The sequence below is a fragment of the Lepus europaeus genome, chromosome 4 (assembly GCF_033115175.1).
Source record: "Lepus europaeus isolate LE1 chromosome 4, mLepTim1.pri, whole genome shotgun sequence".
NCBI classification, from domain to species: domain Eukaryota; kingdom Metazoa; phylum Chordata; class Mammalia; order Lagomorpha; family Leporidae; genus Lepus; species Lepus europaeus.
In genome coordinates this window covers 65674077-65746165 of record NC_084830.1, presented here as the reverse complement: position 1 = coordinate 65746165, position 72089 = coordinate 65674077, and positions in this window count along the sequence as shown.

Sequence of the window (72089 nt, the reverse complement as noted above, 5' to 3'; positions counted from 1 at the left end):
GTTAGCAAGGAGCTGGATCGGAAGTGAAGCATCGGGGGTATGAATCAGGGCCCATATGGGATGCCACTGTCTCAGGTGGAGGCTTTATCCACTACACCACAATGCCAGCCCCTGTCAGTTTTAAAATTTCAGTTTTGAATACCAGTATTTGAGATCAACATTGCAGAATCCATCTACCCTAATGATCAACCCACACTTTCATTATTGAGATACATTTGAATTCAGGAAATAATGAAATTATGACAGTATTAGTTTAGTATAGTTGCCATAACTAAGTATCACAAACTGTGTGAGTTAGAACAATAGAAATGGATTTCCTCACAATTCTGGGAGCCCGAGATCTGGGATCATAATGTCAGCAGGGCCACACCCCTCCAGAGGAAGGAAGGAATGATTTGTTGCAGGCCTCTACCAGCTTCTGGTACGTCACTGGCTTCTGGCTGCATAATTCCAAATATTCATATGGTATTCGTTCAGTGTGCTGTCTCTCGCTGTGTCCAACATTCCCCCTTTATGAGGAACTGCCTCAGATTATGTTGTGGCTCATTCTAATGATCTCATTGGAACTTAGTTACCTCAATAAAGACATTATCTCGAAATAAGATGAAATTTTGCAATTCTAGGATTTAGGGTTTTAACATATCTTTTTTTTTTTTTCACAGAACACGACTGAATTCATAAAACTTGCCTTTCATTTTGACATCCAGTTTTGTCACAGCTGTGCTTCTCAATTATTTTCTCAACAATGTTCCTCTCTACATTTTACATGTTATATATTGATGTTTGGTAATATTTAAACAGTTTAATCAGTGTTATTGATAACATAATATTCAAATTACATTACTCCTTAAATAAAATTAAAACAGTACAAATCCACATTTATTTAACTTTGGAGCTCTTGCTGGAAGCTTCTTTCTCCCACATCCTGTGCATGTGGATGGAATGTTTCTTAGAACTCACCATGAACCTCTGCTTGTGTCAAACCCTCATCCTTAGTGGTGAGGATAACTCCAATTATTCACATCAGCATCACATCAAAAGTTCTGTTAGCTCCACACGGGCAGTTTTGGATGGATTCTGTGTTAGTATGTGCTTAACCTAATTTCTATTTTCTTCATGACTTTTCAGAAGACCAAAGAAGAAAGGAACTCAAATATTCAATACAGCTTCCTGATACCACATGTTACTTTCCTACTCTTTTCTCTATAATTAAAAGTTGATTTTCATATACATTACTAATTCATGCATGGTAGCTCTCCATAAAAGGAAAACCTAATTAATAAATCATTTTCATTTAACAATGTTATTATGTTTACTTGTTATCAATTTATTTGAAATCTTTCTAACTATTCATGCAGAGCTTCTTGTTAAATAGTAATGTTCTTTTTTGTGTTCTATGTTAAGAATAAATCTTAAAAAACAAAAATTGTTTCAAGCTTTATTAAGGTTTATTTGACAAAATAACAGGCAATTAGGTTAAACTGCTGCTCCTGGTTGTTCTACTTTGGGTCCAGCTCTCTGCTAACATGCCTGGGAAGTCAGCAGAAGATGGCACAATTCTGGGATCCCTGCTACCCACTTGGGAGACCCTGATGGAGCTTCTGGCTCCTGTCTTCCTCCTGGGCCAGGCCCAACTATTACAGCGACTTGGGATGTAGACCAGTGGATGGAAGATCTCTCTTTCTCTCTCTACCTTTTACTCTGTAACTCTACCTTTCAAATATAATTAAATGAAACTTTAAAACATGGCAATTATCGGGCCGGCGCCGCGGCTCACTAGGCTAATCCTCCACCTTGCGGTGCCAGCACACCGGGTTCTAGTCCCGGTCGGGGCGCCGGATTCTGTCCCGGTTGCCCCTCTTCCAGCCCAGCTCTCTGCTGTGGCCAGGGAGTGCAGTGGAGGATGGCCCAAGTGCTTGGGCCCTGCACCCCATGGGAGACCAGGAGAAGCACCTGGCTCCTGCCTTCGGATCAGCGCGGTGCGCTGGCCGCAGCGCGCCAACCGTGGCAGCCATTGGAGGGTGAACCAACGGCAAAGGAAGACCTTTCTCTCTGTCTCTCTCTCACTGTCCACTCTGCCTGTCAAAAAAAAAAAAAAAAAAAAAAAAAAAAAAAAAAAAAAAAAAACATGGCAATTATTTTCAGTATACAAGAGTATTTGGATAAACTTGTACATTATGAAATGATGATTACCACAGAGATAATTAGTATACTCATCACCTCACATAGTTACAATTTTTAAAGGTGAAAACACAGAAGATCTACTCAGCACATTTCAAACATACTATAGGTTGTTATTAACCAGTGCCACAATACTATATATCAGCCTCACAAACTTATTCATCCTATATACCGAAAACCTTGGGCAATTTGAAACATTTCTCTATTTTCTCACCCTCTGACTTATGGCAATAAATGTTTTACTCTGCTTTTTTTTTTTTTTTTTTTTTTTAAGATTTATGTACTTGGTGGTGACAGAGAAAGAGAGGGAAATATAGGAGAGAAGAAATCTTCCACTGCTAGTTCACTTCCCAAATGGCTGCAGCAGCAGTTTGTGATAAGAACTGGAAACTTAGTTCTGGTTTCTAATACGATTTGCATGGGCGCTCAGACCTAGGCCATACTTTACTGATTTCCCAGGTACATTAGCAGGCTATTGGATTGGAAGTGAAGCAGCAGGGACTCAACAGACAATCTGATATCATATATCAGTGTTGTAAGTAGGGGTTTAGCTTACGGTGCTACAACGCAAACCCCTTTAATCTCTACTTCTATGATTTTTACTATTTAAGATTTCACATGTAAGTAAGATCATATAGAATTTATTGTTCTGTGGCTTGCTTACTTCAGTTAGTGCAGTATCTTCCATGTGTTGAAAATGACAGAATTTTCTTCTTTTTGAACCTGTAGAGTATTCCATTGTTCATATATACCACATTTTGTACCCATCCTTTCATTAATGGACATTTAGCTTGATTCCACTTCTTGGCATTTGTGAATTATGCTGCAATGAGCCTGGGCATACAAGAGAAAATGGTTTTATTTTCTTTGATACCCAGAAGGGGGAACTGCAATTCAGTGTCCTATCTTAATAAAAATTCCCAATAAATTAGATATAGAAAGAATGTACCTCAAAAAGTGAAGGCCATGTATGAAAAGTTCACAGTTAACATCATATTCAATTATAAAATAAAAAAAGATGAAAGCTATACCTTGAGTATCAGGAATGAGACAAAGATGTCCACTATCACCACATTTATTTCATATAGTACTAAAGTCCTGGCCAGAGCAATTACAAAGGAAAAGAAATAAAATGCATCCAAATCAGAAAAGAATTAAAATTGTTCCTATTGCAGATGACATGATCTTATATTGAGAGAAAAGCATAAAAAGGGTAAAATTGTGGATAGAAAATCAATCTTTAAAAAAGTTGTTGTTTCTATCCACTAACACTAAATTATCTAAAAAAGAATGATTACACGAATAACATAAACTTTATTTATTTATTTATTTATTTATTTTTGTCAGGCAGAGTTGGAAAGTGAGAGAGAGAGACAGAGAGAAAGGTTTTCTTTCCGTTGGTTCACCCCCCAGACGGCTGCTGTGGCAAGCGCGCGGCACCAATCTAAAGCCAGGAGCCAGGTGCTTCCTCCTAGTCTCCCATGCGGGTGCAGGGCCAAAGCACTTGGGCCATCCTCCACTGCCCTCCCGGGCCACAGCAGAGAGCTGGACTGGAAGAGGAGCAACCGGGACAGAACCAGTGCCCTAACCGGGACTAGAACCCAGAGTGCTGGCGCCGCAGGCATAGTGAGCCGTGGTGCCGGCCAACATAAACTCTTTAGGAATAAATTTAACCAATGAGATGAACCTGTAAAACAATGGTGTAAAAAAATTGAGACAGACCAAGATAAAATGGAAAGAGATACTATGTTGATAGATTCAAATAATAGTAGTAAAATGTCCATATTATCCGAAATGACCTAAATATTTAATGTAATTTCTATAGAAATTCCATACATTTTACATAGAAATAGAAAAACAATCTTAAAATTCATATGGAGCTACAAAATAACCTGAAGAGTCAAAGCAATCTTCACAAAAAAGAAAGCTTAACAGACCAAAAAAAAAAAAAACCCACAAAATATAATAGAGCCAGTGTGGTCATCTGTCAGAGAGTTCCATGTGTAAGACAATACTTTTTTTTTTATCTCCCAGTGCATTCTAATATTTTCTTATATTTTTCTATTTCTATTTATTTATTCTAGTTCATTTTTTCATAAATTATGATTATAATTTATTAGTGATATTTCAAAGATCACTAACAGATAATAACCACCCTCAGTTTAAAACTCACAGGATTAACTGACATTCCTCTCTTAGTATTTGGGATTTTCTCTCACACACACACACACACACATGCATACACACGTGCATACACATACATGTATACATGGTACACACACACAGACAAGCGATTTTTACTGCTGTGGTAGATACTTAGGCCCATTTGGTAATGTACTGGTGACTTACTCATGATGCATGTTTATTATTGTATATCATTTTCTTGCATTGTGGTTCAATATAGTGCTGGAATGATGACATTAGAATTCTTCCCCTGATATGAAACCTCCATTTTGTGACTATTAGAGACTCTAAAATCTTTGCTAAGAGCATAACAGGCATATACTGGGTGAACAGAAATTCAGCTTCTCTAATCTCTTTCCTATCTGTAGTACTCAAGGAATAGTCTTTTATACATGCAGGATGCTGTGCTAGACACTGGTCTTTCCTCAGTGAATTAGGCACAGATGTGCTGTGCTCTCACTGAAATTCTGATTCAATGAAGGAAAGTGACAATTCATAATCACATGATCACTTTTCATGACACACTTGAGAGAAATTATCTTTCTCCTTCTTTCCCTGGCTTTCTTCTCTTCTCTTCCTTTCTGCAGTAAATATTGTGAGTGAAAAAATCTTCAGCAGGTAAATTTAAGAAAGCCACCACAAGTTGTATTTCCAGAAAAAACACTGTGTCCTGCCACACAAACACACAGATAGGTATTATATTGTGTTGGGGGAGAGAAGAGAGAAGAAAGAAAGCAGGAAGAGAGAAGGAACGAAGGAAAATCTGTCTCAGTTCTTGCCAGCAAACACAGATTTGGAACATAGCTCATTTGAGTAAGTGCATTTATTGCAATCTAGTTTCATAAAACACAAAAGCAGTGAGCAAAATTTTCAAGAAATTTTACTTATCTGATGCATGAATTTTCTCACACAGGACAATCTGCACTTTCGCTTTTCCTGAGACAAACACAACCATGTAGATTTATAGCACAAAACAGATTGGCTACCCTTGTTCTTCTATTTGAACTGATTATTCCTTATTAAAATAGATTGTCCTTAAATTTCAATCAGGCTTCCAGTCAGTGATGGTTTTCCTGAATGATATTGGCAAGGGGCTCTGACTTTCATTTGGATTTTGAGTTTTAGTGTCAGGTTGAGTAAGACATTGATTACATTATTTCATTTCATTTCTAAGATACCATTTTTAAATGTCAAATCATTGTTAAATGCTAGACCTTTCATTGTATTTTGAAAGAGTATTTCAGCCTACTTTTAAAGAAAAAATACTCCCTAAAATATTGAATCAATAGGGTCTAAATGAAGGGCATTTATGCACGTTCATCCAGTTGCCTGCAAAAAGAGCCCCAAGTTGCAGAAGTTCCTTGGATATTTCCAACCTTCCTATATGGTCAGTAGTTCATTATGTCAGTGAGTGCCATGTATAGCACTGCAACAGTTCTAACAACCTCAGAAAGTATTCTTATGAAGAAAAGTACATTTAGTCCTAGAGACATATATATTTGTAAAAACTAAATGTTGGACAAAAAATTTAATATATTGCTTTCTATTGATAACCCTACCTAAATCAAAAGACAGTAAATTTTATGTGATATTCATGTATTTCAAGTCAGTCAAAAGTTTGGTTACATGGTTTTGTCCCCTTCTTAATAAAATGTCTTTGAAGCAATGTAAAGTAGAAGATTGGGTGCTAAAGTAAGATAATTAAACATTTATATATGAATCATCAGAAACACCAACTGAAAACAAATGAGGCCCTACATTCAGTTGTATATAAAAATAATGCAATATTAAACCATGCTACAACAATTCTTCTGTTACTTGTAGGCTTGCATGAATATAGCTAAGATAGAGTAAGATATTAAGACTAAAACCTTGGAATTTTGGACTCATGATTTTATTTTGTAAAACTAATTGTATGTCCTTAAGCAAATTATTGAACTTGTTTAGGAGTAAGCTTCTTTGCTTATAAAATGAAGATAAATTTGCAAGAATTCATTGCAAGAATTAAAATGGCATCATGCTAAAATATTTACAAATCATTCCTTTCACAGTACCTGATAATCAACAAATAGTTCTTTCCATAGTTTCCTTAGATAGCCTATAATTTATTTCTTAATGTAACCCAAATGTGTAGGGCTATAATAAGAATCATGTGTAGTACTAATTATGACTTTGCATCCTCAACTTCTGTTGTTTGTAAAAATAGACTTTTTTTCTATTTTTTCTCTTGTGCTTATATTCAAGGGCGCTGAAGATCTAGTATGTCTTTTATTCCTATAGTCACCTCCATCTCCCCAGTGCCGGTGCTACCCAGTGCCCTCCCAGAATGATGTATTGCTTGAAGTCGTATTTTAGCAAGTTCTTATAACATTTCTCCTTGCTGGCCTGCTTTCTGTGACTTCAACTTGCTCTCCAAAATCTTATTAGATATTCTTCTATCATCAATTTTCTTCATAAATATAGCTTAGTGGATCTATTTTAGATCAAGTATTGTTTAAACACTACTAGATTTATTGCATTACAGGATTCATTAATCTTACCATTTGATATTAATAAATGTCTCTAGAATATTATTCTTCTGTTTGGTAGGGTTTGTTTTCCCCTGAAAGAATTATCATCATTATGGATTTGGATATCTATAGAAACCAGCCTGAATATCCATTGATGGTGAAATATATTTTCAGATGCGAAATATTTTGGCTCATTGGAGCCTATATTGAAAACTTTTTAAAAATCTGAGTGATATTTCTGGTAAGTCCAACACCTAACTGGTATTGAGAATTGGTTGATGCTATCTTTAGAAACTGTTAGGTTAATACAGAGGATAAGAAATCATTAATACTATGCTATGACTTCATTGCATCCACCTCCAAACTCCTATGTCAAAACACTAACCCCTAATGTACCCATATTTGGAGATAGTACTTTTGTGAGGCATTGAGGTTAAAAGAGACCACACAGGTGAGATCTTAATCTAATAAGATTTTAAGATTGTCACTCTCCATTAAGGCAAGACACAGTGAGAAAGCTGCCATCTACAAGTCAGGAATAAAGTCCTCACCAGAAAATGAATCCTACTAGAACCTTGATCTTGTAGGTTTTAGGCTTTGGGAACTCTATGAGAATAAATTGTTTATTATTTAAGTCGCTCAAGTAGGCCATTTTGTTATGGCAGCTAGAGATGACTAACACACCCTTCATCGTATTTTCTAATCTCCAAAGAACTGATTTATCTTCTTTATTTCTTCATCTAACAAATATTTCATTGAAGGATTTGTTGCTCTAATTGCAGAGTCTTTTTGACAATACCTGCTCTTCCACATTAAATAAACTTAAAATTCTGTTTGCTTCTATTGTATGATGTTTTTAATCATCATGCTGGAAATTATGATGGTCTGCATATTTACAATTATACATTAATTAGAGCAAGGAAAACGTGTTTAAAATTATAGAAAGAAGGGAAATAATATTTTTAAATTATAAAAATGAATGATGCAGTAAAAGCTTGAAATTGTAGCAACTCTCAGAATCCATAATTTAGTAATCTAATTTTCAGAAGGTTTATCTCTAAGAAATAATAAAATATGCATATATTATCTTATATTATTGATATATAATTTAATATTATATTATTGATATAATTACTAATTATAGTATGTAGTAATTCATATATTTTATATGTATATTCCATTTGAAAGTTTATTACTGTCCCAGGCATTGTGGTACAGTAGATTAAGCCACTGTTAAATGCCTGCACCTGTACAACTGTGTCTGCCACTTTGAGTCCTGGTAACTCTGCTTCCCATGGAGCTTCCTGCTAATGAATCTTAGGAGGCAGCAGATGATGGCTCAAGTGCTTGTCCTGTGCAATGCAAATGGGAGACCTGGAAGGAGTTCTGGATTCCTGGCTTCTGCCTGGCCCAGCCCTGGCTGTTGTGGTGGTAGTCCTGTGAATAGAAGATATTTCTGCTATTCTTGCTCTTGCTCTTGCTTGACAGCTCTGCCTTTCAAGTAGATGAAAAGATAAACCTTTAAAAATTATTTTTTTACATAATAATTTTTACTGGTTAAAAATTGAAACCAAATCAGTTGATGCATGTAAATAAAGGCTGCAGAAAATCATTGAACTAGAAAGACATGTTGATTTTTCTATGTTGTTTGATTATATGCATGCTTTTCATTCTTTGCTGTATTTGATAACTAGATGCATTTTCAATAAAGTTTATATATGTGTAATGTGCATTTCTTACATAATTTTTAAGTAAATAAATACTCATTGTACAAATAAACTCGAGTGCTATCATTTATACATATGGTAACTAAAATTTGCTTCTAAAAATAAGCCTTGATATTTAAGTGTTTATCTTTGCATGATTCTATTTTAAAACACCAGGCATCTCTGAATATAGCAAAGGTTAAAAATGCCTACAATTATTTTGAAACTTTAAGATTACTCCATGATAGAATTCAGACAATTTATCATCAAAGTCATGGGATATACTCAACTCTGCATGACAGATTACATCTTCACCCTGTGGCTATAAGACATAAATAGTAGGAAGATCATAATGAAATATAATGTTTAAGAAAGACACAACAAAAACAAGTCATATTATGTTACATTTTAATAAAATTAAATTGCCATAGCAATAGGAATGCCTATGAAATTTGAATACAACTTAAAATTTATTAATAAAAATCAGTGATCTCTTTAACCATAGGATCATTACTGCATATGATCTTAGTAAACTAAGAGTTGCAAAGTTTATAATAAGTGAGCTTTATTTTCACTGACTTCCATATTGAAATAAATCTCACTGGACTGGCATTGTGGCATAACAATTTCATCTGTTACTTAAGACTCCTGTATCCCATATGGGTGCACTTGACTCAAGTACTAACTACTCTGTGCTTATGATCTAGCTTCCTGTTAATGGCTTCAGAGTCAGTGGAAGACAGTGTCTATCTATAGTGAGAACGTTCTCTTTAGATTCAGAGCAAGTAAATTGAAATGAAATGATACTTTGATTATCGCTGGTAATAAGGGTAAGTCATAAATTCACAGTAATCATGTTTCTATTAGGTAACTTTAAAGCATGGTTTGGAGCAAAATTAAAAAGGAAAGTTCCACTCATCTAAACCAACCTTAAAGTCTTTCATAAATTCAGAACGACACGTTTTTGAAAAATCTTATAGCATGCCCTATTTTTATTATCAAATTAAAGGATAAACTAGTATGCAACTGAAGTTATGAAGAACTTGCTATTTGCTGATTGTTTTATGTATGTAGTCTCATTTAATCCTCCCTACAGTTATATAGAAAGTGACCATAATCCCTAATGAAATATAAGGAAATGAAGATTTAAGGAAATATATAAAAGCCTCAATATTAATCTGCTACTAAATCATGGTGCCAAGATTGGATACCAGTAATATCTGACTCCAACACCCATGTGTTTTGCAATTATTTTGTCATATAGAGGAAGAATATATATGTAGAAGTCCAGACATATAAAACATTCCAATAACAGAATAATGCATTTGTGTGTGTAGTTTGACAACTTTAGTTTTCTGATGAAGAATATTGAAAAGTTTTGATATCAGAAAATTGCAAATATTCAAAGTGGGGCCAGTGTTGTTGTGTAGCTTGGCAAAGCCACTGCCTGCAGCATGATCATCTCATATGGGTGCCAGTTTGAGTCCCAGCTGCTTCACTTCCAATCCAGCTCCCTACTAATGAACCTGGGAAAATAGTGGAAGATGGCCCAAGTACTTGGGCCCCTGCACCCAATTGGGAGACTCAGAAGAAGCTCCTGGATCTTGGCTTTGGATCAGCTCAGCTCCAGACATTGTGGCCATTTGGGGAGTGTACTAGAGGATGTAAGATCTCTGTCTCTCTCTTTCTCTCACTCTTCCACTCTCTCCCTGTCTGCAGCTCTACCTTTCAAATAAAATAAATAAATCCTTAAAGAAATTCAAAGTATTTCATCAACCATATAAAAGATGTACTTAATATATATAAACCCCATTCCCTAAATATATGATTTATAATATACAAAGGTGATGTAATCTATTTTAGTTATATTAATTTAATATTTTAAATTATTATAAACAGTTAACAATAATAGTTCACTTAAAAAGTAGTGCTATTAGGAGCAACTATTTGCAAGCATTTTGTTCTTTTATTTTTCCATTTTTTTGAAGAAGAGATGTGTTTTGATAAAGTATAAACATATTATACATTATTAAACCTTAAAATTATATGCTTGACAGATAGTACATGTGTTTCTCTGGGGCTTTATTGCTCTCTATGGAACTTACTAGATGTGATTTCACTGCCACTGGCAAAATATGGAATGTTCTATAAATTAAAACATTTGGATATGGCTATGGGAAAGTCCCCATGATGAACATGGTCTGAGGATGGGGTGGGATACAAGCTTAACTGTTTTCAGGAAAAAAAAAAAAAAAAACAACCACCTCAATGTGTGTTGAATTTGTGCTTCGGGTCTGTTTATTTCAGGGATTGCACATTCTAAACAATGTGGGAATTGCAGTAATTTTAGAACAAGTGGAGATAAATTTACAAGTTAAATCACAATGTTTACAAAAGAATATATAGAGCAGTACACCTTACTTAGGCCAGATGCTGGTAATCTGGACACCAAGCTATCAATTAAAGTGGACAATTATGCTCCTTCTTCATGTTGACTTCGTTTGCCAAATCCACCTTTTTGAGATTTTTTTTTCCCTTTCTTCTTCTTCTTTGATAGCATTGGTCTACTATTTCCTCTCATCATCAGCTTTTAGTAATTTATATCCCAACCCATGCCAGACTAAATTACATTATTGGAAACAACATGTATTGCATTGGCTCATGCAAAACAAGCCAACGTAATTTTCTGTAGCAAATACCATTTTGCCTTTAAAGGACTAGGTAGTTGGTTTCATCTTCATTTTATGATATTAACATATAATTCTACTTGGGTGCACATGTATATGTGCTACTAATGTAGCTTACAGTTTACATCAGATAAAATAGATCAGCATTGGGTAATTGCAAGTGAATTAGTATCAGTGCGTGAATAACAAGAGTACTTCCAAAGGAACGACTGATACCTAATTAATTAAACTTGTCAAATGATTGCACCATGATCACAGCTCTCACCCGCAACTGTTATAAACTGATGAAATTTGATGCAATAGAACATGTATAAATTTGCACTTGGTTGAAACATCTGCAAACTGTGGTAAACACTTTTTTTTATTGCATAGGGCTAGAGGCATTTTTGCAGTCACTTGGACGCAGTGTTGAAGCCAGTATTCCCTTTCCCCTTCTCGACCTGCAACTCTATGCCTTTTGTTTCTCCTCACTCTTTTTATCTGTTTCTCTACTCCCTTAGTTTCCTAAGTTGTAAACTGTTTTCTTAAAACTTTAAACCTAGCACATACTATCTATGTTACTCTACCATTAAACTCTAGACCTAAAGCTTGTGTATTTTTTAATATGGTGTTTGCAATCCTAGAAATTATATTAATTTAGCAATATATTTTCTATTATCACTCAATAATAATATATTTTATTTAAATGCAATATTAAATATGCTTAGTAGGTATTTTTGATAAAATAGTGGACAATAGATTAGTTTCAACTGGATTATTCAGATTGTGTAAAATTTTAAGTACTTGTTTACTTCTTTATTTTATACAGAGTTGGTCCTCATGCAATTTATGTCCTCTATGATCTCCTTTGTAGCTAAAATCATAAATCCTTCCCCAAGTCTGAAGTCACCTGCCAGAAAACTTTTTAAATCTTAGTCACTTTTGTGTGGGAAAATGTACCCACCAGCTTATCCACTTGCATTTATTCTTAGCCTTTTTCTAAATATGAAAGTAGTTCAAAATTTTGCAGAAAAAAACACCCTTATTTAATGCTATAACTAGTACTCCAACAGTATTTTTTTTTTCTTTTCTTTTCACTTTGTGTTGCTATATGGGGGCAAACTGTTGAAATCGTTACCTAATATATATACTAAACTGATCTTTTGTATACAAAGAGAATTGAAAATGAATCATGATGTGATAGGAAGGGGAGAGGGAGCGGGAGGGGGGAGGGTTGTGGGTGGGAGGAAAGTTTTGGGAGGGGGAAGCCATTGTAACCCATGAGCTGTACTTTGGAAATTTATATTCATTAAATAAAAGTTTAATAAAAAAAATAAATAAATTTATTTTGGTGCAAATTTTTTGAAAACATGCATTCAAGCAAGTTAATGAAAATTTTCTATTGTGAAAATGTTGTGCAAGAATTTAATTTTTTTTTTTTTTGCCAAACTAAACTTATCCTTTAAATCCTTTGTCTATGGGCTTTTTGAAATGCCATCATATAATTGGGATAAAAATCCAAGACAAGAGAAAGTTGGATAAGTGCATAATTAGATTTAGTTCAGGTACTGGACAGCATTATTTGAAATGTAGGTGTAATCATGATAAAAATCTCAATTTGTGACACGGCTTGCTGTCTTGAAAGAACTTGGGTGTATCTTCACTAGACTGGAAGAAATAACAGTAGCATATTTTTTTCCCCACTCATATATTGCCATCTCCAAGTTAGGCACATTACACAAAACTTCTCTGACTTACATTTTTGACATGGAATAATTTTATTCATTTTCTCAGAAGTATTTTGTACTTTTAGGGAACCAGTACATTCTCCATAAATTTGCAATGACAAAAATGAAAAAGGGGCTGGTGTTGTAGCAGAGTAAGTTAAGTCTGCCTGTGGTGCCAACGTACCATATAGGTGTCAGTGCGAGTCCAGGCTGCTCCACTTCCAATTCAGCTCCCTGCTAATGGCCTGAGAAAGCAGTGGAATATGGCCCAAGTGCTCGGACCCCTGCACAAACATGGGAGGGCAGGAAGAAGCTCCTGGCTCCTGGCTTTGGATCACTCCCCAAGGCCGCAAGGGCCAGAGCTGGGCTGATCTGAAGCCAGGGGCCAGGAGATTCTTCTGAGTCTTCCATAGGAGTTCAGGGGCCCAAGCACTTGGGCCATCTTCTACTGTTTTCCCAGGCCATAAACAGAGAGCTGGATTGGAAGAGGAACAGCCAGGACAAGAATCGGAACCCATATGGGATGCCAGTTCCACAGGCTGAAAAAAGGAAAATATTATATTGTTGTATACTTAGATAACAAAAAATAAACAGATAATATGGTAAGTTTTATGGTTTTTAAGTGAAAAATAAAATGTTAAAAAGTTATAATAGTTAAACAATAGTTCTTGAGACATACACCTTGAAGAAGAAGTACTGTGGGCTATGGAAACCCACAGTAGGCTGACTTGATCTACTGTGGGAGGAAAACGGGGAGAGGGGAATCCACTGAAGTGACATGTACCTGAGAACTGAAGGACTCATAGCAATTGCCTAACTGAAATGATGCATGAAAGTTTCAAGCTCTGGTTAAGACCGAAACTGTTGCAATAAGGCTGGACAAGTGCCAGGGTAGCAGCAATACCATCTTGAAAAAGGAAGGGCAGTTGGGGAGCGGTGGGTCTGATGCAGTCGGTGGTGATGAGATCATTTTGTGCTGCAGTAGGAGTCACATCTGGAGTCTGGGTCTCCTTGGGTTTATGCAGGGACAGTGAAATCGAGTTTGGAGTCTGGGAAGATTTTATAAAGGAACCATTACCTAAGCTGAGATAGAAACTGTAAGCAGAGTTGAGCAGTGTTAGTGGGAGGGCAGGAGGCAATCAGGGGAGGGATGTGAGAATCTTTGAGCCTGCACAAAGCCTGGAGGTAAGGCTAACGAGAGGCCCTGATGGAGAGTCTGATGTATGCACTTTGCCTCTTGCACTCATCATAGGCTTTGCGTGCATCTCAGTATTTTCTCCTGTAAAAACAGTGATGTTCCACAAAGTAAAAGGATTCGGTGTATTTCTTGTTTTGTTTTTCTTTGAAGAAGCAGAGAGGAAAATTTTGTGCATTGGTAACATATTTTTTGAAGTCAAAATTTTACTAAAAAGACTCGCAGAGAATCCAAATAGCTGGGGAACTCAGTTCATACCAGACCTGCCAGTCCTCTGATTTTCCACATTACTCTCTAAAACCAGAAATCTTTGTCTGGACAAAAAGTTTTTTTTTGTTTGTTTGTTTGTTTTGTTTTTTAAGATTTGATTATTTCTTCTAAAGTCAGAGAGAGAGAGAGAAAATAAATCTCCTCAATCTGCTGCTTCACTCCCCAGATGGCCACAGCGGCCAGGACTGGACCAGGCCAGAGCCAGGAGCCAGGAGCCAGGAGCCAGGAGCCAGGAGCCAGGAGCTTCTCGAAGTGGCAGCTTTACCTGCTATGCCACAACGCTGACCCTGGAACAACAAATATTAAAGGATGGACAGGAGTTAAATTGGGGGAAAGGATGAGGATAAGCATTATTGGCAGACAGAATCAGGTGAAAAGACACTGGGCTTGATTAGAAAACTACCATCACAAATTTGCTTTTCTTGGGCCAGCACTGTGGCTCACTTGGTTAGTCCTTCACCTGCAGCACCGGCATCCCATATGGGTTCTGTACTGGTTGCTCCTCTTCCAGTCCAGCTCTCTGCTGTGGCCCAGGAAGGCAGTGGAGGATGGCCCAAGTGCTTGGGCCCTGCACCCACATGGGAGACCAGGAGGAAGCACCTGGCTCCTGGCTTCAGATCGGTGCAGTGCCAGCAGTGGCGGCCATTTGGGGAGTGAACCAACGGAAGGAAGACTTTTCTCTCTGTCTCTCTCACTGTCTATAACTCTACTTGTCAAATAAATTAAAAAATAATAATAATAAAAAAACAAATTTGCTTTTCTTGACAGGAATGAGATGAACAAATGAGATAGCAGGTGTATTAGTTTACTAGAGCTGCCAAAGTAAATTAAAGATCACAAACTTGGGAACTTAAACAACAGAAACTTATTCTTCAACAGGTGTGGAAAATAAAAGTCTAAATTTTTAGATTGATTCCTTTTGAGAGTTTTAGTGGAAGATATTTTCTAGAACTCTTCTTGACCTTTAAAGAGGCTTCTTCCTGTGTCTGTCTCTCTTATCTTCCCTCTGTCTGTATATCTGCAACCAAAGTTCTCTATTGTATAAGGACATCAGTCTCATTGAATAAGGGCCCACCTAATGAGCTCACTTTTCCTTGATTACTTCTGTAAAGACTGTATCTACAAAATAGGGTACATTCTGAGTTACTTGGAGTTAGGACTTCCACATATGAATTTGAAGGAGGGGACTAGTCAATTCATAACAATGTGTCAAAATGATTTTTGTGAACTGTTAAAATATTGAAAATAAATGAGGCATTCACATTATAACATATTTTTTTTTTTTTGACAGGCACATTGGACAGTGAGAGAGAGACAGAGAGAAAGGTCTTCCTTTTGCCGTTGGTTCACCCTCCAATGGCTGCCGCGGTAGGCGCACTGCAGCCAGTACACTGCGCTGATCCAATGGCAGGAGCCAGGTGCTTCTCCTGGTCTCCCATGGGGTGCAGGGCTCAAGCACTTGGGCCATCCTCCACTGCACTCCCTGGCCACAGCAGAGAGCTGGCCTGGAAGAGGGGCAACCAGGACAGAATCCAGTGCCCCGACCGGGACTAGAACCCCGTGTGCCGGTGCCGCTAGGCGGAGGATTAGCCTGTTGAGCCGCGGTGCCGGCCACATTATAACATTTTTCACTGGTCATTTACACTGACCAAAATGTATGGTTTTGAGAAAAAAATACAGATATTCTTTGACAATCATGCAATAATTCTTTCAGAGATACAGGCTATAATTCTAAAAATATGCTTTTTGTAGGTCGCTGATTGGGCACAAAGGAACCTTTTGAGGTTGCACATAAATTTCAAGTAAACAGAAACAATATACTTGAGAGACTGTATTTTCTAAAAGATTTATTTATTTTATTCAAAATTCAGAGTTACAGAGATGCAGAGACAGAGAGAGAGAGAGAGAGAGAGAGAGACAGAGAGAAAGAGAGAGAGAAAGGCAGAGAGTCTTCTGTCCTCTGGTTTACTCTCCAAATGGCCGCAATGGACAGGGCTGGGCTGGGCTGAAGTCAGGAGCCAGGAGCTTAAACCAGATCTCCCACGTGAGTCGAGGGCCCCAAGGGCTTGGGCCATCTTCTGCTGCTTTCCCTCGTGCATTAACAGGGAGCTGGATTGGAAGTAGAGCAGCAGGGACTGGAATCAGTGCCTATATGGGATGCTGGTGCTGCGGGCAAGAACTTTACTTGCTAGGCCACAATGCTGGCCCCAAAGAAGGAGGGAGGGAGGGATGGAGGAAGGAAGAGAGACAGAGAGAGAGAGAGATTATAAAAGAAACACTCATATGTAAGGTATACGTGGGAGGCCAGCCAGAGTGAAATATAAAGGAGATGAGAACTAGAAGAAAGAGTTTGGAAAGAGATATGCCTGATGTGGAAAAACCATAGCAGATTTTAGTATGTATTAAAGTAGGTTATATTGTGTCATGTAACCCTACTTTGTAACTGAGCAAAATGATGCTCTAAATTCACATTTTTTATTTGTTTGTTTGTTTAAATTCTGACAAGACGGGATTATTAGTCAGGATTCATCACAAGAAATGATCAGTAGGAAAGGCAGGTAAATACATAGATGATAGATAAATACTGGTTAAATATGTAGATACATGGATAGATAAATAAAAAGATAGATAGATGATAGAGATTCCTAGAAGGAGACTGTTTATTGGGAGTTGGCTCACATGATTTAGAAGGCTGCGATGTCCTGAGATGTTCCATCTGTATGTGGGAGGCCCAAGAAAATCCTCGGTGTTCAAAGGCTTGGAAATCCGAGTCAGCGCTGGGGATTCCAGACCGAGTCTGAAAGCTGAGGGCAATGAAGAGTTGTCTCCTAGCTGAGCACTCAGGCAGAGACTGAATCCAACCTTCCTCTGCCTTTTTGTTCTATTCCGGCCCTCAGCAGACTGGACAATGTTCTCACAAAATTGGGATGGCCTTATGCTATACTCAGTTCCTCAGCTCATATGCTTATCGTTTTTGGAAATGCCACCATATATACCACCTAAAATAATATTTAATGAGGTGTGTGGGCATTTCATGGTCCAGTCAAGATGACATGAAATTAAACATTCAAGAGGTGAAGGTGCTAAATAGTTGAACAATATTAAAAGATAGTCAAAGTTAAAATATTAAAAGTGAAAATCTAACCACAGATGATGAAGACAGGGATAAAATCAAAATATCTACTACTTTTGAAAAATTTTACTATTACAGTAGGTTTTTTTTTTTTTTTTTTTTTTTTTTTTTTTTTTTTTTTGACAGGCAGAATTAGACAGTGAGAGAGAGAGAGAGTCAGAGAGAAAGGTCTTCCTTTTTCGTTGGTTCACCCCCCAAATGGCCGCTATGGCCGGCGCTGTGCCGATCCGAAACCAGGAGCCAGGTGCTTCCTCCTGGTCTCCCATGCGGGTGCAAGGGCCAAGCACTTGGGCCATCCTCCACTGCCTTCCCGGGCCACAGCAGAGAGCTGGACTGGAAGAGGAACAACCAGGACAGAATCCCAGAATCCGGCGCCCCAACCCCGCTACCGGGACTAGAACTCGGGGTGCCAGCGCCGCAGGCGGAGGATTAGCCAAGTGAATCGTGGCGCCGGCCAATTACAGTAGTTTTTATCAGCTATGAATTATGTGTTACATTTATTGTTATCAGTTTTTTTCAAATATTACATTTCAATATTCAGTACAATTGTGGTCAATTTGCTTAAGACTTTACAATTTAGGCTTTTGTTTTGAAGGCATATACTGTTGATGCCTCATTTAATCAAGTTTACTCTTTGTCTAAATTTTCTTTGAGGTCTATACTCCTTCCCTTCTATGTTTTTAACCCTCTAATTCCAACCATTTCTCACTTAACACTAATGTGCTTGATTTTAGCTTCTCACTTTGCTTGTTCTGTTTCAAAATAATTCATCTCATTATTTCTTTCACTTTGAGATGTTATACTCAGCATGTTTATCAGAGTAATTCATAGTACAGCAGGACTCAAAATAAAAATGACACTGCATTGCATAGAGAAAACACAAATATGTGAACCTCAATTCATTCAACAAATATTTGTTCATTCTCTAGAGGCAATCATCTTTAATTGCCAGTGTTTTACTTATCCTAAATTAAATTTTATAATGTTATTTTAAAATTTAGCAACCTTAGATCTTAATCAGTTGACACATTGATAAGATAAATGCAGATTTAGCATACTTTTACCAACTCCCTTTCAATCTCCCCTTTCACAACATTTGGGAATCATTGTAATTTAAACAACAAACCTATAGTCAGGCATTTTATATACTCTTTCAACCACAGATATTATCATTTGGCTTCCAACTGTGGGATATGAAGACAGTGATATCTACCTTTATCCCACTCAATGCTACAGCAGCAAAATCAATCATGTTTGCATATAATCTTACATTTTCATTTTTTACCCCTAAAATACCTTTATACTTATTTTATACATTCATTCATACATCAACAGATTTTTTGTATTATTATGACTAAAATTTCAGAGCCCCATATTAGAATTGATTTCATCTAATATACATGGGATTTTTTGTTTGCTTTTTCATTTTCCTGGGATTCCAAATTATTTTCTATTTTTACATTCTCACATATTTTTTAATCTATTCTTTTTCATTCTCTGTACTGTATAAGAAATAATGGTAACAAGTTTGAGTCGAGTAACACTGGAATCAACAAGAACAGTTAAGAGGCCACTGCCATGTACAAGCTGAAATACAAAGGGAGCACAGATGACAATAGTGGCAGTTTGATCAGCTCAAATTCATCATAATTATGAGTAAAACAGCTGGAAGCACATGCCCTCCACATAGTGTGCCAGAAGGATCATTTTGCATGGAAAGCATTGCATAATTGCAATATATTCTTTACCATGCAAGTTATAAGGTTAGAGAACATAAAGCAACTCTAGGTCATAGAGATTTCACAAATGACAAATACACACACACAAACACACACATACCTAGGCATATACTATTCTAATTCAATAGCTATTTGTTTAGCATTATAATGCACTCATTGAATTTTTCTATTCAATTTATTCACATGTATCTGTATTAATCTAAACTTGATAACAGCACTAACATATTGCTAGTGCTAGCTCTTTTTCCATCATAGGGGAAAAATATCCCTGAATTACAGTAAAGTGGTGCTTTCTATAATATATATTCCTAATAGAAAATAACTAATTGGGTTATGTATGTGTTGAGGATGTAGTGGTTAGTATTTGTAAAGGATGACCTTGACATGGTTTGTGAGGCCTCCAAAGCAATTACTGGAGAAACTGAGATGGGAAACAATAGTGAAAAGCAGAGGGAACTGCTTGGATTAGTCCAAATCACAGATGTTGCTCAGTAGCATTAAATGACAGTTAACTTTTAATGAGGGAAGACACGAGGTAATTAAATCACGACATACAATTATGAAAGAAAATATCAGGTAACAATCTTGCTATGCAATATAAAAGAAGAAAAGACATTTTCTGAAAACTTGCCTGATGCTCTGTCATCTGAAACTATTCTTTATGAGTGCAGGGTGAAGGTCAAGGAGGTATCTCAACTCCATCAATCCTTTGGACAGTTACAAATGACCTTTCGCTTTCCATAAGACATTCAATATTCTGAATTGGAGGGATACATTTTTCTGTGTTTAGAGAATGGCAAAATTGAAACCTTTCCTGTTGCAGTAGACACACTTTTGTTGACTGTCTTGTATAGTTTGTTCATTCCCAAAGCTTGTTGGGACCCTGGTCTCATTTGCATTAACCATTTAAACTAGAGCAACACACCACTTTTATATCATTTATCTAAATTTTTTCTACTTTACTCAAGCTTTTTAGAGCTATACACTGGCCTTATAGAGAACAATACCTTCTCTAAAATACTTGAATGCTTTTAACTTTAAACAAGCAACCCGTGAATTTTTCATTTAAGTTAGAAAGCTAATAAGGAATATAGAAGCAAGATTTTAATTCATTAATTTTGTTCCATTGGATATATTTTAAAATAATTAGTTTTGAGTAATGATTAAAATATAAGAAAAATGTGATAGTCACAAAGCTCTAGGAAAATAAAATGTTTTGACACTGATACAAAGAGTAAGGCATTTTAGTTTCAAATTATTAATTTAAGTATTCATCTCATGTAAAGTATTGGATCTCTGCTGTGTCTTAGAGACTACCGTAGGCACAGGAGTACACCAGGGAACAAGATAGACACTTTATTTGCACTTCAAGAATTCCCATTCCTGAGCAATGGATAAGGACATAGGTTAATAAATAAATAATATAATCCGAAATATTGCAAACCCATTAGAGAAATACAACAGGGTAATGGGATGGACAGTGCTATGTTGGTGCAGACAAGTGCATTTCAGAGTGTGGTCAGGGAAACTTTGAATAAAGTATGTATTCTTGTCTGTGAGCTGATCAGAATTGAGAAACAGATATGTCATTCAACGAGTAATTGATTGAGGCTTTGGTCAGTGATTGCATTATTCCCGAAGCGATTTATGCAGCTGAAGCATTTTACTGATTTTTTACTTGTTTTCATTATTTACTCTTTAAAAAGCAAGAGGTATTTTTGACCATTGATTTCAGAATGCACTTATTTCTTTAAGTTTGTTAAATTGCCTACAATAACACTGTATTTTTCTTGGAGTAATTTTCCAAGTTTGACTTTGGAAGAAGTTAATACTACAGATGAACTTTTAAAATTTTCTGAATTTTTGTTGTGAGTTTAGAATTTGGTAGAAAGCTATTAGAATATTATCCAAAAATCCATCACATAGTATACAAAATGATAATGGATTACTTTTAACAGTTTTATTTTTTGAATATGACATGATAATTATGTCTTCCATTTCTTTTTTTTATTAAACTTTTATTTAATGAATATAAATTTCCAAAGTACAGCTTATGGGTTACAATGGCTTCCCCCTCCCAAAAATTCCCTCCCACCCACATCCTCCCCCTTTCCCGCTGCCTCTCCCCTTCCAATCACATCATGATTCATTTTCAATTCTCTTTATATACAGAATATCAGTTTAGTATATATTAGGTAACGATTTCAACAGTTTGCCCCCATATAGCAACACAAAGTGAAAAAAAATACTGTTAGAGTACTAGTTATAGCATTAAATAAGAGTGTACAGCACATTAAAGACAGAGATCCTACATAAAAAAAATATGTCTTCCATTTCTATATTTTTATGTGATATTTCAGGCTTACTTACAAGACAGAATAATTTTATTTTTGGCCAGTAAATAGATACAGAAAACTAAAGACAACCCAAGTCAACCAATAAATCAGGGAGTAAAAAAGAAAAAAAAATGTGTTTATGATGGTACATAATTTTGAAATTCAAAACAGTTTTGAAGTTTAATGCAGAAAAAAATAAGTTTCTGTATGGTAAGTTATAAACAGTTTTGCTCAGAGTATAGTCAGTTTCATGTCTGGTGACCTGAAGATTTTACAGAGAAATGCAAACAGAATTGTTACTTATCTCACCTGAGAGCAAACACTTAAAGTTTCATTGGTAAATTATATCTAGTTAATAAAATACAATACGTCTCAGGATTAAAACTTACTTTGAGGCCAGAGCTTCCATTTTTTTCTTTTTTTTTTTTTCTTTTTTTTTTGACAGGCAGAGTAGACAGTGAGAGAGAGAGAGAGATAGAGAGAAAGGTTTTCTTTTTTTTGCCGTTCGTTCACCCTCCAGTGGCCGCTGTGGCCGGCGCATCGTGCCGATCCGAAGCCAGGAGCCAGGTGCTTTTCCTGGTCTCCCATGCGGGTGCAGGGCCCAAGCACTTGGGCCATCCTCCACTGCACTCCTGGGCCATAGCAGAGAGCTGGACTGGAAGAGGGGCAACCGGGATAGAATCCGGCGCCCCAACCGGGACTAGAACCCGGTGTGCTTGCTCCGCAAGGCAGAGGATTAGCCTGTTAAGCCATGGCGCCGGCCTCAGAGCTTTCATTTTTAACAGAAAAATACCTTTACCCTTTAAAGAATTTCACTTATGAAATGAATTGACTTCTAAACCACAAATAATAACTGATTTTTGCAGATTGGAAGCAGAAAAACAAAACTTTCTATTATTGAATCATATTCACATACATCAGAGGTTTTAGTCAGTAACAAGCTTCCATATTAAGTTTAGGATAAAAATCTTACAGTACAAACAAAGGAGGAAGAAATTTGAGATTTCCAAAGCTTCTTCCAAGGTGCTATCCAGCTTCCTCAGATTCACCCTAACTCAGATTAACCTGTGCGTTCTTTCCTGATGCCTGTGGCCACAATATTTATGCTGAAAGCGACATGTTGGCCATGAAACATCTCCATTTTCTACTTATTTACATATCTATAGAACATTTTCCAGGGAGCCATAAGGATGCATGCCACATGAATTATCAGATTCTGGGTCTTATACAACATCAGCAGTCCTGGTCATACAGGTATGGCTTGGTATAACCACAGATAAGGACTCTATTATCAGATGCCAAATTTTCTTTTACCAGAAATCTATCATTAGTTTCTTTAGAAGATTTGACTGTGTTGAGTTCTTTCCATCCCTGGGGGCAGTTTCCTTTATACCCTTACCACCTGGGAAGAAAATGAAACACAGAGCTTCTGTTTAACCATTTTTCCCTATAGCAAAATGCTATAGTCACTTTGAATCATTTTTTTCAGGTTCATGTGCATTGGTAGAGGAGTCATTCAAACCTGGAATAGTTGGGAGTATTTCCACCAGCAAACTTCTAGAAGTAGGCAGCAGAAGCTTTGTCTTCCACTCTCCTCTGGCTCATCACCAGAAAACCTCAGATCTATCTCCAGATAATGATTATTCACAACCGATCACTGCAATTGAATAGTTGAAATAATTCTTAAAAATTATAGTTTCATTGCTTCCCCAAATATTCAGGGGGCTAGTATTTGGTTAATCCACTAAGATGCAGTTTTAGGATACCTACATCCCATGTCAGAGCACCTAGGTTCAAGTCTGCTGTACTCCAGGTTCCTGCTTGCTTATAATGCAAACCCTAGGAGGCAGCCGGGATGGTTCAACTATTTGGTTCTCTGTTACTCATGTGTGAGGTGTGTTTTGGGTTCCTGGCTCCTAGCTTTGACCTGGCCCAGCTTTTACTTTACAGGCATTTGGGGAATGAACTAGCAGATGGAAGAGCTCTCCCTCTCTCCCCTTTCTCTCTCTCCTTCAGTCTTCCAAAGAAAAAAAAAATAAGTAAAAGCGTTGATTTTTAAAATAAATTAATGAGAAGTAAAGAAGAGAAAATAACTTTTATCTACACCTCTGCATAGTTGAATAAATCTAAGAGAAACAATGTATTATTAGTTAAGGACTTAACCCTACAGTCACTGCCTGGATTAAAAACTAATTTTGCCCGTTATGTCTAAGTGATGTTGAAAAAACTGTTTAATCTCCATTTGTCTCATTATTTTTTAACTTTTATTTAATAAATATAAATTTCCAAAGTACAACTTTTGGATTACAGTGGCTTCCCCCCCCCCATAACTTCCCTCCTACCAGCAACCCTCCCATCTCCTACTCCCTCTCCCATTCCATTCACATCAAGATTCATTTTCAATTATCTTTATATACAGATCAATATAGTATATATTAAGTAAATATTTCAACAGTTTACACCCACACAGAAACACAAAGTGTAAGTACTGTTTGAGTACTAGTTATAGCATTAATTTACATTGTACAACACATTAAGGACAGCGATCCTACATGGAGAGTAAGTGCACAGTGACTCCTGTTGTTGATTTAACAATTGAGACTCTTGTTTATGGCGTCAGTAATCACCCCAGGCTCTTGTCATGGGTTGCCAAGGCTATGGAAGCCTTTTGAGTTCGCCAACTCCGAACTTATTTAGACAAGGTCATAGTCAAAGTGGAAGTTCTCTCCTCCCTTCAGAGAAAGGTACCTCCTTCCTTGATGGCCCACTCTTTCCGCTGGGATCTCACTCACAGAGATCTTTCCTTTAGGTCATTTTTTTTTTTTTTTTTTTGCCACAGCATCTTGGCTCTCCATGCCTAAGAAACTCTTGCAGGCTTTTTAGCCAGATCCGAGTGACTTAAGGGCTGATCCTGAGGCCGGAGTGCTGTTTGGGGCATTTGTCATTCTGTTAGTCTGCTGTGTATCCCGCTTCCCATGTTGGATCATTCTCTCCTTTTTAATTCTATCAATTATTATAAGACACTGGTCTTATTTATGTGACCCATTTGACATTTAATCCTATCTTTATGGTCAATTATGAGCTTAAACTGATCACTTTAACTAGTAAGATGGCATTGATACATGCCACTTTGATGGGATTGAATTGGAATCCCCTGGCATGTATCTAACTGTACCCTTTGGGGCAAGTCCCATTGAGCATGTTCCAAACTGTACATATCCTTCCTCTCTTATTCCCACTCTTACATTTACCAGGGATCACTTTTCAGTTAAACTTAAACACCTAAGAATAATTGTGTGTTAATTAAAGTGTTCGACCAATAGTATTAAGTAGAACAAAAAATATTAAAAGGGATAAAGTATTAAGTTGTTCATTTTCAGTCAGGACAAGGGCTGATTAAGTCTCTGTTTCTCATAGTGTCCCTTTCACTTCAACAGGTTTCCTTTTTGGTGCTGGGTTAGTTGTCACCAATCAGGGAGAACATATGATATTTGTCCCTTTGGGACCGGCTTATTTCATTCAACATCATGTTTTCCAGATTCCTTCATTTTGTTGCAAATGACTGGATTTCATTGTTTTCTTTTTTAATGCTGTATAGTATTCTATAGAGTACATGTCCCATAATTTCTTTATCCAATCTACTGTTGATGGGCATTTAGGTTGATTCCAAGTCTTAACTATTGTGAATTGAGTTGCAATAAACATTAGGGTGCAGGCAGCTTTTTTGTTTGCCAATTTAATTTCCTGTGGGTAAATTGCAAGAAGTGGGTTGGCTGGGTTGTATGGTAGTGTTATATTTAGGTTTCTGAGGAATCTCCAAACTGACTTCCATAGTGGCTTTAGCAGTTTGCATTCTCACCAACAGTGGGTTAGTGTCCCTTTTTTCCCACATCCTCTTCAGCATCTGTTGTTGGTAGATTTCTGAATATGAGCCATTCTAACCCGGGTGAGGTGAAACCTCATTGTGGCTTTGATCTGCATTTCCCTGATTGCTAGTCATCGTGAACATTTTTTCATGTGTCTGTTGGCCATTTGCCTCATTAGTTTTAATACAATTGGGGTTTATAGTTATACTTGCTTCATAATAGTGTTCCAAGAGTTAAAGAATATATGTAAAGCTCTTAGAAGCAGCATTAGTGCTACCTTAATAATATTTCAGTCTTCTGAGTTGTGATTGTGCTTTACCACTTACTGGGTTTTTCGATTGTAAGATACAGTTACCAAGATATAAACATACTAAGGTAACTTGCTCTCATATCATTGTGAGCCTTTCTTTGTGTTTCTTAAATTTATTTTTATGTTACCATTGTGCTGAAATATAGCTACTGTTAATAGGTTGAGTCTAATGTGATTAATTGAAACATAGTATTAATAAAGACAGCACTAATGTAAACATCAAAACAGAAAAATATGAGTACAAAATTTGGTAAAACTATAGGTTTGAATGTTTGAAATGCTCTTACAATAATTGTAAGATTATAACTATTTTCCACAAATAGCTGAAAGCGAAACAAAATTAGTATCAACATCATGTATTTTGTTAAACTAATAATCTAAGTAATTGCAATTTCCAATGAATGTATTTTGGCCAAAAACATTTTTTTAGCTACTCTGTCTTCATCATTAAAGTACTCTTTCTGGAAATCTAATTGAGCCATAGCAGAATGATTGCAAAATAATACTTCTCTTTATTAAATTAAAATTGACCGAATAGACAAAGCAAAGAGATGAAAACTATAGCAGTTATCCTTCAAAGTTGTATTGCTGCTAGCACAGAGATAAGATACTATTTTGGAAAAGTTCATAAATCTAGTGCAGAGTAAATGACAAGTATTCTCAGGGAGCAATGTGTATTGGCTATTGGCAAAATCCCTTCATCAAGTGCTATGCCTCCAAGATATTGACATTTAATTGCCAGTGTGATAGTATTAAGAGATGAGACCTGAGACCTTTGTGATTATGTCAGAATGAATGAATGCTGTTATCACTAGAATAGTCTTCTAATAAAAGGAGGAAGTGAACTGTTCTCTGTTCCCAAGGAACATGTGAGCTCCATGTTATGATGGAATAAGAAGGTCCCACCAGATGTGCTGTCTTATCTGGCACTTTTCAGCCTCTAGAACCATGAGGTAAATATATCACTTTTCTTTGTATTGTACTCAGTTTATGATATTCAGTTACACAAGTAGAAAATGTTGTAAAAAATGTTGTAAAGTACACAATGCAAGGGGCATATGTGGCCAAAGAAAATCAATTATGGAGAGGATGGACTGGCAGGTATTTATCTATGCAGTTGATGACTCCACTGATACACAAAGTATTGGGCTGTCACAGCAACTTGCAAAAATATATGAGAGAAAATCATTGTTCTTACACACCTGAAGAGTAATGATCCATAAGGGGCTCTGAGGGTGTTTGGCACAGTAGTTAAGATGTCACTTGGGATGCCCACATCCTACATTGGAGTCCCTGGGATTGAGTCCTGCCTCCAGTTCTGATCCCAGCTTCCTGCTAATGTTCACTCTGAGAAGCAGAAGGTGCAGACTCAAGTTCTGGTTCCATGCTACCAATGCGGGAGACCCTGATTGAGTTCTGTCTCCTAACTTCAACTTGGCCCATCCCAAGCTATTACAGACATTTGGGGAGTGCACCAGTGGATGGAAGATTTATTACTGCCCCTGTCTTTCTGTCTTTTAAGGAAATAAAAATAAGTAAATAATTTAAAACAGGATTTTGTTATATTTATTTATTTATTATTTTTAGTGGTGTGTTGTTAGTTAATAACTCTTACATTTTACTTCTGGGGTCAGGATATTAGAAAGGCACTCAGACTCAGCCTAATAGAACAACAATCATTGGAAGAGGGCCTGCCACAGAATGAGCTTTGCAAATTGCCCTCCAAACAGAATATTGGGAAGATGTCAATAGAAATGTTTATCTCGGTTTTAGTATTAAAACAAATAGCAAATATAGTATACAAAAATGGAAAGAATGGAGCCCTGTAAGTCACAACTGATAAGATTTCTCAGCTTCACTGATTTTGAGATTTCGCTTTTCCATTCTGAATATGTGTATGGTGAACAACTCTCAAGGTAATTTGTAAAATAGATAAAATATAAGCATTATTCATGACATTGCTATTATTAAGAAATTTCTTGTCTATGATGTTATATATAAGCAATGCAATTGAGTAATAAATACAGTATCTATCCTTTGAGAGTCAAAGCATTATGTTTTTAATGTTGACAATTATAAACAGATGTTTATTAAGAAGATAAGAAAATAGTGTGATCCATGACAAGTATTCCAATCATTGTTTCTATTTTTCACTATTGGAGGAAAGATACACAATGATAAATGTATACCTACCTGTTTATTATATCTATATCTATATCTTTTATCTGTTGCTGCATAACAAATTACACCACACTTAGGCCCTTACAGGAACATCTAATAATTTCCTCATAATTTCTGTGGATCAGGAATACAGGCAAAACTTTGTTGTTTTTTCTGCTTAGAGAAACTAAGTTGCAATCAAGGTATTCAGCAGCCTGTGTTCCTATCTGGGGGCTTGACTGATGGAGACTCAGATTCTAACTTGATTCAGGTTATTGGTTATTGAATTTATTTCCTAGCAGCTGGATGATGAAGGTCTTTCTTAGATTTCTTACTAGTCGTCAGCCAACAACTGCTCTCAGCTCTTAAAATTAACCATCCCCAGGTCGTCAACATGTAATCCCTTCCATAGTTCATCTTACAGCATGCACTTACTGCTTCAAAACTGTCCAATCTCTCTTTTAACTAAGTAAAAGTATTCTTATTAAGGGCCTTAACTTTTTCCAAAAATCCCTTAGCAATAATGATACTCCATCCTCTTTTCTATATTCTCTTAGCTACAATTTATTCTCATTTCCTCCTAGACTCAAGGAGAAGAAATTAAACAAAAATATGGTTATGAGGGAATGGGAACCATTTTAAAATTTTACCCACTAACATATCATTGTACATTTTTAAAACTACTAATTTTGGGGCCTGGTGTTATGGCATAGGATTTAAGCCTCCACCTGTGATGCCAGCAACCCATATGTGTGCCGGTTCCTGTCCTGGCTGATACAGATCTGTCCAGTTCCCTGATAATATGTCTGCAGAAAATGGCCCAACTGTTTGGCCCTTGCCACCCACATGGAGACCTGGTTGTAGTTCCATGCTCAAAGATTTTTCCTGGCGAGCCCCAGCCTTTGCAACAATTTGGGGAGTGAACCAGCAGATGGAAGATCTCTCTCTCTCTCTCTCTCTCTCTCTCTCTCTCTCTGCCATTCAAATAAATGCATTACTTAGAAAATAAAAATATACCTTTCAATATTTCAAAGTCATGAGTTGAAGGTACATTGTCATGAACTGGATATTTCTCCATAATATACGGATCCATTTTCCTTCTCCATATCTCTAACATATTTTTAAAGAAAATTTACTTATTTGAAAGACAGAAATATAGAGAGAAATGAAGATAGAGAGAGGATATCTTCCATCCATTGACTCATTGTCCAAACGGAGTGAGCCAACAGCCAGAGCTAGGCCAGGATGAAGCCAGGAGCCAGGAACTTCATCCAGGTCTCCCACATGGGTGCAAGGGCACAAATACTTGGGCCATCTTCTGCTGCTTTCCAAGGAGAATTAGCAGGGAGCTGAATTGAAAATGAAGAAGCTTGTTCTCAATGTGGTGCCCATGGGATGCTTGTGTGGCAGGTGGTGGCTTTATCTGCTATATCACAACGCTGGCCCCTCATAGCTCTAACTCTTTAGCAGAGTTATCTGTGGCATAATGTTGTTGCCTTTTTCTGTGGCCTAACATCATAAATTGGGGTTATTCAATTCTAATATTAGAGTATATAATCACTAATGAGCAAGTTAGAATAGGTTAAACCTAAAGTCTAGTTTGACTTTCAAAATTACCTTTATTTACCCTTCAATTCCATATGTCATCTTTTTGAGCATCACAAATCTTTCAATATTATTTAACCAAATTTGAGTGCAAAAGTTAACAAATAATATGGTATCAGTTTTTCTGTATTATGATAAAATGCCCAAGATAAGCTCTTTACAAAGAAAGAAAAGTTTGTTTAGCACATGGTTTTGGAAACTGCGAGTGCAGATGGCCTGATACAGGGTGCAGCGAATGCCCCATGATGGTTGACAGCTGGTGAATGGTGGATCATGCATGGAGAAAAGGATCACAGAGTGGCTGGGCCTAACCACAGAGTTTTATAATAATTCTGTCATAAATACTGTTTTCTGAGGTCACATCCTGGATGACCTAGTGACCTCCCACTAGGCCTCACCACCAAAAGTTTCCAAATCTTCCCAATATACCACACTGAGGGCCAATCCTTTAACACACGGGCCTTTGGAGAATACTCAAGCTCATATGCACACCATAGAAAGTACTAATACAAAGTGATAATCCTGAAACATAGCTCATGCATCAACTTGAATGAATGGAAAAGAGAATGCAATGAACTAATAAATACAAAATATAGTTTCAATAATCCATGATAGAAGGCTTAGCCATTTGGAAAATAAAAAAAATCTGGACACATATCCAGCTTACATCATATAATAAAACCTTTTACAGGTAAAGGGAGTTAAGTATTTAAGACAGTGCTAAACAAAAATCTAGGGAAGAAATAAGATCATTTATCCAAAAGAAGTCTTCCTACACATAAAAATGATGGAAGTAGGTAAATAAAAGATTAAGCAATTTAATCTAATAAAATTTCAAAGTTTCTGATTCAAGAACCAGTATATCCAGAATTAAAATAACAATTACAAAGGTTTCCTAATTACCTGAAAATATCTAGATAACTTGTAATTTAATAGAACAATTTAATAGTGGTAAAGACCTTAGATTTCATTTCTATAGTGCATATTGTTTGTCGCTGGGTCTTCATAATTTTTTCATAAAAATTATATATGCTATTGCTTTCTTATTTTATCCATTTATTTAATTGCATCAGCTGACAAGTATAATAAACAAATGGGACTGAGAGGAGGCAACATTGATTCTTTTGGTAGTGCTTTTCAGTAATGAATTCAATCTTTAATTTTGTTTTACATTTTCATATTTGTTAGCACAAGATTATACAATGAATTTCCTTTTAATTCATTTAACATCTTCTATGATGTCATGTCTCAATTAGTCATTTTTAAGTTTTTTAAAATTTAGTTTTTTCCTTTATTTTGTTCTTGCAATAGATATTGTATTTATGTACTTATGCATCAAATCTATTGTTTCTGTTTCTTAGATATTAATTTCTGCCTTTTCTATTTCTATTTATTTTATTGCTATTTTATTTATTTCTTGCACTGAATACTATAATTATTTTCAGTGCTTATAGGTTAACTATAACATGGGCATAGAACACTTGCTTTTTATTATACTTGGCCTCCATAATTATTATTTTGTCAATATTCAACAATGGTATCTTTGATTCTCTATTTAACTCAGGTTGTTTAGAAGAAAATATTTTTGAAAGTTTTTAGACTTTTAAAAATTTAACTTTAGTTTTATTGAATTATGGTCAGAAAGTGAGGTCTGTACCATTTCTCCTTTAGACAATTATTGAAATTTCCTTTAAGATATTTGAAAAATAGATGTTCCTTTACCACATTATAGCTTGACCCTATATTATACACTGTATTTTACAATAATCAAGAGTCCCTAATACTCTAATTTTCATTTCCTTAAATACATATACTCCTTCAAAAATTTGAGGATAATGATCTGTTCAAAATCCCTTCAAGGTGTTTTTTACTATATTCAATGATTTTAAAAAATGTATTTCACATTTGAATTCATTCACATGAAACAGATGATATTGGAATTTCTGTTTTTTTTTTTCAGCTGTGATTATGTTATCATTTTTAAGGTTAAAATTGATCATATACCTTCCCTTTCCAGAAACTATTACAACCAGTGTTTTTCAAATCTAAGCATTCAAAATCTTTTACACTTCTGAACTATTCTGCTTAAAACAATTAAACTTCAGATTGATTCAACACTCCAATTTATCATTAGAAATTTTAGCACAACTGATGAAAAGTATTATATAAACATGAATATGATTGCATTCTCATTCTCTTTTCCTAATTGGCTAAAACAACCATGACCAGCTGGCTGGAGGTCCTCATCTCTTATGTTCCTTGGAAACTTTTGAAAATCCAGCCTTCAAGCACTTAATCCCTGGATATTTCACACTTCCTCCGCATTTTCACACTACTTCAACCCTCCATAGTTCCAGGACTTCACTTCCTTTTGTTAATTTTCTACTTTTTAAAAAATCAGGGGTCAATTTACATCTTTAAGGCACATTCCTCTGCCTGTGTACTTTAGCTTAAACAATATTGTTTCATTATTGTTTTAATTAAATTAAATGTTTTAGATATTTAATATTTTATATATTTTATATTCAATGTTTTGTATATTTTAAATGTTTTCTGACACATCCCTGAAATATATACTTGCAATCTGAAGAATCAACAAAGACCATGGAGGGAAGGAAAGCAGAGATTTTTATTGTAAGAACTGGTGGGAATTATGTTGTTAAAGGATTGAAAGCCAGCCCTCTGGGGGTGGATGTTTTCCATGACCCTGGATTTGTGTACTACCTCCATTCCTATTTCCAGCTTCCTGTTCTTGTACACTCTGTGAGTCAGCAAGTGAGGGCTCAAGTGGTTGTATCCCTGACATCCTTATAGTAGACCTGGATTGAGATCAGCTACTGACTTCATACTGGCCCAGCTGCTGGCACTCAGAGAGGGGACAAGAGAATGGGAACTAATGTGTTTGCTTGCTGTTTTCTCATTTCTCTCCCCTCCCCTCCCCTCCCCCCTTCCTCTTCCCTCCCCTCCCCTCCTCTCCTGTCCTCTCCTCTCCTCTCCGCTCCTTTCTTCTCCTCTCCTCTCTTCTCCTCTCCTCTTCTCTTCCTTTCTTTTCTCTCTCATATCTATCATTCTTGTATATTAAAATAAACTGACTAGTTAAATAAAGAAAATCAGTCCATTGGATGTCACAGAATATGCATAGTTGGCTAAAACCACTTTTTATCAATCAGGAGTAAGACTTAATTTTCATTTAAGTCTACCCTGTGCCTGCTGTACTAGGGTCAAAGACACAATTTAATGGCTTCAGCTGTCTCTTGTGCTGAAACACGGTTCACAGCTTTGATATATATTTATGTCAAGAGGTGCTACAAATGAAAACTTTCTCTCTAACAAAAAATACAATTTTCATTTAGCAAAATAATGAGTAGTGTTTCAATTACATAGTTTAGAAAATAGAATATTTCTGTGGAACACTGCTGGTTCTGTGCTCACACTTACTTCTTTCTTCTTTTCATGTGGAGATCATGGTGCTTAGCTTCTGGGATAGGAGCCAAAAGGATAAACGCATCTTGAAGGTTACCTCCAATTTAAGGCAAGCTTTTTGCTTTGGACTTCGGCCTGCTCTTCTTCCCTCATATATATATATATATATATATATATATATATATATACATATACATATATATATGTCTGTCTCTTTTAGAGTAGATTAGACTTAATCATTCCCTGAGTCAATTAGTAAAATCTTTGAGATGGAATTCAGCACTATTCTTGTGTCTCCCTCCCAATCCCCAGAAATTGTCACTCTATGAAGACTGTCATATTTGACCCCAAGTTTCTCTCTATATTTGTACTCTACACACATGCATCTTTTAAATATATACCCATTATATGGATTAGTATTATCACCAACACTTGGTGTTACCAGAGTTTTCTTATCCAATTGTGTGAGCACAGAATAAAATGGCACTAGTTCTTAACTTGAATTTCTCTGCTAATGAAATCGAGCATCTTTTCATATGTGAGGGTACATCATAATGTTTGAAAGAATTAAAGGATAAATTTATTTGGGTTCTGAAATTTTTGAAATCCATGCGTAAATTCTTTTTGTAACATGTATTTTTATGAACTTTTTGAAGTGTCCTTATGGTTAATCATCATTCCTGCTTCATACACTAAGAAATAGTAATGAGTCTGTGCTATCTGCTCTGTATTTACTGATTTTTAACATTTTTAGATATTTTGGAGCATATTTTTTATCAGGTACATGTATTTGAATTAGCCCTTATAAGTTTGAGCTTACTTCTCACTTTCTTTAAGGTGTATTTGGATAAACAGTAGTTCTGAATTTTAATATGGTTGTATACATTCAATCTTTTTTATTGTGTTTTTACCACGTGTTTTGGAATAGTAAACATTTTATTCTCTCAGAGCATTCACGTTTATTCTTAAAAATCTTACAGTTTTACTTTTTGTGCCTTTACTTAGTGTAAAATTCTTATACATATGCTATGAGAGTAGGGCAGAAATTCCTTTTTGTTTTCCAACACATATAGGATCAGTCATGCTCCATTACACATTAAGTAATCCACACTTTCCCAAGCTATCTGCAGTTCTACTCCTTATATCTGTCACAATTGCTTATGCATGAGAATTTGGTTTGAGGCTCTCTGAATTCCTTTTTTATGTAAGGTTGACCCATGATTTCACTGTATGTTCGTATGTTCTAGCATACTTTTATAATGAATTGATACTTTTTTCTCTTGTTAAAGGGACTGTGGGGTTTTTTGACAAATTTAAGAATCTGTATCAAATACTTAAAAAAAAATCCTGCTAAAATTGTGAATGTGATTCCTTTAACTCTATCAATCAATTTGGCAAACTTGTATTGACAATTTAAGATAATGAATATTTCTACTCTTTAACATACTTATTGTTTTCATTTTTAGATCTAGTTTAATGTCTTTTAACAAGATTTTTTAAATATTTATTTGAAAGGCAGAGGTAGAGAGAGAAGGGGAGAGAGAGAGAGAGAGAGAATCTTCCATCTGCTGGTTCACTCCTCAACTGGTCACAATGACTGGGGCTGAACAGATATGGATCCTGGAGCCAGGAGCTTCTTCCAGGTCTACTATGTGGGCGCAGGGGCCCATGCCCTTGTGCCGTCTTCTATTGTTTTCCAAGGCCATAGCAGAGAGCTGGAAATGGAAGGTCTGGAACCAGTGCCCATATGGAATACTGGTGCTTCAGGTAGCAGCTTTACCCACCACACCACAGCACTAGCCCCTTAACAAGGTTTTATAATTGTAATTATACATATTTTTGTGGAGCATAATATTCACAAATAATCCTTTGATGTAATCCTTTCTCAGCTCTCAGCAGCATTCTCATGCCTGCATCTGTTAGGACTTAACTGCATTTTCCAGTGAGGCTTCTCAAGATGTCTAGGGCAATCTCTCTGTGAAACTCTCTCAATTTGGGTACCTTACCTTGGCTTCCCAGACTGTTAACTCTTTCATCTCAACTTGCATGACTACAGGACTCATGGCCATTTCCATCTTCAATATCGCATAACTTGATGGATGTCGAGGACATGTCATGCTTTCTAAATTGTCTTTTCTGTAATAAAATTAGCTTAGGATGCTTTGACTGTATGTTACTGGTCAAATTAATTTGGAAAAATGTTATATTACATAGTTCCCATTTGGAGACTTGTGATACACATTATCTTTTAACAGGGAAGAGACATTCTACAAAAATTAAGCTTTTACCCATTATTTTCAAATGTATGTGATTATATCTCTTTACCATTCTACAAATGTTTTCATTTAATCTACATCATTGTTTTATGTAGATAACTTAAAACTAATAAAAAATAGACACAATACTTTTTCTAGGGTTTATAACTAAGTTTATTTTATATATTGCTCCCTTTATTTTTATAGTAGCTGAAATATTTCTAATCTTTCAGTAGTTGCACCAATTGAATTCTTCATCTCTGTAGTTAGCTAAGTACCTACTTTCAAATTTAAATACGATCTTGTTGCTTTAACTCCTAAGAATATTAGCAAATGTCAATCTTTGTCAGTAGGATAATGTCTGAAATTCTTAGCATGACATTTGTGATGTGTTGTGATCTATTCTACCTAACCTCCCCAGACTTCACTCTGTTCTGTGTCTCATTCATTAGATGGCAATGCTTGGCTTCTTTATTTACTTTTCCTCTTTATGGGCAATTAAATATCTTACTATGGATATTGAATTTACCATTCCTCTCTGTCTTGTGTGTATTTGCATATATTTTCCTGAATTCTTTTAAAAGATATTATTCCACATTCCAAGTTTCTAGGCCAGAACTTCTTAAATTGCATGTAGTCAGAGGGCAAATGAAATACTGTTATATTTCAAGACAATCCAACCATCAGTGACAAATTTCTTTAATGTTCCTAGTTTATATTCAGGACAAAGTTTACTATTTGTGAATGTCTGACCTAAAATTTCAGTACTTTATTCCTTATGAAATGAATGGAGTTACTGATGAACATAAAGCCACATTCAAAAAAAAAAAAAAGCTTGAATCTTTTTTTTCACTCGTAGGCACATACTACTTATGTATCAAATATTTGCAAGACATGAGAAATACTAAATTTACATAATGTCCAATGTGTAATAATAAAAACAAACTTGTTTATATTAGAGTACCTTTTTGTATACTATATTATATTTAATCAATGTATCATTGAAAAGGGGATATCATATTAAAAACTATGGGAAGTTAATTCACGGGGACATAAAATTTTGCGCACAGCAACCTCTACTCAGACCTACTTTTGTGCCACTTTATCTCTAGATATTTATGTTTGTGTCCCCAATGTCTGAGAGAACCTCTGATGCTTTATTAGCTTAAATAAGCACTCACTGAATTCATAAATTGATAAGTGGTAGATGACTCAAATTTTAAAAAACAAAAATGTCCCATGATGCCTTACCTATTTGAGAATTTTCTTTCCTATACTCCTAAGGACAAACATACTTCATGGTGGTATTCAGCAAACTATATTTCAGTAACTCCTCCCTGGTTTGGTTCCTGCTGATTATGGTCTATACATCTTATTTGCTGCATTCAAATAAACTGACTTATTTGTTACATAGAATTTCTATCTGAAGTTCTCAATCCAATGTTTAGGGCAACCATGGATGCTATTCTCCCTGTTTCAGTTTTCCTCCTAAATGAATGCTAATGCCAGATTTAATTAGATTCACTGTTGATAAGTAAGTGGGCATTTTCTCTACATTTTAATTATTTTTTTGTATATGTCAAACAGTGTGCTGGTTATCTTGCCTGATTTGCTTATTTTAACACATACAACACTCAGGGAAAGAAAAAATTTGTTTCATGGATGTAGAAACTGAAAGCTAGAATTGTTAAATCGATGACAGAAGGATATACACGAATACATAGCTGATTTAGGATTTGGACCAAAAAAATTTTGTCTACAGAAGCTGTGTCATTAGCTATTACACTGTTTTTTCCCTTAGGGAAGATAATTTCATTATATCCTTGAGTACTTGCAGATGCTATATAATAGGTGGTACAGGGTAGGTGATTGAATAATCTGTTTAAATACAATAGTTAATCTATATTCAAGTCTGTTATAACAAATATAAGTAACATGATTCTTGTTGTAATGGGAAGCATGGAGCAATTCTACACCTGGGGACCAATGTTTTGGTGAAGTGGGTTAAACTGGCACCTGTGACACTGGAATCCCCTGTTTCACCTATTCAAGCCCCTGCTGCTTTGTTTCCAATTGAGGTCACTGCTAATGTGCCTAGGAAAGCAGTTCAAGGTTGCAAGAGTGCTTAGACTCCTGCCACTCATGTGGGAGATCTGGATGGAGTCCCTAACTCCTGTCTTCGGCCTGGCCCAGCCCGATCATTGGGACTATTTGAATATGAAACCAGATGGAAGATCTCTGTTTTTCTTCCTCTTTCTGACTCTTCCTCTTTCTATAACTCTGCTTTTCAAATAATACATAAATCTTAACTAAAAATAAATGCTTTGTATCAGAATAACCTCAGATTTTTTTAGTTACTCCCAGATTTTTTTTTTCTTTTATTTGACAGGTAGAGTTATAGACAGTGTGAGAGAGAGACAGAAAGAAAGGTCTTCCTTCTGTTGGTTCACTCCCCAAATGACCACTATGGCCGGCGCTGCGCTGATCTGAAGCCAGGAGCCAGGTGCTTCCTCCTGGTCTCCCATGAGGGTGCAGGGGCCCAAGCACCTGGGCCAACCTCCACTGCCCTCCCAGGCCACAGCAGAGAGCTGGACTGGAAGAGGAGCAACTGGGACTAGAACCTGATGCCCATATGGGATGCCAGCGTCGGCCCCTGGTTGCTCATAGAAATTTAAGATCTGTATAATTGGCAGAAAAAAATGGACTTATTCTCATGAAACATTTTAGATTCAGTGCCACCAGAAGCACCATGTATGATATTTGAGTTTAAGTATTTCCCAATATATTAATAATAAAATAATATGCAGACTTATAATTTTCATGTCAGTGTATACTTACAGATTTTCTGTTAAGTGTTCTTATCACAATGAATTAAAATACCATTATATAGCTGGCGCCGCAGCTCACTAGGCTAATTCTCCACCTGCTGCGCCGGCACGCCAGGTTCTAGTCCCTGTTGGGCTCCGAATTCTGTCCCAGTTGCCCCTCTTCCAGGCCAGCTCTCTGCTATGGCCCGGGAAGGCAGTGGAGGATGGCCCAAGTGCTTGGGCCCTGCACTCACATGGGAGACCAGGAGGAGGCATCTGGCTCCTGGTTTCTGAAAGGCACAGCACCGGCTCTAGTGGCCATTTGGGGAATGAACCAACAGAAAAAGGAAGACCTTTCTCTCTCTCTCTCTCTCTCTCTCTCTCACTGTGTATCTCTGCCTGTCCAAAAAAAAAAAAAAAAATGCCATTATATATTGGATATCATACAGGAAAGTAACACAGGAACTTCATCCTGCAGATTGCTTGCAGTTATTTAGCATTACAATATTTACTTGTGCATATTTTACATGATGTACTAAAAATTTCCAGGATTCACATTCTATGCAACCTCTCCAAAGTTTTTGCCAATTGTTGACATCATTTAAACACAACAAAAATGATCTAAACCTTCTTATTCTGGTTTCCATATGCACATTTATCCCATAACATTCCTAAATTGCACATTTTTCCTGTTTGAAAACCGTCCCTGCATTTCAAAACTGTCTTTTCTGTTTTCTCTACCCCTATCAGCAGTAGCATTTTCCTCCCAGATACATGAAACAGTTATACTTTCTGTTTCATCTTCTTCCCATAGATCCATTTCAAACTAAATTATTATAAATAAAGTTTGGTTCTTAATGTTTTCGTACCCTATTTAAAATTTTCCTATGTTTGGACTAACATAAACAAGTCACCCTTCTTCCCATAATCCTTCTCCAGAGCTGGATGACTAGTCATTTTTAGTTATGATAACACCTTTCAGTCTAGTGTTCATAAACTTTATTTTTTAGTGTATAAACACTTAATATATTTATAATGTAAATATGAACTTTTGAGATCTAAAAATTTGCCCCACATCTGTGTATATGTCACACATTTGTGCTCGTGGTACCACACATCCTTTCAGATCACAAAACTCTTCTTGTATTTGAAAAGATATTCAATTTTTAAATAAGAGGATTAGACTTTGCCATTGAAGGTATAAACAGCTGCAAATAAACAATGGACTATATACTTAAAAGCAACACTGAGTGAAGTATAATTAACTTTTTAAAGTCTTTCTAAAAATAAATATTTAAAATAAAATTAAAAACAAACAGCCATTACGGCTCAATACCTATTTTATAATATTAATATTTCTAAATGCTTAAATCAGATATCAAAAATTGTAAACCAATCTGTATCCAATGGTTTACAAAGTTTCCAAATGTACCAGCATGTACAATTACGGAGAATATACTAATTACTCTCATCATATTGGTCACTTGCTAAAAACTTCAAGTGAAATGAATTGATCTAAATTAAGTAGCAGTCATTTACTTAAAAGTTTTAAAATATTTATTAGTTTAATTCGGACATCAGAGTTACAGAGATAGAATCAGAGAGAGAGAAAGAGAGAGAGAGAAAGAGAAAGGGAGAGCTCTTCCACCCACTGGTTCACTCCCCAGTTGACTGCAATGGGCACCATTGAACCAAGCCAAAACCAGGAGCCAGAAACTTCGTCTGGGCCTCCCATGTGAGTGCAGGGACACAAGCACTAGGGCCATCTTCCGCTGTTTTTCCCAGACCATTAGCAAGAAGCTGGATCAGAAATGGAACTGTCAGGACAGGAACCAGCACTCATATGGGATTCCAGCATTGCAGGCAGTGGCTCTACAGGCTATACCACAATGCTGGCCCCTCCTTACTTAAATATTACTTTCTTCATATATCAGACATGTGTACCATAGAAGGTGCATTTTTGTCTTGGGTCAAGTTTTGTCTTAGAATCATTAAAAGTGACCCAAGTGGGAAAGGATTATACACATCTCTACACAGAGATAGTTTCATGAGAAACAAAAGTATTTAAGTCATTTTAAAGACCATATGAACAAATAATACATAATGAAGTTCTGACATCTGCTATAGCATGCAAAAACCTTATAAATGTACACTTACTGAAAAAAGTCAGCCTTGAAAGGACACATATTATGATTCCATTTATATTACATGTCCAAAAAAGCAAAATTATAGAGATAAAATGGATTACTGGCTACTTAATGCTTGGGGTGGACAATGGGAGTGACTATAAGTGATCCTGAAATTTCTTTTGAGAGTAATGAAATTAGAACATGGTAATTATTAGTTTTACAACTTTATAGAATATACCAAAATCCATTGGACAGTAGGTTTAAAGAGATCATTTTTGTGGCATGTAAATTATATCTAAATGAAAGGCATATAAGCCCCAACCCTAAATACATCACAAATATTCAAAGACTTTAAAGTCTCAGAAACTGTGGCAAATGTTGATGCAGAAAAAGAACGCCAAAGAAACTAATACTTGCAAACTGTTTACTCTAACCCTCAGCTTGATAGTCTCATCTGAAAATCATATTGTAATTTTGGTGAACACCACAAAGCTGTTGAGTAGAGGTTGGATCTCTACTTTAAATGAAATTCACACTTTTCAGTACAAAAATATTAACCAGCTGATGATCTTTGAAAATCTAAAACTACTGAAAAATTATCATATTTTCCTTTATGATGAATAAATTATTTTAAAACTTCCATGCTCTTAGTAGTAGTAGTATTATAATTGTGGGTTTATGTATTACATTTAAAAAATATTTTTCCTACAGAAATCTCAGGTTATAAGGGAGAACAGACGTGTTGGTGCAAGGATAGAATTCTACTACTTGGTTTGTGAAAATTCAGACTCTAGTTTGCCCACGGACATAATGAGTTAGTATTAACTTAGAACATTGATAAACAGATGATAGAATGGGCTAGAGACTAATTAAGTACATGGAGTTGTGAAGGTTGCTGAAATAATATTTTTGAAGCAACTTAAATTTCTCAAGCCAGATGTCCTATGGATGCAGAGTACTGGATCTGATTGTGCAGTAATTCAACTCTACAGTGAGAAAATTGCTTACTAAAATGAGGTGAATTATCTCTTATCATTATATGTACTGGAAGTGATTATTTACCAAATGTCATTCTGATCCTTTGAAGTTAATCCAATTCATATGGTTAAAATGTGTATATCTACTGACTGTTTACATTGGCTTATTCCATCTTTTCATGTAAAATTTATATTTAAAATATTTGTGTTATGGATTTGTATAACTGCTGTTTTACAACCACTGAACATATGTGTAGTAAAAAATTTTTAAAATACTAACAAATAAAATACTAACAAATAAAAATAAGTTTTTGCTCTTAATACTATTGAAATGAAGTTTTCCACTAGACGTTGAAAGCTAACCACTGTTACACTGTGAGAAAGAGAATACATAAGCTAAGAAATCCGTAGAAAATATCTTGTTACTTGTTCTTATATAAAATTTTCTAGTTGGAGTGTTAATTGTGCTAATGGAGAAAGCAATTTTAAACTATAATCAGGATTAAGCCTCCGTAAGGCTCTTCATTTTTCTTTCCCATTTGATGACAATTTTCTGTAATTAATATCAGTCCTTTTTTACATCAACCAACTGACTTGATATTACAAATAGAACATTATGCTATAGCTTTAGGTAATGATTAAATTAAGAACAGATGAATTCTTATTAACAATCTTCTCTCACAAAATGTTCATGATTATAAAGCAATATGAGTAAATAGTTATTAAGGATGTGAAACTACATAGGAGGAATCTCATTTTAAAAATCTCTGGTGATTTTTCTGATGTTAGAGTAATTTAAGTACATCTGGGCCTTTGCATTTTCATGAACATTCCTTAGAATTGAAAAAAATGCATTGCAGAATATAAGAATGAGATACATACCACTTATGGATGAATGTAGATCTATTTTAATTTAGAAGTAAGATTAAAAATGAACATTCAAAATCGACAGAATTAAAATTTTTCAATGATATTATTAGTCATCAAATATAAAATTATCTCCAGTTTGTAAAAGTAGAATGAACTATACAATCAACTCAGTGGAAGCTTTGGGGTCTCTTGCTTCAATAACTGTAGGAAATAAAGAGAGAATGGAAACTTATACATCAAAATATTGCCAGTGGTTATCTCCTACCAGGAGATAATGATAACATGTCTACCACTCACTATGATTTCTTTTCCCTGTTTCTGTATAATGCAAACTTCTTTCTTATAATTAAAATAAGCAAATACATTCTAAACAATTTTGTGATTACTCCTATTTTGAGAATTTTGTTTTGATAACTTTCAGAGACACAAAAAATAGAAATATATGCTTTAAATTAGATTAATTTTTTTATTTTATTCCAACTCGAATACTTAATAATTTTAAAGCTTTTGAATGGATCTAAATGCTTCTTCACACTGGGCAAAGTAAGTCTAACTATGAGTTAATATATAGAAATTATGCTATTAACAAATGAAGGTTGGTCAAATAAGGTAAAATAATAAAACAGATGAAGGTATAATACAAACATAAAAATACCATTTAATTTTAAATAACACTCACACTATGAGTATCCTGTGTCTGGATTTTCTTTCAGTAAAATGGATGTATCAATTGTGATCATTGGCCCAGTCATAATTGTACACATTATTAAAAATATATAAAGTAGAGTAATTATCCTACAACTCAAACAAGTACCTCCTGGAACTATTGGATAGAATATTGAGATACATTATTGGAATGAAGCTCTCTCTGGAAAATTTAACTTTTCTTTTTGTGTACTAATTCAAAATTAAATTCTTTCTTTAAAAAAAGAGGAAGAAATCACTATTAAGAAAGGAGACCTCCTCTAAGGATAAATTGTCTCCCTCCAATACAGACGGCAACTTCATTATTTTCACAGTTAAAATTTAATAAATCCTAAAACAAGTCTCATTACGATGTTCAGTAAGAAACATCAGCTTAGGAACTGTGTGCCTGGGCTGTTTCATCAAAGTCCTTAAGTAAGTGTTATCTTATGAAATGACAAATCTTTAGAAAATAGGTTCATCTGAGCACAAATGAATCTTATCTATTGAAGTTGTGTAATCCTTTTGGAAGTGGTGATGACTCATTAGTAACAAAAAAGACTATTTTTATGTTTGCCTTATGATCATATCTGGACTTCAGCAAAGCACATAAATTGTATTTTCATATCATTTCTTAGCAGTGGTATAAAAATCATGCCAAGTTTTTGTTTAAAGCATCAAGTGATTCTAAGTTTTTAGGTTTTTAAAATTCCTGGAGGGCTACAAAGGGGAAAAAAATTCTGAACCTTTTAGGCTTGTAAAAAGTTGAAAGTTAGGCAGCACTTATATTTAAAGCAGACTCAGTTGAACAGTTTCAGGTTACTGCCTAAGCTTCATAGAATAACAAAATATTGCTACTGCAGAAATAAGTTGCTCTGTCCCTGGGGAATGCCGGGGGCATCTACTTACATTTGAAAGAATATCATAGAAACGAGACTCAGAATTGAAGTAAAATGTGAACAAAAAATAAATCGCTTCATGAAATAGAAGTAAATAGAAGGGGGAAATATTTATGTATTTTTATAATAATTAAATGCAAGAAATAAAACACAAGTATGAGGTTCACAATAATTTTAGTTTATATAAAGCTTATTTTAGTTAAAGAAATGTACAGTATGGAATGAGTTATACACTGGAGTTGAATTCTATCACTTTTTTTTTCTTTAGGTGGAATTTGGTAAGCTTTTAAAAGCATCAAGTATACTCATTATAATATACAAAGCTTTGTTGAATAAATGTTAAATCTATGTGAAACAAGTTTGAATAAAATACTTGTACATTCAGTTATACATTACCCTTTAAAAATAATTTCAAAGCCCAACATTTAAATTTTAATGCTTTACATTTAAAAGTTTCGAAGTAATATCAAAGATCATAAAGGTCACATGTACAACATTAATTTCTCAGTATTTTTAATCAAAGTATATTTCCAGTGACCATGAGCTTTATTACAGAGTAAATGCTATTTTAGTTTTGCATGCTGATACATTCATGTTTCATAAAAGAAATATTTACATTTCTGTGTTTATGTAATTATGTAAGATTCCTTTTCTGAGTTAAAGGCAAACATTTCAAAGGAAATTGGAGTTGATAAAGGTATTTGCGCTATCACTCAACATGCATTCATGCATATTTTGTCTTTCATTATTACTTCTGTTTCCAGACAACATTTTGACATTTGCATTCTGTTGTGTAACCCCCTTTACAATAATCATTTACAGAGGATTTCTATGTTTAACCGATTTCAATATTCATGATCAGTCATCTTACATTGTTGGCTATTTATTTTATTTCTATCTTAATTGAGTAAGTGTATTAGTTTGCTCTAACACACTTCTTCAATAATAGAAACTTCTAGTGCCCTATTTCTGCATAGCGGGGATCTGAGAGCAAGTTTAGGCAGGGCTGGTTCCTTCTGAGACTGTGAGGGACCTGGTCCATTCCTCTTTCTCGGCTTCTAGGGTTTTGTTGATAGTCATTGGGGTTCCTTAGCATCTGCTGCACTGCCCAACTCTGCCTTTCTCTGAACATGGTGTTCCTGTATTGTGTGTGTGTATGTGTATGTGTGTGTATGTTTATGTACCTGTGTCAAAATTTCTCCTTTCTTCTTCATTGGAATATTGGATTAGGGGCCCAATTTATTTTAGTATGACTTCACTTAGCTGATTACATCTACAACAAACCCTATTTCCAAATAGAGTCATATTCTGCAATATTGGGGGTACGACTTCAACATATGGATTTACAAGTGATACAATTCAACATTTAGCAAGCAGCAGATCTTTAATATTTGAAATAAACTATTTTGGGAAGTAAGATTGGAAATGTGTTTATCAATCCTTTCCTAGCTTTAATATATTTTAGTTGCCTTCTTATACAAATAACTGTGTTGGTTATACAATTACTAAATCACCCATTTGATTAAAAAAAAAAAAAAGCTTGGAAAGCATATTCTTAGTCTTCTGGTTTTTAAAGCCAGATTGACTGTATTTCTCTGTGGCTGACATTTTACTTCCCATTCCTATATTAAAGAATTTTTTATTTTTGTTTTTTAAAAGATTTATTTATTTATTTGAAGCTCAGAAAAACAAAAAAGAGAGGGAGAGACAGTGAAAGAGATCTTGCACCTGCTGATTCACTTGCCAGATGGCTGCAATGGCCAGGGCTGAGCCAGGCTGAAGCCAGGAGCTTCTTTTGGGTCTCTATCATGGATAGCAGTGATCCAGACACTTGGGCCATCTTCTCCTGCTTTTTCAGTCCATTAACATGGAGCTGGATCAGAAGTGGAACAACCAGGACATGAACTGATGCCCATATGCGATGCCTGGATCACAGATGGCAGCTTTACTCACTATGCCACAATGTTGGCCCCTTTTTCTTTTATATAGAAAAAATCTTAAAATACAATTACCTGTTACATAGTAACTCAATTTAATTACAAATCTGGCGGTATTAGTTAGTGTGAAGATTTTACTATTGAAAAAGACAGCTGTCATTCACAAGCACATAGCACACTATAGAAATTGACTTCTCTCTCATGTGAAAGTTCCTCTGTTATTAAGGTTTTCCTTTATGAAGTCAACCAACGACTCAGGCTCACCACCCTCACTTTTAACTCCCATCTTCTACTGAAAAAGTGTTTATTCTAACTGCTGCTATTTTATCCTCAGATATTGTATGTGGCACTTTGTCTACTACCCTATAGAACAGGAAGCAGACATTTGTACAAGTTAGCTATAGGTAAGCACGAATGTACTCAACACAATCAATTTGTGATCTTCTTATGCATTGAAATTACTTGCTTCTTCTCAAGGAAGGCAACTATAATATCACATACAGCTACTGCATCCTACTCGAAGTCTAAGATCTCTGGGAAATATGAATCTGGCTCATCATAGCGCAGCAAATTCTAAACTAAAAGACAAATTATCTGACTCCTCCTTGCTTCCCCAAACTTCACCTTGCAAACCTAACATGTAGTAACATAATAAGAATATATCAACAAAACAATTCCTATTCGGAACATTGACGAATAAGAACATACGACAATCTCTTTTTTCAACATGTTGAGTCATTTTTTTCTATAAAGAATTTCAAAGCATCACAAGATAGATTTTGTGAAATCACATATCTAGATAAATGAATAACATTCAACATAGGCAAATTCTAAAATTTTTTATAATATCGATACAAAATTAAGGCTTATAGTAAGTCACTCTGCATTATAATTGCATTTGTCAGTTTAATTATTTTGTCTTGGGAATTGTCTCTTGAAGACTTGAAATATATGAATAATATATTTTATTAAAGTGAAGACTTGAAATATATGGACAATATATTTTATTAAAGTGAAGAGAAAAAGTAAAAGTTTACTATCACATATATTGGTGAAGTTACTTGATAATTCAGTGTAAGTAAAATTTTATTTTAAATAAATATGAGACAGAAACAGATTACAATGGTGTAGAATTATATTTCTGTGTTGAAATCTTGGAATAATTCACCTATGAAAGGCAAAGCTAAAATAAAATCCACTTTAGAATTTTTACTTATGAATACTATTCCCTCTAAGAATATAGGGCTCATTATTTTTTCTGTTTATAAATCATTTTTCTTCAGCCATCCCTTTAATATTTGGTTACAGAAATAGAACAGTGCAGAATCCCATAGTGCTGGCTCTCCACCCAGACTGTCCTTCTCCTGTTTACTTTCTTATTTCCTATCTTTGAAAACTTAGAGATGTTATTTAGCCTTTTTATGGCACAAGATGGAGTGATTCTCCTGCTAAAAGCAAGCTCTTCTCCATTGTTCTCAGACCAGATAAATGACACTGAACTAGTCTTACTGGGATGAGGATTAAGGATACAAAAGAATTCAATTCTATCTGTGTGAAAGAACAGGTAATGTTATAAATCTGCAGACAAACCCTCAATAGTCATACTTCAAAGGTTGAGTTTGGGATATGTATTTTGAGAAATTCTAAGACAGTTTCAACTATGTAAGCTTAAATTAAAAAAATGTAATTACTCAAATTTTATAAAATATTGCCTGTATTTTGAAAAATCTTTTCTTTTATCCATTTGGATTATGAATAGTTATATAAAAAAGTAGCTTTATTTCTGTGGTTTGAATATTTCTGCTACCTTCAGTATGCATTTGAAACTTCACCCTCAATCCAACAATATTTATAAGTGGAGCCCTTAGGAAATGATCAGGCATCACTGCTCCAGCCTCATGTATAGGGATTAGTGTTTTATAAATGGGCTGTAGGAACTGGAGACCATTCTTTTGCACCTCAGTACATTGTATCCTCCCACTTTCCTCCAAGTGAGGACACAGATTTCAAGGAATCATCTTGGAAGCAGGGGCTTGACCCTCACGTGACACCAAAGCTGCTGATGCTTTGATCTCAGATTTCCTAAGTCTTCAAAAGCGTTGAAATGCATTTCTATTTTTTCTTAATTACCTAGTCTCAGGTATTTTTGTTATAGCAGCATGAATGGACTAAGACAATTCAAATGTACCCAGATATGTGTTCTATTTGCAATCCTTGGGTGTCACTGACATTTTTTTGCTATCTAAAACTTTACAGTGGTAGAAAATATTTTAATTTATTTATCTATTCATATTAGTATACTATAGTTTTAAAGCTATCCTGATATACTCATCACTTCATATTTATGTATATAGATACATATTTAAAAATTTAAGAACATGCTTTCAAATTGAGATGAATCATGCATGTATATGGTCACTTATATGTAATTTTTGCCTTAAAAAAGAAGATACATGCTGATAGAAAACTTCATTTACTTACTAGTGCATTTTTATTAATCTATCAGTTAATGTATAATAGATGGTTATTGAGGATTTACTGTGGTGAGAATATTTTCAGCAGTTTGATGGCTTATGTTGTTTAATTTTCATGAGAATTTTATCAGGTACAACATTATTAGCCCCTCTGACACTGAGTGTGTGAAGTGAGCCTAGGACTATGCTGCTGTAAAATGGTGATCATAGTCCCTTTGACGTTTCAGCAAAGAAGCATCTTTGTTTACTCTTTGCCAGCAACAAATAGATAAATATTTCTCACCACATAGCACAGTAGAAAGTGTGGAGGTAAAGCACAATTACATAGCTCTTGAAACAGATGTCCAACAGTCTAAAACTGCCATTTGAGTTTTCTACAGGGAAGCTCCTAGGAGTGCTGTGTTTATATGGATATTTGCTTGGTCTCAGACTTTCTAGACACCCGGGAACTGCTGAAAAAACTCCAGAGATACTGGGATTCTCTGATGGATGCTGGTGATAGCAGTGCCATGGCTGGAAGAGCCCACTAATCTTGGCAGCACCTGAGTTGGGAGCTGCAGAAAGCCTCTGGCCCTCAGTGGCCGCAAAACGTAAAGCCAAAAATAAACTACCACAAATATAAGTGGGGCTATAACAGTGCCAACAATGTAGGGAGCACATTGTATTGCTTCATTTTCTTCTGTTTCCAAACTTTTTAGGGAGGAATCTAATAGTAAATGTTGAGAATTTAATGTTTGACAAATTTTGTTTTTTCTGTGTGTTTCCATTATTTTTTTTTCTTATGATGGTACATATGGGCCAAGGGGGCATCATAGATCAGTGGAAAAACAAGAGTGGTAAATCCATAAATTAACAAGTTTTTTTTTTAATTGTTTTGTTCAAATAATAAGGCCAGCCCTGATTTTGATCCTCCTCCTTTTAAATTACAGTATGGCATCAGTCTTTAGCATCTTACAGGATATCAGAAGTAATTTATAACAAAATGGTAAGATTTTTCCTCTTTTGAACATTAATAACATTTTGTTTACTCATTTCATCTGGTATTCTTCATGTACTACCTTATTAAATGAACTTTAACCCACTAAGTAATGAAAAGCATACGTTTCCATGGAAACTTGATGGGATATAATAGGAAGGCCATGGAGTCTTTCACTATATATGGATTGGGAGATTAGTCACAGTCATTTAAATCTTAAAAAAGGTGTAAAATAAACTGGGGATTAGATTATACTTCTTCATTCATTTAGTCATAAACCATACTCAAATATTTATTGAGCACTTACTCTTTACTAGGCAATGTGATAGATTGATAGATGATAAACAGAAGAAATGCTTATATTCTTAGAGTTCAAAGTTTATTACGAAAAGCATGTGAAAACAGTTGCAGAATATTGAAATAGGCATTAAAATAGGTATTCCAGAGGCATCTAAATGAGAGAACACTTAATTTTTCCTTGGAGAAGAAGCGCTCTAGAAATTACTGCAGGATTAACCCAACACAACTTAAGTTTAGTGATATCAAATTATTTGGATTTATCCTTTACAACATTGAGATGCAGGAAGCAGGAGGCTTACCCTAATGATTAAGATGCCTGTGTCCCGTATCAGAGTATCTTGGTTTTATTCCAGTCTCCAGCTGCTGACTCCAGTGTCCTGTCAATGCAGATCCAAAGAGGCATCTGTGATGGTTCAAGGAATTGTATTCCTGATGTTCAAGTAGGAGACCTGGGTTGAGTCCTCAGCTTCTTGCTTTGGCTCCAATCCAGCCCCAGCCATTGCAGGCATTCGGATAGTGAAACAATGGATCAGAGTTCTTTACATCTGCTTGTCTCTGAAATTAAAAAATGTTCTTAAATGAAGAATAGAAGTTCCTGGAAAAAATGTGTAATGTAAAAAATGCATTGATTTCAACATTTTTGTGTGAAAATTAACATATTTTAAATTAATTTTTCCATGATCTTTTAAAGATAAGATGCAAAAATCCAAAATCATACAGAATAATATAGTTATAAAATTACTTTTGTGCAAATGTCTTAATTGTGGTAACGAGTTGTGAGAAAATATATTAAACTTGAATGACCAATTGATGTAGTTTCACAAAGTTTAAAATTTAGGCAATGTAGAAGATTATATCATTCTGTAACATGGAAAAAATGTTTTACTGGTTAATAAATACAAAATCATAGCCAGGTAAGACAAATGAGTTCTGGTGTTCTACTATACAGAGCTTGATTATAACTAATATTACATGGTATACTTCAAAAAATATCTACAGGAAGGGATTTTGGATATTCCCATCAGAAAAAAATTAAATGCTTGAGATTAAGTGTAACCAAAGTATACAATGTTTATCAATGCATAATATATAAAATGTTAAAAGGAAACCTAAATTCTTTTTTTTTTTTTTTTTGACAGGCAGAGTGGACAGTGAGAGAGAGAGAGACAGAGAGAAAGGTCTTCCTTTTTTTGCTGTTGGTTCACCCTCCAATGGCCGCCGCGGTAGCGCGCTGCGGACGGCGCACCGCGCTGATCCGATGACAGGAGCCAGGTGCTTATCCTGGTCTCCCATGGGGTGCAGGGCCCAAGCACTTGGGCCATCCTCCACTGCACTCCCTGGCCACAGCAGAGAGCTGGCCTGGAAGAGGGGCAACCGGGACAGGATCGGTGCCTTGACCGGGACTACAACCCGGTGTGCCGGCGCCGCAAGGCGGAGGATTAGCCTAGTGAGCCGCGGCGCCGGCCGGTAACCTAAATTCTTTAAAGATGTACAACTATTATCTGTCAATAAAAAATAAAGCACAAAAATAAATACCTTTCTTCATTTTTAAAAAACTATTTAAATAGAAAAATAAAGAATAGCAATGAAGAGAACAGTATCAAATTTATTAAGGGGCAACAAATTTCAACAAAATTTTAGCAGCAGAAAAGAGAATTACAGTGAGCTCTTCAGATGGATGTGAACATATATTAGCCACAGATGAAGAATTTGAAAATAGCACAGTGGAAAACACCCACAAACAATTCTGGACTGAGGACAAAGAACAGAGAGCAAAGTGATAGAAATTGAGGGAGAGGGAGAGATAGAGATAGAGATAGAGAGACACAGAGAGAAAGAGCTATCCAGTGAAACATACATAAATTTGAATTTCTAAAAGAAAAAGAGAAGAGGGAAGAAACTTTGTTAAGAAGTAGTGGTGTAAATTGGATCCAGCTAAAAAGCCAATGAGAGTTTCTCAGGCATGGAAAACCAAAAAAAAAAAAAAATTACCTAAATGAAAGATCTATGTGAGTGAGATCCCAATGGAAAGAACAGGCCATCAAAGGAGGTACCTTTCTCTGAAGGGAAGAGAGAACTTTCACTTTGGCTATGGCTTTGTCTAAATAAGGTCGGAGTTTGTGAACTCAAGAGGCTTCCATAGCCTTGGCAGCTCATGACGAGTCTCGGGTTATTACTGACATCATGAACAAGAGCATCAGTTGTTAAATCAACAATGGGTGTCACTGTGCACTTACACCCCATGTAGGATCTCTGTCCTTAATGTGTTGTACTATGCAAATTAATGGTAAAACTAGTACTCAAACAGTACTTTACACTTTGTGTATCTGTGTGGGTGCAAACTGTTGAAATCTTTACTTAGTATATACTGGCAAATTACTATTTACTGTATTATTATTATATGTTAATATATGTTGCTATATTCTAAGTTGATCTGCTGTATATAAAGATAATTGAAAATGAATCTTGAAGAATGGGATGGGAGAGGGAACGGAAGATGGGATGGTTGCGGGTGGGAAGGAGGTTATGGAGGGAAAAGCCACTATAATCTTTACTTTCGAAATTTATATTTATTAAATAAAAATTAAAAACAAACAAAAAACTTTGCATGGGCATTAATAAAAAAGAAGAAGAAGAAGTAGTGGTGTGGCAGTTAAAAGCTGCCACCTGCAGTGCTGGCATCCCATATGGGTGCCAGTTTGAGTCTTGGCTGCTCCACTTCTGATCCAGCTCTCTGCTGTGGCCTGGAAAAGCAGAAGAAGATGGCCCAAGTCCTTAGGCCCCTGCACCCATGTGGGAGACCTGGAGGAAGCTCCTGGTTCTTGGCTTCATATTGGCACAGCTCTGGCTGTTGTGACCTTCTGGGGAATGAACCAGCAGATGGAAGACTCTCTCTCTCTCTCACTTTCTCTCTCTCTCTTTCTCTCTCTCTCTCTCTCTTTCTCCACCTCTCTGTAGCTCTGCCTTTTAAATAAATAAATAAATCTTTTTTTAAAAAAAGTGATTATTAAGAAATTGCATAGCGAATATTGTAAAATGTCAACCCACATAGTCCAGAATCACTACAAAAGTAAAATAAGATAAATGAAGAAAACTGTATTTAAATTTGCCATATTCAAAATAACATTGAAAAGCTCAATGAAATCCGGTCATTTGCAACAAAATGGAGGAATCTGGAAAACATCATGTTGAGTGAAATAAGCCAGTTCCAAAGGGACAAATATCATATGTTCTCCCTGATCGGTGACAAATAACGGACCACCTAAAAGGAAACCTGTTGAACTGAAATGGCCGCTATGAGAAACAATGACTTGATCAGCCCTTGTCCTGACTGTAGAGGAATAACTTATTATTGTATTCCTTTTAGTATTTTTTTGTTCTACTTAATACCATTGGTTGAACTCCTTAATTAACACACAATTATTCTTAGGTGTTTAAATATAACTAAAAAGTGATCACTATTAAATATAAGAGTAGGAATAAGAGAGGGCACATGCTCACTCGGACTTACCCCTAATGGTAGAGCTAAAAATGTGCCAGGGGATTCCAATTCAATCCCATCAAGGTGGCATGTACCAATGCCATATTACTAGTTAAAGTGATCAGTTTAAGTTCATAATTGATCAAAAAGATAGGATTAAGTGTCAAAAGGATTACATAAATAAGACCAGTGTCTGCAAATAATAATTGATAGAATTAAAAAGGATAGAATGATCCTACGAGGGATGTAGGATATGCAGCAGAATCATAGAATGGCAAATGCCCTAAACAGCACTCTGGCCTCAGAATCAGCCCTTAAGGCATTCAGATCTGGCTAAAAATCCCATGAGAGTTTCGCAGGTATGGAAAGCCAAGACACTGTGACCAAAAAAAAAAAAAAAAATGACCTAAATGAAAGATCTATGTGAGTGAGATATCAGCGGGAAGAATGAGTCATCAAAGAAAGAGGTACTTTTCTCTGAAGGGAGAAGAGAACTTCCACTTTGATTATGGCCTTGTCTGAACAGGATCAGAGTTGGTGAACTCAAGAGGCTTCCATAATTTTGGCAGCTCATGATAAGAGCCTTGGGTGATTACTGACATCATAAATAAGAATGTCAATTGTTAAATCAGCAAAGGGAGTCACTATGCACCTGCTCCCCATGTAGGGCCTCTGTACTTAATGTGTTGTACTATGCGAATTAATGGTAAAACTACTACCCAAGCAGTACTCTATATTTTGTGTGTCTTTGTGGGTGCAGTCTGTTGAAATATTTACTTAATATATACTAAGTTGATCTTCTGTATATAAAGATAATTGAAAATGAATCATGATGAATGGGATGGGGGATGGAGTGGGAGATGTGATGGTTGTGGGTGGGAGGGAGGTTATGGGGGGAGAAGCCACTATAATTCAAAAGTTGTATTTTGGAAATTTATATTTATTAAATAAAATTTAAAAAAGAAAACATTAATAACTAAAGGAGCAAGAAAAATGAAACACATTGACTTTTAAAAAAGCAAAGGAAGGAGAGAATGCCGATTTGTTAATAAAAGTAATAGAAAACCAAAAAAATGATGGAACAATATCAATCAAAAGCTTATGTAAGTGATTACCAGCCTGTTCTAATGCATGGAGTCCTTTCCTGCATTACCAGTAAAACACGAAGTGGGGGAATCTCAGCTTTTATCTTTCTCTGGCAATAAAAACAGTGCCAACCATCTTCTGCTAGTGTTGCTGTGGATTGTTCTGAGAGGAGGAGCGTGGTGGGGGCAAGAGGTGTGGAGTCACCACACAGACCCCGGAGTCAGGTGAGAGCTGGCCAGAGGCGAGCAGCCAGCAGTCTTGTTTACAAGTCTTGGTACAGCAGCTTATATAGCTGAAGCAGCCAATCCGGTCAAGGGGCAGTTTATGCCTTAACCAATTACAGCCTCTGTTTCCAGGCAGTATCCAAAGCCATCTAATCACAGCTTGTTCCAGGCAGGCTCCATTGCCAGTGGCCATCTTGGCATGGCCTTCTCATTCCACCACATTTCCCCCTTTTTCTTTATTTTTGATCGACAGGAGGCATGATTCTTGGCCATACCATTGTTGACCCCATTTCCATATGGTCTCCGTATGCGGCTGTGCCTGTCTTAGGTTGTCCCCCAGGGGATCTTACCCATGGTTGACTAACCAGCGCTCAAAACGGGAGACCACAGGAGTGCTTGCTCAGATAGGGTAGGAATGAGGAACAATGGTAATCAGGAATGGCATGACCACACACAGGCTGTGGGCCATTTGAGTGGCTAACCAGTGCTAGTGGGGTATAAGACAGTAGCTGATGGGGCTATGGGCAGTTTCTCAGCGTAGGATGATAGGGCAGCAGCTTGACAATCGGTAGCAGGCGCATTTGCTAACAAGGCGGACTCTCAGTCTTGTTCAGCTGGTTCTGGTTGACTGTCAGTTGCAGGCTTGATGTTTCTGGCTGGTACCCAAATGGGCTGTCCTGCATTCTCTGGAAAGACATAAGCATATTCTTGGCCCTTGGTCCTTAGAGCAGTGTCAGAGAGATCCAATTATAACAGAAGACTTCAATAAGAACTAGATTTTATAAAACACTATGAAAACATGCAGATTTAAATAAAAAGTCAATCATCACACCAAAACTCAGAATATTTGAAACAATGACAACAAGATAACAGCTAGATACCATCACTGATTATCTGACAAAAACTTTTTACAAACCAGGATGAAAAAGCTTTAGAAAGCAACAATGAACATACTTGAAGCAAATGAAAAAAAAAAAAAGACAGTGTTAGCAAATAAACAGAAGATAAAAATAAATAAGGACCATGTTAGAGCTTAATTACTGAAAAAATGCAAAAATTGAAATAAAAATCTCAGTGGTTGGACTGACTAAATTAATGAGGAGGCAAAAGAAAAATAACACAACAACATTTATGGAAAATAGAAAAAATGAGCAGAGATTGAAAATCATGTGATACTACCACAGATGAAGTAATATTTGTAGGGGGAAAAATATAGAACAAGAAAATATTTTGAAAAATAATGGCTGAAAAATTCCAAAATTTGATGAGAAAAACACTACCCATCCTCAAAATGTTCAAACTTCAATTAAGATAAACTCTAAACTCCAAGAAATCCATTACAAGATGTGTCATAATTAAGCTTCTGATACCTAAAGAAAAAAAAATGAAAGTAGTCTGAAAAAAAGACAATAAAATTTATTTACAGAGAAAAAACAATATTAGTAACAACAGTGTCTTACCAAAACCTAGAAAAAGTGGCCCAATACTTTTCATGAGCCTTATGAAAGGAACAGTCATGTCCAAATCCTATACCCACCAAAAATATCCTTCAGAAATGGATAAATCAAGATGTTTCCAAATAAAAAGAAATTTAAAAGAATGCCAAGCCCATAACAGCTCTAGAAGAATTGCTGAACAGAGTTTTCTAACCATAGGAAAAACAGTAACAAAAAAAATCAGAAGATTAGGAAAGTATAAAAAAAAGGTACACAAAAATATTGAGAAATACAATAGATTTTACTTCTCTTTTTGAGTTTTCAAAATTTTTGAAATGAAATTACTTCAGTATATGATTTTGTTTCTATAATAATGTATAAGAAATGATTCTATCAGTTAGTATTAGCAGATACTTGTCTTGTTTGTGTGATCTCTTTGACTCTTAGACCTATCAGAGCTATCAATTGTGAGCTGAAATTGATCACTTGGACTAGTGCGATGGCATTGGTACATGCCATCTTGATGGGATCGTGTTGGAATCCCTTGGCACATTTCTAACTCCACCATTTGCGGCCAGTCCGATTGAGCATGTTCCAAATTGTTCATCTCCTCCCTCTCTTTTTCCACTCTTAAATTTAACAGGGATCACTTTTCAGTTAAAATTTAAACACCTAAGAATAATTGTGTGTTAATTACTGAGTTCAACCAATAGTACTAGAACAACAACAACAACAACAAATACTAAAAAGGATAAAGTATTACATTGTACATCTAAAGTCAATTCATTGTTGCTTATAGTGTCCATTTCACTTAACAGGTTTCCCCTTTGGCGCTCAGTTGTCTCCGATCAGGGAAAACATATGATATTTTTCTCTTTGGGACTGGCTTAATTCACTCAGCATGATGTTTTCCAGATTGCTCCATCTTGTTGCAAATGACTGGGTTTCGTTGTTTCTTACTGCTGTATAGTATTCTATGGAGTACATGTCCCATAATTTCTTTATCCAGTCTACTGTTGATGGGCATTTGGGTTGGTTCCAGGTCTTAGCTATTGTGAATTGGGCTGCAATAAACATTAATGTGCAGATGGCTTTTTTATTTGCCAAATTAATTTCCTTTGGGTAAATTCCAAGGAGTGGGATGGCTGGGTTGTATGGTAGGGTTATGTTCAGGTTTCTGAGGAATCTCCAGACAGACTTCCATAGTGGCTTAACCAGTTTGCATTCCCACCAACAGTGGGAAGCGGGATACACAGCAGACTCATAGAATGGCAGATGTCCTAAACAACACTCTGGCCTCAGAATCAGCCCTCAAGGCATTCAGATCTGGCGGAAGAGCCCATGAGAGTATAGCAGGCATGAAAAGCCAAGATATCATGGAAAAAAAAAAAAAAGACCTAAATGAATGATCTCTGTGAGTGAGATCCCAGTGGAAAGAACGGAGCCATCAAAGAAGGAGGTACCTTTCTCTGAAGGGAGGAGAGAACTTCCACTTTGACTATGACCCTATTGGAATAAGATCAAAGTCAGCGAACTCTAAAGGCTTCCATAGCCCTGGCAACTCATGACTAGAGCCTAGGGAGATTACTGACGCCATGAACAGGAGTGTCAAATTGTTAAATCAGCAACAGGAGTCACTGTGTACTTACACCCCATGTGGGATCTGTCCCTAATGTGTCGTCTAAAGCGAAGTGATGCTATAACCAGTACTGAAACAGTATTTTTATACTTTGCGTTTCTGTGTGGGCACAAACTGATGAGGTCTTTACTAGTTATATACTGAAGTGATCTTCTGTATATAAAGAGAATTGGAAATGAAAAAAAAAAACAACCTGGTGTTAAAAAGGAAATGGCATAGAAAATTAATTAATTTGAAAAAAAAATTATGTAGGATCTCTGTCTTTAATGTGCTGTACATTGCTATTTAATGCTATAATTAGTAATCCAATGGTAGTTTTTTCACTTGATGTTGCTATATGGGCAAAATGTTGAAATCTTTACCTAATATATACTAAACTGATGTTCTGTATATAAAGAGAATTGAAAATGAATCTTTACATGAATGGAAGGGGAAAGGGAGCGGGAAAGGGGAGGGTTGCGGGCGGGAGGGAAGTTATGGGAGGGGGGAAGCCATTGTAACCCATAAGCTATACTTTGGAAATTTATATTCATTAAATAAAAGTTTAATAAAAAATGTATAAGAAATGTTTTAGAAAATTTGATAATAAAGGAGATGTAAGAGGAGATAAAGTTATAATTATCATGAAATTTGTGAGATAATAACAGCAATACACTGCTCCTGGGAGGTTGAATGTTCCCATTCCAGGGAGATGCTAGAATTTGGTTCAGATCAGAGTCAGTAAATCTGAATATACATGCAAGGAATGTCACAACTTAAAAATAGTGAAAATATATTTAAAATAGCCTAATATGGGATTTTAAGATATTTTCCCATGATCAAAATTTGGAAAATGTTTTGGAGGCAGCTATAATTAAATGATCAGAAATCAAGCTGGTATGATGATTCTAAAACTACTCTCGGAAAGCACTGGAAGATTTTAATTGCAAATATTAAAATGAAGAAAGCTAGAAAATTATGTAACAATCATATGAACAGCTTATGAAAATAATTTCATTTAGTAAATGATGAATATATTCAAAAGTAGAAATTGAGTAAATCAAACTTGAAAAGCACAAGGAACTAAAAATATAACAGCAGATGTTGTTGAAATAGAAAAAAAATGTAAAGTAGAAAATGATATAAAATCTAAGATTGATTCTTTGTCAAAATCAATGCAATTGATAGAAACCTATTAAATCTAATACAAGAATAAAGTTACAAGTTTCTGATTTCAGCAACGAAAAATGGAAAACAATCTTATATTCCAGAAATCCTAAATCTATTATGAGAGAGTATTTGAACTGTATAGTAAACTTTGAAAATTGTGATAAATTTTTAAAAATGTCTTAGAAAACTGCTGATCAGCAAAAGATGACATATAAAATCTGTTTAGCCCCATTCGTGTTATGTAAAATAAATCATATTTCAAATATTTTCAAAATAAAAATATAGTCATAACTGATTTAGCAATTCTTCAAAATATTTAATAAATAAACAATATCAATTTTGCCAACTCCTCCAAAAACAAAAAAGAGGGAAGAGTCTCAACTGGATTATGCCAGTAACATAAAATTGACATCAAAATTTGACAATATGGGGAAGTGTATATTTTAATGTCTTTTATGAGCCCAGAAGAAAAATTATAATCAAAGTATTAACTCAGAGCAACATATAGACATTTGAATATATTTCAGATATGTACAGTTGAATTAAATACGAAATAAGTTTCTTGAAAATAATATATTAACTGAAAACTGATCTCAATAAATGCAAAAAATAATTTTATAAATTCTAATACATCAAATGTTTTAATAATAACACTTCTATCAGGTTCTGTGTAGTTCATAAATACAGTTCTAGGAATGTAATGATCTGTATTCTTTGTATTAATGTCACATTAACATAAGAAAATAGTAAAGCCAGCCAAATCAGAAATAACTGTGAGTATTCACAATCAGATGAAGGCAGTCTACTAAACTGTACAACACACATTCTAACAATAAACTTTCCCATGGAGATTGTGAATATTAAGAGGCTGTTTTCTACTATCACTTTTGGATCTCACTGGTGTAGAAAACATTGACAATGCATTAAGACCCCAACAAATAGATAAAAATGATATAGTTATTTGAAAGGTAAGCAGAATTTTAATTATTTGTAGGTGTCATGATTATATGTTTAGAAATCTCAAATAATATATTGATAACTATTTAATAGAAGGTTCAGCAATTTTGCCACACTTGAGGTCAATATAAAATATTAATATATTTTTCTATTATGTGACCAATAACTGGAAAATAAAATATAAAAAAATTGTTAACATGAAAATCTAATGCCTAAGAAAAAATATTGAGAAAGACATGGGAGGCACTTGCATTGCAGGTAGGGCTGCTGCCAAAGCTGCAAGCATGCCGTATGCACCAGTTGAGTCCCAGTTGCTCTGCTTCCTATCCAATATCCTATAAATGTTCCTGTGAAGGAAGCAAAGGATGGATCAAGTACTTGGACACCTGCCATTCTTGTGGGAAAAACTTCATGGCTCTTGGATTTAGACCAGCCCAGTGCTGACTGTTGCAGCCATTTGGAGAGTGAACCTGAACATAGAAGACATCTCTCTCCTTCATTCTCTCTCTCTCTCTCTCTCTCTCTCTCTCTCTTCCCTCATTTCTCTTTGTCACATTGCCTTTTAAATAAATTATATACTGAAGTGATCTTCTGTATATAAAGAGAATTGGAAATGAAAAAAAAAAAACAACCTGGTGTTAAAATGGAAATGGCATAGAAAATTAATTATTTTGAAAAAAAAATTATGTAGGATCTCTGTCTTTAATGTGCTGTACATTGCTATTTAATGCTATAATTAGTAATCCAATGGTAGTTTTTTCACTCGATGTTGCTATATGGGCAAAATGTTGAAACCTTTACCTAATATATACTAAATTGATCTTCTGTATACAAAGAGAATTGAAAATGAATCTTTACATGAATGGAAGGGGAAAGGGAGCGGGAGGGGGGAGGGTTGCGGGCGGGAGGGAAGTTATGGGAGGGGGGAAGCCATTGTAACCCACAAGCTATACTTTGGAAATTTATATTCATTAAATAAAAGTAAAAAAAAAAAAGAATCAGAAAGACAAAAGTAGTCATATTTTAGAATACACAAAAATTGTAGCAGGAAAACATCACTTAAATGAAGCACCTGTGGCATAATAAAGTGGGACAACATGTATCACATTCTAATAAATACTGAAAATATAAAAAAAAAAAAGAAAATAAATCTTAAAAAAGAATAATGTGTAAATCCATGTAAAGGAAATTTATTAAACATTATTGAGAGAGAAATTAAATAATATAAATATTGAAAGAATATACACTTTTTTGAATTGGAAGACTCAATATCATAAAGATGCTAATTATCCCTAATGAATATTTTGGATTCATAGAGTACAAATTATAACTTGAGAGACTTTTTATAAAAAGTGATAGAACGTTTGTAAAGCCTATGTGTAAATGAGTAGGGATGCACATATTCATGAAAATCTTAGATGAACACATTTGTGTAAGATATATGAGCAAATAGTATGACTGCTTTTAAAACTACTGTGAGACAATGCAATGTTGTTGGAAGGATAGCCATAGAGGCCAACAGGACAAAATAGCTCTTTCAGAAATAGACTATCACATGTTAATAAGTGAAATTAGATCATTTTATCCACTGGAAAAAATAAATCTTGAGTCTCATGTGACATTACATATAAAAATACTTACATTTAGACTGTAGATCTGAAAGCTAATGTTAAAAAATGACATAGTAATTATGACAGGATAATACATGTATTTAAGTTGTGACGATGATTCTTAACCAGAGTCAAAAGCAACTGACTTAATGAAAAAAATTACACATTAGACCTCATTAACAATTGCGTTTGTTTTTTTGTCAAAAAACAATGTGAACAGACTGAAAAATCAAACCACAGAATAGTGAACAACAGTGGCAAGACATGTATCTGACAAATGATTTAGATATTACATAAAAGTGCAGTAGCCTGAGTATGTGTGTCCTCCTGAAACCTCTGTGTGGAAACACAACTTTAAAGCTATATTATTTGGAAGTGGTACCTGTGGAAAGTGATCAGGACATGAAAGCAGAGCCTTGATGGACGAGATCAGTGTTCTCATGAAAGAGGCTCGACAGATCCCTGTCACCTTCATTCCATGTCAGGACACAGCACAAAGATGCCCCTCTTTGAACCGAATTGTAAGCCCTCACCTGATAAAAATCTGCCGGTACCTTCATCTCAGACATTTCAGCTTCTTCAACTGAGAGAAATCAACTCTTTTTGTTTAAAAGCCAGAGCATATAAGCAGACTAAGGCAAGGAAGAAAATAGGCATAAACCAATAGTAATATTCAAAGAATAAGCAGTTAAAAAAAAGAAAATATGTGTGTATGAATATGATTTTTATTGCTATATAAAAGAGTACCACCAATTGAGAAGTTGATCTAGTTTTCTTGGGTCATGCATCTTCAACTTAGCTGGATTCTGTTCAGTGTCTCACAGCCTATCATTAGGTATCAGCTACAACTGTGGTGTCATTGGAGACTCTGTGTCCTCTTCCAAGCTTAGGTGGTTGTTGGCAGATTGATTTCGACTTTCATTTGTGTAAGTTATGACAGCTTGATTCTGCAAGAACCTCTGCTGGTTTGACTCTCTGAATTCAATGGCTTTTTCTTAAGTGTTCTTCTGATTAGGTCTGGCTCAGGTAGTCTTTTCCATTTGATTAACTCAAAGTCAATGGATTGGGGATCTTGATTACATCTACATAATTCATTCACCTTTGCCGTATTAACATAACTTAATCATAAGAAAGAGACCCACTTTTTGCATAGGTCCCACACAGAAAGTGTACCCGTGTGTGTGTGGAGAGAGTGGGGATCATCTTAGAACTGCGCTAACATGTTCACTCATCTTTATTAGTCATAAGACATTTAAATGCAAATAAAATTTATTTTTTTTAAATTTTTTAACTTTTATTTAATGAATATAAATTTCCAGTGTACAGCTTATGGATTACAATGGCTTCCCCCTCCCATAACTTCCCTCCCACCTGCAACCCTCCCCTTTCCCGCTCCCTCTCCCCTTCCATTCACATCAAGATTTATTTTCAATTCTCTTTATATACAGAAGATCAATTTAGTATAAAGATTTTAACAGTTTGCACCCACGTAGAAACACAAAGTGAAACATACTGTTTGAGTACTAGTTATAGCATTAAATCACAATGTACAGCACATTAAGGACAGAGATCCCACATGAGGATAAGTGCACAGTGGCTCCTGTTGTTGACCCAACAAATTGACACTCTAGTTTATGGCGCCAGTAACCACCCTAGGCTCTCGTCAAGAGTTGCCAAGGCTATGGAAGCCTTCCCAGTTTGCCGACTCTGATCATATTTAGACAAGGTCATAAAAGACAGGGTGAGGATAGTAACCAATGATCCTAAGAGTGGCATTTACCAGGTTTGAACAATTATACAGCATTAAGTGGGGAAGAGGACCATCAGTACACACAGGTTGGGAGTAGAGCCATTGGTGGTAGAGTAGAGGTTATGATTACAAAGGAATAAGGCCCAAGTGCGCTAGACAGGGTCTAGAACAAAGGACAGAGTCATTATTAGAGGAGCTAAGAAAGGTGCTGTCTAAGCTACAATGAAGTTTTCTGATTGAGAGGCAAATAGAACCTGACAGAAGGGGCTTGATAATAATCTGTTGGGCTTTCGGCCTTGTAAGTTAAGAGGCCCAGACCTATCTATCTCTTCACATGGGGTATATCCTAAGGGAGGTGTGAACCTCCTAGGGGAAGGCACTCTGTTGACTTTCATTACTTGGCTGGCCTGGGAGGAGAGCTGGCCAGGTAAAGGCAGGTGGCATCTCTAACAAGAAATTTACAGTTCTGCCTGCAATGTTGCTGACCCTACTTGACCATCCCCTCAGCTGCAGTGGTCACTTTGGAAGCTGGGCTGAGTGAAGGGCTTTTCAGCTTAGAGCCAATAAGAGCTGTGGCTCTGACCTGGGCAGGTCCATTTCCAGTGATCCAACTCTTGGCAGAGCTTCCAGGGCTCTTCACAAGCTGACTTCTGCTGAAGCCCAGGCTTACCACATTGAAAGCCACTGCAGTGGACTGGCCTGTTGGGTCTCCTTGAGGGCAGATCACTGTACAGATCAGCCATTAATAGGCCTGCCACCCATTGCTTCTGATGCCTAGCTTTCTTTTCCTCCTGGTTTGTGTTAAAGCAGACCAGAGGATGCAAGTCAAGGGAGTGCCCAAGTCCCATCTCTAATCTTCGGTGGCCTGAATTACAAGTCTATAGTCACAGGCATGTTCTGTAGTAGTTTTTCTAAGGTAGACAATGCCCAAGAGGAAAATTATATTCTCACTTTAAAACTTTTTTTCCCTTTGCCTCTTGGCTAAGATCAAGTGTAGCAAATAAAATTTATATCAAAATACTACTATATATTTACAGAAAAGGTATAATTTTGAAAAGTAGATAGATGATGGATAGATGATGATGATGATAGATAGATAGATAGATCGATAGATAGATAATAGATAGATAGATAGATAGACAGATCTGAAATGCTAGGAACCCAAAGTTGTATTTATCTCAGATTTTTTGGATTTTACTATAAATATATTCAGATTAGTTTAGGAATAGAACCCAAGCAAATAAGAAATTCATTTATGTTTTATACACACCATATCTATAGTGTGAAGATTATACAATATTTAAATAAGTATATATTCATTCAGTAACTTTGTGCATGAAAAGAAAAGTTCTTGCTATGGAATTTTCCAGGTGTGGAATTATGTCAGTGTTAAAAATCATTGGATTTTGGGACAATTTAGAATATGAATTTTTGGTTTATGAATGCTTAACCCCTATTTTGGCAAAACTATGGAGAAAACTAATTTGTAAATACTGATAGTAAGTATTTAAATTGCTAAAATACCTGCATGGAATACCGCTTAACAGTTTGTAGTGATGCTCAACAAATGAATATGCTATGATCTTGGGTGGCAGTTTAAGTTGTGGTATTATATACAAATATAGGTGTTTATGTGCATGTGTGTAAATACACAAAACATATACAATAATGTATGTACAATGATACTTTGAGTAGCAGTGTTTGTAATAGTAAAAACCCACCAAAAACCTTAATCAACCATGAGTAGAATAGATAAAAAATGTAATAAGCAATTCATAAAATGGAACACTACATATCAGTGAAACAATCAAAGTGTAACACTATATACAATCTTACAATCACATAATAGATACAAAATGAATGTACCGTGTTACCATTTTCATAAAGGACAGAAACAGTAACAGCTATATTAGAAGATATTTTCCGGGACTTACCTTTTGGGGAAAGGTGGTACCATTGTTGGTGGAGGGTAGCAGTAGTGTTAGTGAGGGATGGTCAAGCAGCTTCTAATATTTTAGTGACTTTGTATTTATTTTGTCTTGCAGTTGATTGAATTTGTGTTTTCTTGTTTTGAAAATATATTGGGATATACATTTACGAAAAGATTTTTAAAATTTAGTCTTTATGAATTTCATTTCCTCATGAAAAATATTTGCTCACCACTAAAATAAACTGTAGCATCTCAGGATTTGTTATTATATTTTCATAGATGCTTCAGTGGATCGTGCTTTGATGATAAAGGAAATACACCAGCATTCATTAGTATTTCTATGTTTTCTATTTGTACTTATCCAATGGTTAGAAATTTTATTTTTAGGAATATATTTATTTTTTAATTTATTTTGAAGAATGACAGGAAGACGGAGAGAGAGACATCTATCCACTGAGAAGTCCATTGTATATGTTATACATTGATGTTATCAGATATGGAAACTATTTTCAGCATTATCTGAAATTTTTAAAAGTATTATTTGTGTATTAAATTTTGAGATCTAATGTAGATAATAAAAAATAAAAATAAACATTTTTAATAATAAATTGAATGGGTATGTCCTATTTCCTTTTGAGAACATTTTCTTTATCTTTGACACATATACACACACATACATATATACTGTTACTGGATAATGGAACTCCTGGAACAACTTACTTTGTTCTACTATCTTAATGAGAGGAATTTGCTGTGATATAACTGATGTACTATTGCACTGATTAAACCTAACATTTTCCTACAATTTCATTTTATTTACTTATTTATTTATTTATTTCAGTAAGTCTGCAATCTGAACATTGCATTTGAAAAGAGTAAAAAATAGTAAGCACTGATTTAGAGCAAAATGTACTATTTTACATTCCAGTTCCCATTCGAATTCCATGTTGTGATCGTCTAAGAAAAGTGAAATTAGATATAAAATAATGGTCTTCAAGGTAATGATATGTTGATAATAGTTTCACACAGAAACCTTATGTATTTATATTGCTCCAAAACTCTGGTAATGTCTTTTGGAAGGTGAAGTCAGAATTGAACAAAAAATAATTAAAAAAAAAATTCTGAGGGCTGGTATTGTGACCTACAGGTCAAGCCTCTGCCTGCGATGATGGCAACTCACATGGGCAGTAGTTTGAGCCCCGGCTGCTCCATTTCCTATCCAGCTCCCTGCTAATATTTTTGGGAAAGCTGCAGAAAATAGAACACTTGCTTGGGCCACTACACCCATATGAGAGGTCCGGGAGAAGCTCCTGGCTCCTGGCTTCAGTCAGGCCCAGCCCTGGTCATTGTAGCTATCTGGGGAGTAAAAAGGCAGATGGAAGATTGCATTCTCTCTATTTCTCCCTCTCTCTCTCTGTAACTCTATGTTTCAAATAAATAGACTAAATCACAAAAAAATTATGGAAAATCATTGTTTAAGAAGAACTATTTGCTAGATGGCTAGAAAGGGGGTCGCTCCTCTTCCTTCCATGAAGAGCTTAAAATATTGTCAAAACAAGGCAGAGTGACTGTAAAGTCAAATAACTAGTTTAAATAGGTTTTTTTTTTTTTTTTTTTTTTTTTTTTTTTTTTTTTTTGACAGGCAGAGTGGACAGTGAGAGACAGAGACAGAGAGAAAGGTCTTCCTTTGCCTTTGGTTCACCCTCCAATGGCCGCCATGGCCAGTGCGCTGCGGCCGGCGCACCACGCTGATCCGATGGCAGGAGCCAGGTGCTTCTCCTGGTCTCCCACGGGGTGCAGGGCCCAAGCACTTGGGCCGTCCTCCACTGCACTCCCTGGCCACAGCAGAGAGCTGGCCTGGAAGAGGGGCAACTGGGACAGAATCCGGTGCCCCGACCGGGACTAGAACCCGGTGTGCCGGCACCACAAGGCGGAGGATTAGCCTATTGAGCCGCAGCGCTGGCCCTAAATAGTTTTTAAAAATTCTTTTAAAGATTTTTATTTATTTATTTGACAGTGAGAGAGAGAGATGGAGAGAAAGGTCTTCCTTCCATTGGTTCACTCCCCAAATGGTGGCAATGTCCGGAGATGTCTGATCAGAAGCCAGGAGCCAGGAGCTTCTTCCTGGTCTCCCACGTGGGTGCAGAGGTCCAAGCACTTGGGCCGTCTTTTACTGCTTTCCCAGGCCACAACAGAGAGCTGGACTGGAAGAGCAGCAACCAGGACTAGAACCGGAGCCCATATGGGATGCTGGCTCTGCAGGCAGAGGATTAACGTAGTGCACCATGGCACTGGCCCCTTAAATAGTTTTAGAATACAACCAATTTCATTGTATTTTAGTTGTGCTTCTTCAGAATTTGAACAAAATAGTAATATCAATTCACATAGCACAAGCATTAAGTGTATCTGACTCCTTTGCAAGATTTAATATAGACTATCAATACAAAAGACACTGAAGGAGTTTGTAACTACCAGCATGTTGAAATAATAGACATCAAAAGATAAGACTGTGGGCCAGCTCTGTGTTGTAACGTGGAGAGCCTCTGCCCACAGTGCCAACATCCCATACGGAAGCTGGCTCTTGACCCATCTGCTCCATTTCTGATCCAGCTCTCTGCTATGACCTAGAAAAGCAATGGAAGATGGCCCAAGTGCTTAGGGTCCTGCACCCATTTTGGAGACTCAGAAGTAGCTCCTGGCTCATGTCTTCAGATTGGCGCAGCTCTGATTGTTGTGGCCATTTGGGGAGTGAACAAGTGGATGAAAGATTCTCTCTCTCTGTCTCTCTGTCTCTCTCTCTCTCTCTGCCTCTGCCTCTGCCTCTCTGTAGTTTTGTCTTTAAATAAATAAATAAACCTTAAAAAAGATAACATTTATAGTGTCACTCCTTTTTAGGTGGTACAAGTGACCCTCTAATTGGATCATTTGGTATCAAGAAGCCAATATTGAAACAGAAGGAGAGCATCAACGTCATGGCATTTATTTGGTATCTGAAGAATGCAGAAAGAAGAGCCCCGATGGGAAATCAACTTCCCAATCTGCTGGGGGATATGGAGTCATAGATATAAGGCAATAGAAATGAGTGGGAAGAATTTGGTGATAAGTGGAAAAAATATTCATTGATTTTTCTGGGAAAAGAGTGACATAATTATTATTCTTTTTGTCCTTTAAGTCAACTGTCACAGCATGGCAGGAGTGATATTTAGTATGAAAATTAGATTATCATGAATCCTGAGGTCTGATTGAGTCTCTGTTAGCAGCTATCTTGGAACTCAACAATTCAAGTGAGGTTGTCCTGGAGAGGAAGTTTTGAATGTAAGCTATCCTGTTCTGAAAGAGAAACAATGTTAGGGTTGGGATAGAAACTTAACTAGGTTGTGCAGGTGTTGCCCCAGGTAACAAAGGAAGTCAGAAGGCAAGACAGAATAGATAGTTCAATATCCTCATACTTTACAATCAAGAGCTGAATGAATAGGAGAATGACTGGATTTAAAATTATAAAGGTGGCAACCAGAGTTGTGGCACAGTGAGTGAAGCCCGTCATCCCCTATGGGACTGTCTGAGTTCCGGCTTCTCCACTGCTGATTCAACTTCCTGCTAATGTACCTAGAAAGTACTTGGGAACCTTCCACCCAAGTGAGGGGCAGAATGGAATTCCTGACTTCTGATTACATCTTGATTCAGCCCTGGCAGTTGTGGCCAGAGAGTGACTCAGTGAATAGAAGACCTCACTCTCTTGTTTTTGCTCTTTCTCTTTCTCCATGTTCCCTTCTTTTTTTTTTTTTCTGCCACTGTGTCTTTTGAATAAATAAATAAATAAATAAATGTTTTAAAAAAAGATGTAACAGTGAACAATTTGGAACATGCTCAATCGGACTGGCCGCAAATGGTGGAGTTAGAAATGTGCCAGGGGATTCCAACACAATCCCATCAAGATGGCATGTACCAATGCCATCGCACTAGTCCAAGTGATCAATTTCAGCTCACAATTGATAGCTCTGATAGGTGTAAGAGTCAAAGAAATCACACAAACAAGACAAGTATCTGCTAATACTAACTGATAGAATCAAAAAGGGAGAGAAAGATCCAACATGGGAAGTGGGATACACAGCAGACTCATAGAATGGCAGATGTCCTAAACAACACTCTGGCCTCAGAATCAGCCCTCAAGGCATTCGTATCTGGCGGAAGAGCCCATGAGAGTATAGCAGGCATGGAAAGCCAAGATATCATGGAAAAAAAAAAAAAAGACCTAAATGAATGATCTCTGTGAGTGAGATCCCAGTGGAAAGAATGGGGCCATCAAAGAAGGAGGTACCTTTCTCCGAAGGGAGGAGAGAACTTCCACTTTGACTATAACCCTATCAGAATAAGATCAAAGTCAGCGAACTCTAAAGGCTTCCATAGCCCTGGCAACTCATGACTAGAGCCTAGGGAGATTACTGACGCCATGAACAGGAGTGTCAAATTGTTAAATCAGCAACAGGAGTCACTGTGTACTTACACCCCATGTGGGATCTGTCCCTAATGTGTCGTCTAAAGCGAAGTGATGCTATAACTAGTACTGAAACAGTATTTTTATACTTTGCATTTCTGTGTGGGCACAAACTGATGAGGTCTTTACTAATTACATACTGAAGTGATCTTCTGTATATAAAGAGAATTGGAAATGAAAAAAAAAAAACAACCTGGTGTTAAAATGGAAATGGCATAGAAAATTAATTAATTTGAAAAAAAAATTATGTAGGATCTCTGTCTTTAATGTGCTGTACATTGCTATTTAATGCTGTAATTAGTAATCCAATGGTAGTTTTTTCACTTGATGTTGCTATATGGGCAAAATGTTGAAATCTTTACCTAATATATACTAAACTGATGTTCTGTATATAAAGAGAATTGAAAATGAATCTTTACATGAATGGAAGGGGAAAGGGAGCGGGAAAGGGGAGGGTTGCGGGCGGGAGGGAAGTTATGGGAGGGGGGAAGCCATTGTAACCCATAAGCTATACTTTGGAAATTTATATTCATTAAATAAATGTTTAATAAAAAAAAATTTAAAAAAAAAGGAAAGTGTTAAATAGCAAAAAAAAAAAAAGATGTAACAGTGGATATTAAATGAAGTAATAGGATTTAAATCATGCAATAAGAATCATAAACACTAACTTGCAGCTTCCAATATTTCACATCTTGGTACCAAGAAGGAATACCCCCATTTATTCTAGAACTTCCTATATGGCCAAAAGAAATCAACAGAAATTACTCACGACACTTCTGGACTGACACATTTAATTCCTGATGCATTATCCTGCCTCTCCTTCATGGTAGATCAGAAAGCACTGTATTGAGACCTGGGATACTGAGGTGCCACATAAAGAACAGCTCTTTTGTAGAGATGTTCAGACTGCCGAGCACTTTGAATGAGAAAGAAATATTAAAACAAAATTATCTTATTGTGATAAGTCACTGAAATATTGCTTTGCTTAATTTAAATTTAGTTAATCTTTTCTGATTGATGCAAATAATCAGCAGTTGGGAAATAAGTTGAAAAAGAAGTTAGCATAGACTTTTGCTAGTTTTAGGTAGTTAAATACAATACTAAAAGTAATAGCTGTATTAAAAAATAGAATATATATGTATATATATATATATATTTATTCCAAGTTAGAAGCAAAAATCCAAAGCCCACATAAAAGAAAACAAACATCAATTTTATATGGAAAGACAAAAAATCAGCAACGGAAAAGAATAAATGATATAACTAACCAAGCATATTTCCATTTAATAAATGTAAAAGTGCTTAACTCAACAATTTAAATAAAAAAATTTGATTAAAAGCCAAGCTTAACCCTAATAATATACCATATACAACACACACACTAATTACAAAATAATCCAAAACCAAATATAGAAAAGATGGGTACTGGAGCCGGTGCCATGGCTCACTTGGTTAATCCTCCGTCTGCGGCGTCAGCAACCCATATGGGCGCTGGTTCTTGTCCCAGTTGCTCTTCCAGCCCAGCTCTCTGCTGTGGCCCTGGAGGGCAGTGGAGGATGGTCCAAGTGCTTGGCCCCTGCACCTGCATGGGAGACCAGGAAGAAGCACCTGGCTCTTGGCTTTGGATCGGCACAGTGCAGGCCATAGAGGCCATTTGGAGGGGGGTGTGTGAACCAACAGAAGGAACACTTTTCTCTCTGTCTCTCTCTCTCTCTCTTACTGTCTATAACTCTACCTGTCAAATAAATTTTAAAAAAAAGGAAAAAGAAAAGATGGGTATAGTTATCACATGTATGTACAAGTGAACAATAAGAAAAGTTAGGGTTAGACATTTTGTAATTATAAAAATTTAAATTCAGATAAAAAATATTTAAATGACATAACCATGAATTAATACAATTTGCAGTGAGGATCAGAGAGTATTTTATGCTCCAAATAACATAGGGTATTCAAAGAGCCAAATCAAAGGAAATAGAGGAACAGAAAACGCGTTTGTGAGCTTTTCTTCATTTTATGTTGAAGGGACAAAGGAAAAGTAAGCATATAGATGATCTAAATATTAATGCATAGGTATAAGTTTTCAAAGCCTGTACATAATAGGAAATACTTTTTTAAGAAAATTTCATGAACTTGGTAAACATTGGTTTTGTATGATGTCACAGAATACTCCAATCAGTTCTAAAAACAAAACTGAAATTCTCTAATTCAGGAAAACAGAAAATTTGTAAGAAAATATTAAAACTAACTGCATAAATATAAAATCCACATGTATATGTAAAACTATATGTGTATATATTCACATATACTCAATAACTTTATTGAAGTATTTCTTAAGTATTATATAACTAGCCTAATCAAGTATATAATTCATTTTTTTGGTAACAGTATGGACTGATACAACAGCCAGCATAAATTAATTTTGGTATTTTTCATATCTCCTGCTCAGTTCCTTCATGGTAATATACAGTTTACTGTCACTTTCAGTCCTAAGCATCTCTTAATCTACTTCCTATCTTTGTAAAATTGTATTTGTTGGGTATTTTGTATAAATGGGATTATAGTGGGCAAGCATTTGGCAGGGTTTCCTGCTATTGCAAACACTGGTAGAACACATCATGATCAGGTATTTGGGTCTTGGCCACTCACAAGGGAGACCTGGGTTGAGTTCCAGACTCCTGACTTTGGCCTATAGTATGGTATAAATATGTGATGCATTGGCTAGATTTTCACCAGTTCAAAGACATTTAAATTGTTCACACTTTTTGGCTTATGTGTATATTCATGTGCAAGTCTTTGTGTAGAAATATATATATATATATATATATATATATATATATATAGACAGGCAGAGTTAGACAGTGAGAGAGAGAGTCAGAGAGAAAGGTCTTCCTTCCGTTGGTTCAGCCCCCAAATGGCCACCACGGCAGGTGCACTGAGCCGATCTGAAGCCAGGAGTCAGGTGCTTCCTCCTGGTCTCTCATGCGGGTGCAAGGACCCAAGCACTTGGGCCATC